General features: G+C 33.3%; 1 protein-coding gene across 1 annotated transcript; it reads left to right on the top strand.

Annotated features, from left to right (window-relative positions):
• The first annotated feature begins 37,687 nt into the window (after positions 1–37,687).
• Positions 37,688–38,122, top strand: LOC139854175 (uncharacterized). Its single transcript, XM_071843496.1, has one exon. It carries the CDS (start codon positions 37,688–37,690, stop codon positions 38,120–38,122), a length of 435 nt encoding a protein of 144 aa, XP_071699597.1.
• Positions 38,123–72,089: the final 33,967 nt, after the last annotated feature.

Below are 72,089 nucleotides of genomic sequence, written 5' to 3'. Positions count from 1 at the left end.
AATATCTTGCTCCGAAGTCATGTTAAAATCTTGCAGAAAATCTTTCTCCATCAACCGTCGAACTTAGAAATTCCAAAATATCATCATCAATATCTTTGATATTTCTGAGGATATTTTCATAAATATTCTCGTCCGAAATTATATACCTCTTCGTGCTTCCTGTGTATCAATATATTGGAAACATTCAATAGAAAATATAGTACCGAAAAGCAGATTATGCGAAACTATGAAGAAAGCCGTGGATAAATCACAAAGAATAAGTTTGACTTCAAAGAATCCAAATAATTCAATGTCTGCTAAAGTCTATAGTGAATAACTTGCTCCTTACTCTAAACCCTTGCAGACAATAGTTTCTATCATCCTCTGATCTTAGATATTCTGAGATATTATCGTACCTTTCATTATAAATATCCTCCATATTTCTGGAGATATTTTTATAACTATTCTTATCTGAAATCATTAATCTTTTCGTGCTATCAGTATTACATCATATAGAAACTGTTAGTTTCTATATTCTGTAAATTTTCAAGCTTAAAATATGAATGTTATTGAAGTAATGATGGGAACTGATGCATGAGTTAGTATAATATAATGACACTTGATCAACGTGATTATATTACAGTAAGTCATGCTGAGTTTCTAAATGAAACGTGATGATTCACAGATCATAACGTCATCATGTGCCATGTTACATAACTCTTTCATCCTACTTAACTCCGTAACAAATCAAGAAAATGTATTCTTGATGGTTCTATCTTCCGTGATGTTGATAAATTTGAAAATCAAATCGTGCTATCACGTTCCTTCATGCTTAGAACATTATAATCATTCGAAACTCTATATCTATAAATTCTGGACCATTATTCGCTTGACTTGAAGTCGGGAAGAGAAAACAAAAGCATAGAGCTTTGAAATATAAGGGAGAATATAAAGTCCGATAACAACACATAAATTACAAACCGTGTATATCAATGTTTATCGCAACATAAATACACGGGAGAATTAAAAATATTATAATCCCGAGGGTGAAGTAGAAGAAAGCAGATTCCTCTGGTGGAAGTTGGAAAAGGAGAATGATTGTTGCGATAGTAAGGATGAGGACAAGGATCAGAACTGGATTAATCATTTTCAGAATCTTTTGGATGTATGAACTAAGAAAGAAAGTATAAGAATGGTGAGAATAATGGAAAGGAAGAGCTTAATTTATACTGGAAATATCAGACGTAGTAATCGAGGCAGATCACCGTATTTAATTAAAGAGATCTTAATTTCCATAAATCCCGAAGAATCAGATTTTATAGATCTTCAAGATTTTCTTTAAATCCCTTAAATTCCGGAATTCAACCAAGGCAATGTCAAAAGTTAAGACGCACCTTATTTTCTAAATTCAAACCTGACTACGTCAAAAGTTAAAAACAAATCTTTGTTTCTCATTTCATCCTTTTGTGAATAGCTTCATTCGCACTCTTCGAATAATCGAATTATTTTTATCCATATTACTCAATGATGATAAAACTCAAGTTATCAACTCATATTCGTCAGGAAAACATATTTATTGTTAGCTATGACGACCTCACTCAAATTTCGGGACGAAATTTCTTTAACGGGTAGGTATTGTGATGACCCGGGAATTTCCGACCAAATTTAAACATAATCTTATATGATTCGACTCGATAAGCAAAGTCTATTAAACCGAGTCTCATTATGTTTGAACTATTTCATGATAACATTTTACCTTTAACTATTTCCGACGATTCACGAACCTTTAATTGTAACTAAGAATGTAAATATAAATAATTATATATAAAACTAATTATATTAGTATTAATGAACTATTAAGTAATTTTGTTATTATAAAAGATAACATTTAATAACTAAAGATTTTCATTTTGAATATATATAGTATATTGTATATAAATGATTCAAACATATTTTATCAACGTTATCAAAATATTAAATGTACAATGTTATACTTTGTAGTTAATTGTTTAATATACATAATTAATCATCTACTCAACATTTAAAACATGATTTTATATATTTGGTAGTATACATATATACATAAATATAACTATATATATATGATTTTATACATAATTATTATATTATGTATATGTAGAAATTTATAATATATCTATGATGAAATAATGTACTATTTTAATAAATATATATAATACTTACATATAGAAAACATTTATATTTTTCATAATTACATACATAAGTATAATATAATTAGTATGTAAATAAATATTATAATATATTTATATTAAAATGCATAAATATATAATATTCAGTATATGTTATAATACATATTACATAATTATTAAATATTACATAATAATAGATGATATTAATAAATTAAATTTAAATACAAATATAGTTGTTGTAGTAATGTTATTTGTATCGTCAAATATCAATATTTGTATTCATAATATCACTTTATATCATATAAAGATGAAATTGGATGTATATATTAGATTATTATTACTAATATTATTATTATTGATAAAATATTAATATTATCATAATTAGTATGGTATTATTATTATTATTATTATCATTTTTACAATTATTATTATCATTAATATTATATTTATCATTATTATTAATTTTATTAATATTATTAGATATTAATAGTATTGTTATTATATATTATTATTATTAATTAAAAAAAACAGTATGGATCTATATTATACGCGTGACCTCTGTATCCTTTATCTCTATTATTTTTTTTTGTTTTGTTTCTTTCCTGCTCCCAACTCGTGAACCTGTGTTGACATTTTCTCCATTTTTATCAACCGGTCTCTATTATTACAACATGATTATGTATAATTGCAAATCAAATAAAAAGGAAATCCAATGGGATTAAAGAGCACAGTGATTTTTTTTTTCTTCTTCTCTGCACGCTCCAATTTTTTTTCTCTTAATTCAATTTCGAATAAAGTTTCAAAATCTAAAAATGCGGAAAGGTTAGAAATCTTTCTTTGAATCTATCTGCAAAATCTCAACTCTCAAATCTTTATATCGATCTTGAATTTTGAAGTCAAAGTTTAGTTTAAAAAAAGTCAACAATTGTTCTTGAGACAAATTCGCGTTCGTGTATATGTTTCTGATCAAATTGACGATTCCAGTAGTTTTTATACATGTTTAGAAAACTATTTCGTCTTATAAACATTATCTATAATGTTATCTATTACGAAATCAATTTTTTTTTGTTCCAAGAACCGACGTTGCAGTAGGCCTTTAGTATATTTTTTTTTTTATTTTAGAACCCAAATTATTTTTTTTTCTGTAATGTTTTGAAGCTTTAAAGGGAACCCCGATTTTTTTTTTTTTTGTTATTGATGTTTTGTTGAATCCATGAGACTTGTGGAGAAGAAGAGGAATAGAAGAAAAACAGTTTATATATAAAATTTAAATTCGATATTAGTACAGAGAATCAGAATTGGTGGGATGGTCGAGAGTGTTTGCGTGTGAGCATGTGGTCACGAGATCGAGTCCAGAGGACGGCAGTTTTTTTTTTTTTTTGAAACTCTTTTCATGTGAGGTAGTTTTCTTTTCTAATTTTATTATTGTTATTATATATTAATTATTATTAGTATTATTATTATTATTATTGTGATTGTTTTGATTGTTATTGTTATTGTTATTATTAGTATCATACTTGTTATCATATTTGAAAGTATTATAGACATTACTATTATTATTATGATAGGTATTAATAATATTATTATTAGTAATAAACTTATCATTTTAGTATTTTATCATCATTAGGATTATGATTATGATTATCATTATTATTATTATGAAGGAAATAAAAATATATTATTATCATCAATATTAGAATTTGTACCGGTTTATAAATAATAGTATCATCAGTACATTTACAATTAATAATATCATATTTATCAGTATCATCATTAATATTTACTAGTATTATTATGATTATCATTTATCATTTTATAAATATTAGAACCCTTATTATTAACATAAGTATGGTATTAGTATTAATATTATTTTAGAGTTATTATTATTAGTATCATTAACAGTTATCATTTTCATTTTTTTTGCTATTAGTATTATCATTATTAATAAAATTATTATTATTATTAGTAAATCATTATTATCTAAATTATTATTTTAACAAATAAATCTTTTGTACACTATATATATACTTATGGTATATACTAGGATTGTATTAATAATTCACATAACAAACTAATAAAATTTCATAAATACAATACTAACCACAAATATATGTATATAAATATATTAATGTCACTATTTATATAAACGTAAATCATTATAGATATATATACATAAAATCGATATATATATATAAAATATAACTTAAAATATAATATAAGTATACGTTTTAAAATAAAGGTTAGAATAAATTCTACAAAACTATAATATATAAATAATACATATTAATAAATGAAATTTTGTAACTTACATTATACTTATTAATATATACACAATTGATATAGGTTCGTGAATCTGAGGCCAACCCTGCATTGTTCAATGACGTCATATGTATTTTTACTACAAAATACAGTATCGTGAGTTTCATTTGCCTTTTTACCCTTTATATTTTTGGGCTGAGAATACATGCGCAACTTTTATAACTGTTTTACGAAATTGACACAAGTACGTGAAACTACATTCTATGGTTGGATTATCGAAGTCGAATATGCCCATTTTTATTAAGTCTGGTAATCTAAGAATTAGTGAACAGACACCCTAATTGACGCGAATCCTAAAGATAGATCTATCGGGCCCAACAAGCCCCATCCAAAGTACCGGATGTTTTAGTACTTCGAAATTTATATCATGTCCGAAGGAGGATCCCGGAATGATGGGGATATTCTTATATATGCATATTGTTAATGTCGGTTACCAGGTGTTCAATCCATATGAATGATATTTTTGTCTCTATGCATGGGACGTATGTTTATGAGAAATGGAAATCTGAAATCTTGTGGTCTATTAAAATGATGGAAACGATTGTTTAAGTTAAACTAATGAACTCACCAACCTTTTGGTTGACACTTTAAAGCATGTTTATTCTCAGGTACGAAAGAAATCTTCCGCTGTGTATTTGCTCATTTTATAGATATTACTTGGAGTCATTCATGGCATATTTCAAAAGACGTTGCATTCGAGTCGTCGAGTTCATCAAGATTATTATCAAGTCAATTATAGTTGGATATATTATGAAATGGTATGCATGCCTGTCAACTTTCGATGTAATGAAAGTTTGTCTTTTCAAAAACGAATGCAATGTTTGTAAAATGTATCATATAGAGGTCAAGTACCTCGCGATGTAATCAACTGTTGTGAATCGTTTATAATCGATATGGACTTCGTCCGGATGGATTAGGACGGGTCTTCACATGAATTACGTGTCTTTATTGCCTTTGCTGAACGACTTGTGTACTAGCTAGAATTATCTTCACAACCATCTTGTATCAAATTTATTGTGTGCTATATTTCATGCTATATGTAAAATAAGCGGTATTGTAAGTTTGTAAAATATTGTGTAAAAGTTTGAACGCGAAATATTATTATAATCAGTTTTTCATATAGAATTGTAGTAGTTGAATTGTATATTAGCTACTAAGTATGAACTTAACGGGTAGGTACTACCCGAATTTAAACTTATAAAACGCTAATATGAAGAAAAAGCTTTTATAAATGAGTTCATATTATGCTACGAAATACTATTAACTACTCTTAATATTCTATATGATTAACTTGTTCCATTTGACTATTTTGAAGGAAATGGCACCGACTACTCGACACACCGTGAATATGAATGAAGAGGAATTCCGTACTTTTCTAGCTTCAAACATAGCCGCAGTACAGGCTGCGCTACATACCAACAATAACCTTGGATCTAGCAGTACAGGAAATCGTGTAGGATGCACCTACAAAGAATTCACTGCCTGCAAACCTTTAGAATTTGATGGAACCGAAGGACCGATCGGATTGAAACGGTGGACCGAGAAGGTCGAATCGGTGTTTGCCATAAGTAAGTGTACTGAAGAGGACAAAGTGAAGTACGCTACGCATACCTTCACAGGTTCTGCGTTAACATGGTGGAATACCTATCTAGAGCAAGTGGGACAAGATGATGCGTACGCACTACCGTGGTCAGCATTCAAGCACTTGATGAACGAGAAGTACCGTCCCAGGACCGAGGTCAATAAGCTCAAGACAGAACTTAGAGGGTTACGAACTCAAGGATTTGATATTACCAAGTACGAAAGACGATTCACAGAATTGTGCCTATTGTGTCCGGGAGCTTTCGAAGATGAGGAAGAGAAGATCGACGCGTTTGTGAAAGGATTACCGGAAAGAATCCAAGAAGATATAAGTTCACACGAGCCCGCCTCCATACAACAGGCATGTAGAATGGCTCACAAACTAGTGAACCAGATTGAAGAAAGAATTAAAGAACAGACTGCTGAAGAGGCCAATGTGAAGCAAGTAAAAAGAAAGTGGGAGGAAAACGGTGATAAGAATCACCAATACAACAACAACAGCAATTACAACAATAATCGCAACAATTATCCCAACAATCGCAACATCAATCGTAACTACAACAAACGGCCCAACAACAACAACAACAACAACAACAACAACAACAACTACAACAATCATCCCAACAACAATAATAACCGCAACAACAACAACAATCAGAAGCAGCTATGCCAAAGGTGTGAAAAGTATCACTCGGGGTTCTGCACCAAATTTTGCAACAAGTGTAAAAGAAATGGTCATAGCGCGGCGAAGTGTGAGGTCTACGGACCAGGGGTTAACAGAACGAAAGGAACAAATGGTGTCGGAACGAGTAATGGCGGAGCAAGTAGTGTCGGAGCAAGTTATGCCAATGTAGTTTGTTATAAATGTGGAAAACCGGGCTACATTATTAGAAATTGCCCGAACCAGGAGAACACGAATGGACAAGGCCGCAGAAGAGTTTTCAATATTAATGCGGCAGAGGCACAGGAAGACCCGGAGCTTGTTACGGGTACGTTTCTTATTGACAATAAATCTGCTTACATTTTATTTGATTCGGGTGCAGATAGAAGCTATATGAGTAGAGATTTTTGTGCTAAATTAAGTTGTCCATTGACGCCTTTGGATAGTAAATTTTTACTCGAATTAGCAAATGGTAAATTAATTTCAGCAGATAATATATGTCGGAATCGAGAAATTAAACTGGTTAGCGAAACATTTAAGATTGATTTGATACCAGTAGAGTTAGGGAGTTTTGATGTGATAATCGGTATGGACTGGTTGAAAGAAGTGAAAGCAGAGATCGTTTGTTACAAAAATGCAATTCGCATTATACGAGAAAAAGGAAAACCCTTAATGGTGTACGGAGAAAAGGGCAACACGAAGCTACATCTTATTAGTAATTTGAAGGCACAAAAACTAATAAGAAAAGGTTGCTATGCTGTTCTAGCACACGTCGAGAAAGTACAAACTGAAGAAAAGAGCATCAATGATGTTCCCATTGCAAAAGAATTTCCTGATGTATTTCTGAAAGAATTACCAGGATTACCCCCACATCGATCCGTTGAATTTCAAATAGATCTTGTACCAGGAGCTGCACCAATAGCTCATGCTCCTTACAGACTCGCACCCAGCGAGATGAAAGAACAGCAAAGCCAATTACAAGAACTTTTAGAGCGTGGTTTCATTCGACCAAGCACATCACCGTGGGGAGCTCCTGTTTTGTTTGTCAAGAAGAAAGATGGTACATTCAGGTTGTGTATCGACTACCGAGAGTTGAACAAACTTACCATCAAGAACCGCTACCCACTACCGAGAATCGACGACTTATTTGATCAACTACAAGGCTCGTCTGTTTATTCAAAGATTGACTTACGTTCCGGGTATCATCAAATGCGGGTGAAAGAAGATGATATTCCAAAGACTGCTTTCAGAACATGTTACGGTCATTACGAGTTTATGGTCATGCCGTTTGGTTTAACTAATGCACCAGCTGTGTTCATGGACCTTATGAACCGAGTGTGTGGACCATACCTTGACAAGTTTGTCATTGTTTTCATTGATGACATACTTATTTACTCAAAGAATGACCAAGAACACGGTGAACATTTGAGAAAGGTGTTAGAAGTATTGAGGAAGGAAGAATTGTACGCTAAGTTTTCAAAGTGTGCATTTTGGTTGGAAGAAGTTCAATTCCTCGGTCACATAGTGAACAAAGAAGGTATTAAGGTGGATCCGGTAAAGATAGAAACTGTTGAAAAGTGGGAAACCCCGAAAACTCCGAAACACATACGCCAGTTTTTAGGACTAGCTGGTTACTACAGAAGGTTCATCCAAGACTTTTCCAGAATAGCAAAACCCTTGACTGCATTAACGCATAAAGGGAATAAATTTGAATGGAATGATGAACAAGAGAAAGCGTTTCAGTTATTGAAGAAAAAGCTAACTACGGCACCTATATTGTCATTGCCTGAAGGGAATGATGATTTTGTGATTTATTGTGACGCATCAAAGCAAGGTCTCGGTTGTGTATTAATGCAACGAACGAAGGTGATTGCTTATGCGTCTAGACAATTGAAGATTCATGAACAAAATTATACGACGCATGATTTGGAATTAGGCGCGGTTGTTTTTGCATTAAAGACTTGGAGGCACTACTTATATGGGGTCAAAAGTATTATATATACCGACCACAAAAGTCTTCAACACATATTTAATCAGAAACAACTGAATATGAGGCAGCGTAGGTGGATTGAATTATTGAATGATTACGACTTTGAGATTCGTTACCACCCGGGGAAGGCAAATGTGGTAGCCGATGCCTTGAGCAGGAAGGACAGAGAACCCATTCGAGTAAAATCTATGAATATAATGATTCATAATAACCTTACTACTCAAATAAAGGAGGCGCAACAAGGAGTTTTAAAAGAGGGAAATTTAAAGGATGAAATACCCAAAGGATCGGAGAAGCATCTTAATATTCGGGAAGACGGAACCCGGTATAGGGCTGAAAGGATTTGGGTACCAAAATTTGGAGATATGAGAGAAATGGTACTTAGAGAAGCTCATAAAATCAGATACTCAATACATCCTGGAACGGGGAAGATGTACAAGGATCTCAAGAAACATTTTTGGTGGCCGGGTATGAAAGCCGATGTTGCTAAATACTTAGGAGAATGTTTGACGTGTTCTAAGGTCAAAGCTGAGCATCAGAAACCATCAGGTCTACTTCAATAACCCGAAATCCCGGAATGGAAATGGGAAAACATTACCATGGATTTCATCACTAAATTGCCAAGGACTGCAAGTGGTTTTGATACTATTTGGGTAATAGTTGATCGTCTCACCAAATCAGCACATTTCCTGCCAATAAGAGAAGATGACAAGATGGAGAAGTTAGCACGACTGTATTTGAAGGAAGTCATCTCCAGACATGGAATACCAATCTCTATTATCTCTGATAGGGATGGCAGATTTATTTCAAGATTCTGGCAGACATTACAGCAAGCATTAGGAACTCGTCTAGACATGAGTACTGCCTATCATCCACAAACTGATGGGCAGAGTGAAAGGACGATACAAACGCTTGAAGACATGCTACGAGCATGTGTTATTGATTTCAGAAACAGTTGGGATCGACATCTACCGTTAGCAGAATTTTCCTACAACAACAGCTACCATTCAAGCATTGAGATTGCGCCGTTTGAAGCACTTTATGGTAGAAAGTGCAGGTCTCCGATTTGTTGGAGTGAAGTGGGGGATAGAAAAATTACGGGTCCTGAGATTATACAAGAAACTACCGAGAAGATCATCCAAATTCAACAACGGTTGAAAACCGCCCAAAGTCGACAAAAGAGCTACGCTGACATTAAAAGAAAAGATATAGAATTTGAAATTGGAGAGATGGTCATGCTTAAATTAGCACCTTGGAAAGGCGTTGTTCGATTTGGTAAACGAGGGAAATTAAATCCAAGGTATATTGGACCATTCAAGATTATTGATCGTGTCGGACCAGTAGCTTACCGACTTGAGTTACCTCAACAACTCGCGGCTGTACATAACACTTTCCACGTCTCGAATTTGAAGAAATGTTTTGCTAAAGAAGATCTCACTATTCCGTTAGATGAAATCCAAATCAACGAAAAACTTCAATTCATCGAAGAACCCGTCGAAATAATGGATCGTGAGGTTAAAAGACTTAAGCAAAACAAGATACCAATTGTTAAGGTTCGATGGAATGCTCGTAGAGGACCCGAGTTCACCTGGGAGCGTGAAGATCAGATGAAGAAGAAATACCCGCATCTATTTCCAGAAGATTCGTCAACACCTTCAACAGCTTAAAATTTCGGGACGAAATTTATTTAACGGGTAGGTACTGTAGTGACCCGAACTTTTCCATGTTTATATATATTAATTGAGATTGATATTTACATGATTAAATGTTTCCAACATGTTAAGCAATCAAACTTGTTAAGACTTGATTAATTGAAATATGTTTCATATAGACAATTGACCACCCAAGTTGACCGGTGATTCACGAACATTAAAACTTGTAAAAACTATATGATGACATATATATGGATATATATATAGTTAACATGATACTATGATAAGTAAACATATCATTAAGTATATTAACAATGAACTACATATGTAAAAACAAGACTACTAACTTAATGATTTTTAAACGAGACATATATGTAACGATTATCGTTGTAAAGACATTTAATGTATATATATCATATTAAGAGATATTCATACATGATAATATCATGATAATATAATAATTTAAAATCTCATTTGATATTATAAACATTGGGTTAACAACATTTAACAAGATCGTTAACCTAAAGGTTTCAAAACAACACTTACATGTAACGACTAACGATGACTTAACGACTCAGTTAAAATGTATATACATGTAGTGTTTTAATATGTATTTATACACTTTTGAAAGACTTCAATACACTTATCAAAATACTTCTACTTAACAAAAATGCTTACAATTACATCCTCGTTCAGATTCATCAACAATTCTACTCGTATGCACCCGTATTCGTACTCGTACAATACACAGCTTTTAGATGTATGTACTATTGGTATATACACTCCAATGATCAGCTCTTAGCAGCCCATGTGAGTCACCTAACACATGTGGGAACCATCATTTGGCAAATAGCATGAAATATCTCATAAAATTACAAAAATATGAGTAATCATTCATGACTTATTTACATGAAAACAAAATTACATATCCTTTATATCTAATCCATACACCAACGACCAAAAACACCTACAAACACTTTCATTCTTCAATTTTCTTCATCTAATTTATCTCTCTCAAGTTCTATCTTCATGTTCTAAGTGTTCTTCATATATTCTACAAGTTCTAGTTACATAAAATCAAGAATACTTTCAAGTTTGCTAGCTCACTTCCAATCTTGTAAGGTGATCATCCAACCTCAAGAAATCTTTGTTTCTTATAGTAGATTATCATTCTAATACAAGGTAATAATCATATTCAAACTTTGGTTCAATTTCTATAACTATAACAATCTTATTTCAAGTGATGATCTTACTTGAACTTGTTTTCGTGTCATGATTCTGCTTCAAAAACTTCGAGCCATCCAAGGATCCGTTGAAGCTAGATCCATTTTTCACTTTTCCAGTAGGTTTATCCAAGGAACTTAAGGTAGTAATGATGTTCATAACATCATTCGATTCATATATATAAAACTATCTTATTCGAAGGTTTAAACTCGTAATCACTAGAACATAGTTTAGTTAATTCTAAACTTGTTCGCAAACAAAAGTTAATCCTTCTAACTTGACTTTTAAAATTAACTAAACACATGTTCTATATCTATATGATATGCTAACATAATGATTTAAAACCTGGAAACACGAAAAACACCGTAAAACCGGATTTACGCCGTCGTAGTAACACCGCGGGCTGTTTTGGGTTAGTTAATTAAAAACTATGATAAACTTTGATTTAAAAGTTGTAATTCTGAGAAAATGATTTTTATTATGAACATGAAACTATATCCAAAAATTATGGTTAAACTCAAAGTGGAAGTATGTTTTCTAAAATGGTCATCTAGACGTCGTTCTTTCGACTGAAATGACTACCTTTACAAAAACGACTTGTAACTTATTTTTCCGACTATAAACCTATACTTTTCTGTTTAGATTCATAAAATAGAGTTCAATATGAAACTATAGCAATTTGATTAACTCAAAACGGATTTAAAATGAAGAAGTTATGGGTAAAACAAGATTGGATAATTTTTCTCATTTTAGCTACGTGAAAATTGGTAACAAATCTATTCCAACCATAACTTAATCAACTTGTATTGTATATTATGTAATCTTGAGATACCATAGATACGTATACAATGTTTCGACCTATCATGTCGACACATCTATATATATTTCGGAACAACCATAGACACTCTATATGTGAATGTTGGAGTTAGCTATACAGGGTTGAGGTTGATTCCAAAATATATATATAGTTTGAGTTGTGATCAATACTGAGATACGTATACACTGGGTCGTGGATTGATTCAAGATAATATTTATCGATTTATTTCTGTATATCTAACTGTGGACAACTAGTTATAGGTTACTAATGAGGACAGCTGACTTAATAAACTTAAAGCATCAAAATATATTAAAAGTGTTGTAAATATATTTTGAACATACTTTAATATATATGTATATATTGCTATAGGTTCGTGAATCAACAGTGGCCAAGTCTTACTTCCCGACGAAGTAAAAATCTGTGAAAGTGAGTTATAGTCCCACTTTTAAAATCTAATATTTTTGGGATGAGAATACATGCAGGTTTTATAAATGATTTACAAAATAGACACAAGTACGTGAAACTACATTCTATGGTTGAATTATCGAAATCGAATATGCCCCTTTTTATTAAGTCTGGTAATCTAAGAATTAGGGAACAGACACCCTAATTGACGCGAATCCTAAAGATAGATCTATCGGGCCCAACAAGCCCCATCCAAAGTACCGGATGCTTTAGTACTTCGAAATTTATATCATATCCGAAGGGTGTCCCGGAATGATGGGGATATTCTTATATATGCATCTTGTTAATGTCGGTTACCAGGTGTTCATCATATGAATGATTTTTATCTCTATGTATGGGATGTGTATTGAAATATGAAATCTTGTGGTCTATTATTATGATTTGATATATATAGGTTAAACCTATAACTCACCAACATTTTTGTTGACGTTTTAAGCATGTTTATTCTCAGGTGATTATTAAGAGCTTCCACTGTCGCATACTTAAATAAGGACGAGATTTGGAGTCCATGCTTGTATGATATTGTGTAAAAACTGTATTCAAGAAACTTATTTTGTTGTAACATATTTGTATTGTAAACCATTATGTAATGGTCATGTGTAAACAGGATATTTTAGATTATCATTATTTGATAATCTACGTAAAGCTTTTTAAACCTTTATTGATGAAATAAAGGTTATGGTTTGTTTTAAAATGAATGCAGTCTTTGAAAAACGTCTCATATAGAGGTCAAAACCTCGCAACGAAATCAATTAATATGGAACGTTTTTAATCAATAAGAACGGGACATTTCATTAACGGACAGAAACTAACTTGTGTATATGTTTTCTCAGGAGAAAAGGAGAAAGAGAAGGTTCAGTGATTAGATAGCTGAATACCTTCTCGTTTGCTGGTATTTGGTGAGTGGGACTAACTGGAGAATATAGTATATTGTAGCATGTTATATTATGATTGCCATGCTTGTTAGATATACTTATTGTTGTGATTAGTTAGTACCTTGTGATGACTGCATGTTAGTTGATGCTTGTCTGCTGGAGCCCAGTGCGTCCTTATCTTGTGGTAGCCTAATTCGATAGGAGAGATCAACTTGCGGGTTGGGTTCCTCATGTGGTAGCCTATTTGCATCCGTGTAGTATATGTTTGAATGACACGTACGTCGCGTGTGGATGATTTATGCAGCACGGTATGTAGGAGGAACTTCCGGTAAACCCCAGCCAGATCAACTGGAGGTTAATGGTTTGGCCGAACCGCCGGAGTCTCTGTAGACTGCACTACTGGGTGATGTTTGTGTGTTAGACTATGTGACATGATTAGTATAACACTTATGTATGCTATGGCCTGTAGTTAGTCGTACTCACTTAGCTTCGTGCTAATTCCCCTCCCTCTCCTCCCTGCAGGTTATTAGCTTTTGTAGTTTATGCTTTTGGGGAGAAGACGGGCATGAAGATGTTATGTTTAACAGGAGTCAACTCTGATGTTGTCTTGCTTTATGAAAACAATAATCTTTTTGTAAATATGTCTTCTCTGTATAAACAAGTATTTTGTAATGACACGTGACACAGGTTGTATTAACAATAGTTAATGTGGATATCGTATTAAATTAATATTATGCTTCCGCCACGTATTAAAAAAAAAAAATCAGCGGTGTCACAAGTTGGTATCAGAGCTTAGTTTGGCAGCATGTGCATTGTGATCTACATGTCATGTTCCCAAACTTAGAAGAGTCATGTCAAACATAACATGCTGGGGATGGGTTAAGTGAGTATTAGGACAGGTTATGTGTTAGTTGTTAGTACTAACCGAGTTTATACTAAGCTTTGGTGTAAGATGATGTGCAGTACAGGTATGATTGATAGTGACGGTAACGATGTGACCCCAACGCCCCTAGAACAGTTAGAGCAGCAGAGTACAGATTTATATCAGGTGAAGAACCTCGGAGATAGATGTCAAGGTTGTAAGGACAGTTATTGAAGATTCAGGGCAGGTAATATACGTTAGAGCAGTAAGTACAAGTGGATTTAGATATTATACTTCAGATCAGACGGTCTAGTCAGTGTCAGGTGGATGTTCAGTTTCTGCTTAGATGTAACCGCGATGGATAATATTTTAGTCACTGATGATACAACCTCGACAACAGTTCAACAACCATACTATTATCTGATACAGAAGCATTCGTCTTCAGTAGTAAAAGTAATAAAATAATGATAATAATAAAGAAAAAGATTCTGTTGGACGGAGTTGGTGTACTCGACCTATTAGGTATTCCAGGTTAAATTGATCAGTGAATTAGGAAGTTTATTGGATTTAATCAAGTAGAAGGATAAAGATGAAACGATATGGGTTCTTTGTAAAAGATGAGGAGTGACAGGTACAGGTTGTTCTACTTCGGGGTATGATTCCTTCTTGCGATGTTAAATGTGGGATGTGGTATGATAAATCAAGAGGCGAAGTTGGATTCTTGCAGAGATAATATATATATATATATAGAGGATTTATCAACTTATGGGATACAAAGCGTTACAGTGTTCGGCAAATCAGAGATTGAGTTCTGGGGTGGGGTCCGGGGCACAGACTTTATCAGCCGGGTGATCTTCTGCTCTTGTTGCTGGACAGGAGAGGAGAAACCCCACAGATGATATAGTTGGAGCATGTTAGATGTTGACGGAGGCTTGTGATACATAAGATGACTTAAATGCCGGTACGTGTTTTATTACATTTTGTAATTTGTTAGTGCATATTGTAAGTCGTCATTTGTGGATATGTATGCTTCATAAATGTTGTTTGATGTGGTAGTGGAAACGGTTAAATGGCCTTAGAAAATTTTCCTTTTTAGCTAGTACATAGTGGCTTAGTTACTGTAGCGTGTTTACATGCTAGTTTGGATTTGCTACTTTTATTGTATGCAACATGTTAGATTTGTTAAGTACCATGCTTTAGGTATTAGTTAGTATGACTGATTTTGATTGGCCTGTTAGTCCGGAGTTGATCTGATATTGTTATGCGTACTTTGGTTGTATTAAATTAAGACTTGTAAGAAGTCTTTCTCTTTACCATAGACCGTTGACTGGTTGGACACACGTAGTGACCAGTGGGGACTGTTTAGGTAGTAGTTCCCTTATTTCTTGACCCGAGACTTGTACCTTAGTTTGTGGCCGTATGATATGTAGTCTGTAGGTTTACAGACTGTGACTGAAACAGTAGGTGACTGGCCTAGTAGTGATATTATATGCTTGGACTTGTTGTGTGGAACCTGTAGGGTTGTCAAGTAGAACTATCTTCCTACTTTAGTATAACATCACCTTGTGTATGGTCCTTAGAAATTTATTGGGGGAGGCTTTCCTTATTTGGTCTCTTGAGGAGATAGAGACAGACTTTGACTTGACCTTAGATTAGATAATAATTGTACTACTGACTTCAAGATCAGTGGAAGTGTCGGACGATGTTTTGGGAATATCGTGGCTAGTATTTTCTTAGAGTAAATTGGTATGGTTTGACCATGATTATTTCCAACGGTAGTGAGATCTCGTTAGTTGACAGTTGTGACTATATACTGCGGGAATGTGGGCGGTGAACCGTGTGAACTCTTTAGAGAATATGTGACTTTTGACTTAGAATTGTGATTGGAACATCGTTGGAATTGCATGGTATGATTTTATATTCCTATACTTTGAGAGTTGTGTGACATTTGTACTTGACGATTGTAATCTCCAGGGATATGAATGGTAATGATGGGGTTAGTTATTGGTTGATGATATCATGTTCTGAGGGAACTATAACTTCTTCATTTAACAGTTGTAACTGTAGAGGATTTGGGTAGAAATGTCAGGATTTACCAGTGTGTTTGCAAAAGTGGATCAGTTGGGTAAATTCGAACAGTGTGATTGTGACAGGTGCGTTAATATACCGAGATAGTTGCAATCAGGTGATCCAGTTAGAAACTTTACGTTAGAATAAATTTGTATTAGTGGATTGTAACTATCAGTGACCAGAGGAATATACTGTGATAGATTGACAGACTTGATTAGGGACTTGCTCCGAAATACTCGAAATGAAAATATGATTTAGGATGATGTATTACGTCTGGCCAACAAAAATACATCATGGTAAATCATGCAGTAGTTTCGGGAGTCGGAGGAGATGTAGCAAGTGACGAATAAGATGATAATTGATGTTTGGTATATATATTGTTTCGATGGATTGCAAACTATAGTTTGATTATGTATATATGAAATCTTCTTAAAGAAAGAAACTTGATGGATAATGATTGATATTTATTAGTGGAATTTCCTTTAATGTCGGTTTATTGCGATTTTTCAGAGGATTTTGATCAGAAGTTGACTTTCAGATTTGGTATTGATCGTTGGACTGGAATTAGATATTGGTTTATTATTGGTTAAACATTGTTAAATTGCGAATCTTAATGGAGTTTTAACCAAGTGATGACCTTACTGAGGTAGTGTGTGGTGTCCGATTTGTATGCTGAGATTATTTGATGGATATAACTCGTTAATAACCGTGTCATAACAGTATACGTGGATATCCGTTAGTATAAATCATTGATGGTACGATTGAAAGTGGTTTGAGAATCGTGTTTGTAATAATTCTTATTGTTGAAGAGATGATCAGAGATATATTCTAGTCGAAGGATTATTGAGTATATATAATAATATTCTTGCGAGAATTATGGTTAAATTCTTAAATACCGGGTTAGTAATGGGTATGTAACTACAAATTTGGGTAAGTTTAGTGAACCAGTGTTGACATTGTGGTTCAGAAATTGCGGGAATTGATTGAACAAGTGTTTTCAAGTAATGTGATGATGACGAATTTATGGTTTAGATGAATTGAATTGGAAAATTCGATGGAGTTATCTAATGGGTAATCTCGTAACCTGATGATATGGTTTACATATGATGAATTAAAAGTGGATTTCCATTCGTCTTTATGATGTGTGATGTGCAATTGTCATTCTAATGTAGAACTTTTTATGGAGAATTGACGGAAACCAAAATGTTAGTGATAATTGATGGGTTAAATGGTGAACAATTACCTATGACTGGGGAAAAAGTGTGAAAATTTATTAGAATCAATGACGGATCGATGTATTGTCTATGTATTGTTTCCTGTTTAAAAGGAGTTTAACGGTAGATGGTATTGAACTGATGAGTTGTTATCCTTTTATCTTAGAACTCGGATAGAAAATGACTTGCGCAGTTTTTGAAATATGATTGACCGATGGTACTTACTTATGTGTGCAAGAGAAGAGTGTGATACTATGGTCAGTTGTGTAGTAAATTGTCTGACTATTGTGCTGTATGATTGGAATTTAGTGAATTAGAGGAATATCTGTTGCATGTACTTAGAAATTTTTAAGAAAGATAACTGCATAAAAGAGATAGATGCTATGACAAAATTAGTAATTTGTTGATAACAGATGACATAGTGATTTGATATGGACCTTGATCTATGAAAGGACCGTGGAAATTGAGAATGCTGATTGTTAGAACTACGAACTTTGTGGTAACCATAATTATTATTGACGGTGTTTGTCATGAAAGTTAGTTATCCTTTACATCTTGTTAGAAACGGTGGTTAGTTTTAAATGATAAGAGTTTTGATTTGGTTATTGATTTTGGTAAGTAAATTTGTTGATTTTGTTGATGAGAAAGACCCTGGTGGTGATTTAACCAACTATGTGTGTTGGAGTACTTGTGTATCGTACGTTTGACTAGCACTTAGATTAGAGAACAGTGGATGTGATTAGAACATGTGACTTTATTTGTTTTGGTAGACCAGATTCCGAGGACGGAATCTCTTTAAGGGGGTAGATTTGTAACATCCTTGAATCGGGCCTAGTTGAAATGGTCTATTTTGCCGTTGTGTGGTTTTATATGTTTTTATTTTAATTAACATTTATTGTTATTTGATGACGTGGTTAGGACCAGTTTGTGACAAGGGTCACAGAACAGGTTTGTTTATTTAATTTGGACTTCGTTTGGGTTGCCAAATTATGTACGAAAGATATCAGATAACTGATAAATATCCGTGTGTTGTGATGTATGAGTTTTAAGACTCATAAGTGTTTGGTGGGAGGGTTATTCTTCCATTTTCTAGAAAATTCCCCAAACCCACCCGTTCACTCACCTCTCCATCCTATCAAACCCTAATCTTCAAATCAAGGTCTTGAGCTCAATTAATCATAGCTTCTTGTTCTCTGTGATTTCGTGATCATTTTAAGGTAAGCTTCTCATAGATTCATGTAGTGATTCTTGCTCAAATTGGGTTTTTGTGTTAGTTTTTACAAAATGAGTAATTTCGGTTAAAATGGCTTGATTAAATGTTGTTTGTGTTAAAATCTTGTGGGTTTATGATCCTAAGTGTTTAGTGTACAAGATGTGGTTGGTTTTGATGTCGAAAACGAGCTCTAGATCGAGTTTTGGCGATTTTAGCTTGAAGTCCGTAACTTGTGTTCAGCTTCTGAAGAAGATGAACACAGTCGGCCGACTGTCGGTCGACAGTCGACCGACCGAGGGTGAACCGACCGATTGACGATGACAACCGACCGACTGAGATTTACATTCGGCCGATTGATGTAATACCAAGTGAGTCGACCGACTGAGAAGGTCAGTCGACTGATTGTGTAGACAGTCGACCGACTGTCAGTGTCAGTCGGCCGACTGAGTGTCCAGGGCAAAATATTTTACCAAAGTGTTGAGTTTTAGCCGTTATGCTGCCCGTTTGTATTTTGATGATTTTGATGATTTTGATGTAAATTTTGAAAGTGCACAAGTGTTAAGGAGAAAAATTTTAGCGGACAGTTTTTCTGACAAAAATTTTTATATTGTGTTATTTGGTGTTAACGGACAGAAACTAACTTGTGTATATGTTTTCTCAGGAGAAAAGGAGAAAGAGAAGGTTCAATGATTAGATAGCTGAATACCTTCTCGTTTGCTGGTATTTGGTGAGTGGGACTAACTGGAGAATATAGTATATTGTAGCATGTTATATTATGATTGCCATGCTTGTTAGATATACTTATTGTTGTGATTAGTTAGTACCTTGTGATGACTGCATGTTAGTTGATGCTTGTCTGCTGGAGCCCAGTGCGTCCCTATCTTGTGGTAGCCTAATTCGATAGGAGAGATCAACCTGCGGGTTGGGTTCCTCATGTGGTAGCCTATTTGCATCCGTGTAGTATATGTTTGAATGACGCGTATGTCGCGTGTGGATGATTTATGCAGCACGGTATGTAGGAGGAACTTCCGGTAAACCCCAGCCCGATCAACTGGAGGTTAATGGTTTGGCCGAACCGCCGGAGTCTCTGTAGACTGCACTACTGGGTGATGTTTGTGTGTTAGACTATGTGACATGATTAGTATAACACTTATGTATGCTATGGCCTGTAGTTAGTCGTACTCACTTAGCTTCGTGCTAATTCCCCTCCCTCTCCTCCCTGCAGGTTATTAGCTTTTGTAGTTTATGCTTTTGGGGAGAAGACGGGCATGAAGATGTTATGTATGACAGGAGTCAACTCTGATGTTGTCTTGCTTTATGAAAACAATAATCTTTTTGTAAATATGTCTTCTCTGTATAAACAAGTATTTTGTAATGACACGTGACACAGGTTGTATTAACAATAGTTAATGTGGATATCGTATTAAATTAATATTATGCTTCCGCCACGTATTAAAAAAAAAAAAAATCAGCGGTGTCACAATAATAATAATAATAATAATAATTCTACCTCAAGGAAGTAGCCCTTAAAAAAAATGCCCAAGTCCGGGTTTAAACCCGCGACGTCCCGCTAACCCGATAACATCCTTTTAAATCATGTATCATCTTTATTGTAAAACCATTATCATTACCAATTATCATTGATCATAATCATCACTAAATCATTATCACAACATAATAATCTTTGCATCTCGATCACCATTATCATCTAATCTTTACTAACACAAAATTTGATGTCATCGAGACCTTATCATCTTAACATCACCTCCATAATATTATGTTACTCTTGTCATCATCATTCATAGTTCAACAAAAGAAAAATGGGTCTCGATGGCAAGGAAGCAGCAACCCAAACGCAAAATTTCTCTAGCCCACTTAGTATCTCATGGGATGTTGATAAAAATAGAACCCGAATAGCAGCAGTCTAGGTGTGTATGTATATTCGATTTAAACAATGGCAACAAAGAAAAATAGGTTGCTTGGCTATCGGTTAAGGCTTGACAGAAACGTAATTATTATCTCATACTATTTATCATCATCTTCATTAAATCAATACATCACGTAGTCATCATATCGTCTTCTTTTAACACCACTATGATCATCAAAATATTATCACTTAGGTAAAGAAAACAAATGGGTTTGTGTTTGATTCGCCCATAAAAGGAAACAACAGCGACGGTTTCATCATCATTCTTTTCATTAATCCTCCATCAATTATCATTATCTAATCATCATTCTCACCACCTCATCTTTAATACATTGATCATTGTGGGTCATGGTTTTAACAGAATTATAAATAGAAGTTTACAGCAGTAGTGGGAGCCTTACTTGTTTTTCGTTTGCAACAGAAATAGGAACACGCGTAATTATAGCTTCAATTATAACTTGTTCGAAGCCCAGTTGGTCAGTTCAACAGGAGCCCAACTAGTGAATTTAATAAGCCCAAAAGATGTGTTGGGTTGTGGTTGGGAATTTCGGCCATGACAAGGAAAAGGTAACGGGTAGGTTAACTGGTTTCCAGCTGGATAATGCCCAATTGTTTTTCAGTAATCATCCAGGAATACATCAACACATCTCCTCTTAACTTATTACCTACTCCCCAATCACCTTTCTTTATTAAAGTAAAAGGTTAGTTTGTCTGCCACAAACTAATGGAAACACGTACTAATATTTAAAACAATGACCTTAACTTTTCATCCTTCACTCTCATTATGTTTGTTTTGTAAAAAAAAAATATATATATATCGTGGAGTTCTTTGGCTCGTCATCCTGCTTGCAAGTTACTGGATTTTATTGAATGGGTTTCGAATAGTTTAAAGAGGTGGCTCAATGATGTCATGGTTGTTTATGGGTCTAGTTAACGAGTTGGGTTTGAAGCGAAATATAAAAAGCAGTAGTAGTAACAATTAGTAGTTAGATGATTTGGGGTGGGGTGGTTCCTTGAACGAAACCGGAAGGGAGAAACACAAAGTGATGGTCTTGTGTGATTAATTGAGTCGTAACAGGAAACAACAAGAGAGGGAGATAGTTAAGAAGAGAGGGAAGAGAGAAATGGCGAGAATGGTTGAACATGGTGGCGGTTTGTGGTATTGTGAGTGATAGAGGTTAAACAGAAAATAAACTCGATCATGTGGTGTGGGTGGCCGAAGTTCATGGGTGGCGGGTGGTGGTTAGTTAAGTCTCACGATCTCAACAGAATAAATAATTAAAAACGTGGTGGTTGCTTTGGTGTTTGATGGGTGGATGGTAATTGGTGTTTCATGATGGTGATAGAAATCAAGGGTGTTCAAACGATTAGGTGGAGAATAGGAAAGCAAAATGGATTCATCAGCCGGTTTCAAATGAATGAGATCAAAAGAAATGGTTTGGTGATGATGAAAGAAGTGGTATGAAGAAGACTATAGATTTGTGAATTGCAGTATCCATAAATATCATCAATATTTATATATATATATATATATATATATATATATATATATATATATATATATATATATATATATATATATATATATATAATATGTATGTAGGTTGATAAAAAGTAATAGACGTATTCGGTTACTGAATTAAAACTCAAAAAGCGAATAGTATAATGAATAACATAGCGGCCATGACTTTGGCATTTTATTATCGACATGTGTTTAAATATTAATATTAATTATAATTATAATATTAATATTAATTAATAGTAATAATAATCAATAATAAATTAATAAACTTAAAATTTAAAGTGATAAAATTCCTCACTCAATCAGTGCAAGAAATATAATAATGTGAATTCAGATTTAGATCAGATAGTGGAATAAAATCACGAGACTAAAAGTGATAAGTGTCTAGGCAATTATAACCATACCTATATATAAATAAATAAATGATTAATAATAATAATAATTCAATGATATATAATAATAACCAATTATTCAACTGAAATTAAGTACCGACAGTTTTAAATGGGAAGTGTTTCATGCTTAGTTGTTAGTCGGTGGCAGATAAAAGTATTTTGAAAAGAAAACTCAAATTAAGTTCATGTAATTATTTTAGTCATAAAATGTGCGAAACATGATCGAGTAGGCTCGTCTATTATTTATTTTATTACACTCACAAGCTCGCAACTTATTTAATATCAATCAAAATAATGGACATGTGTTATTATAAATTCGAAACAATATATGTATATTTGATATGCTTTACACACACACACACACACACACACACACACATATATATATATATATATATATATATATATATATATATATATATATATATATATATATATATATATATATATATATATATATACATAGATACTTATATTTTTGAATATATGTATCTATTTACAAATAATTGTTCGTAAATCTTCGAGAGTAGTCGAGGTCAATTGAATAAATAAAAATAGTTCAAAATTTTTGAGACTCAACATTACAGACATTGCTTATCATGTCAAAACCATATAAAGATTAAGTTTAAATTTGATCGGAAATTTTCGGGTCGTCACAGTAGTGGTGTAATGAACTAACATGTGAACCTCTACGACGACTTATGCCATCATAAAATGGGTCATCCATATTCGTATTCTCGATATTATTTTTTTCGCAAAACAAACTAAGCTTCTCTAAAAGTAGTTCACATCCATTGTCTCATACATTGAAGTCTTGTCTTAGAACCCCTCACTTGATGCATTGCGTTTACAATGTCTTGATCTTTTCTTTGCAATGTTGTGTTCAAATCATTTGTGATCTCCAAGACATCAACCATTAAGTGTAGACAAAAAACAAAATCAAACTTTAGTAATGTCCTCAAAAGACGACATGCTTCTGCTCTTTGATCTTGACAACTACCATCCTCACTTATATCCTCGAGTACTTCGCAAATTGAAGGATATATAGTCAATATGTTTAGAAGTGAACGATAATGAGAACCCCAACGAGTGTCACACGGACGTTTAATTCTAACTTCTTGATTTTGACCGGTACCACTTTCAAGTTCACCTGTTATAAGAATAACTTTTATATTAAAATAAAGCTTAGTGGCACATACCCAAAATACCACTAGTTATATGACTATATGCATAACATGTATTATTTAACTATATACATAAAACTAAAAGCTACACTTAAATAACAGTACCTATATCTATTCATACATTTTATTAGTTGATTTCAACATACAATAGAAGAGTAACAGTACAACAATATCAATTAGAAATATTATTTCAACTATAATATCTATGTCTAATATCTATTCATACATATACATATTTGTGTAAAAGAGTACTCGTATTAGAAATATTATTTCAACTATAATATCCATGCTTATGGAAATATACAGCAACAGTCAAACCAATTTATAACAGCCCAATTGTTTCTGATTAATACTAAGAGCAACCAAATGTTTAATTTTTTTGTGTAAATATTAAAGCCCGTACTATAAAATCATAAGTGAGCTAATTTCAAATATTTTATTAGTCCAGATTATTAAATTATAAATTTTAAAAATATATGGGGTCCCATTACTAAATTTAGTAGGGTCCTGTACAAAAAAAAAATTGTGATAAATTTCGAAAAACTAGTGGGGTTACGGGACCCCGTAGTCCTACACTTAAACTCGCCACTGGGTTCAAGTTGTTACTTCACAGTGTTCTTTTGTTTATGACTCTCGTCGCTAGAATTTTTTGCGGAATCTAACTGAGGTTGGGTTGAAATTATCAGGGGTGAATTTTGAATTTGCAGTTTATTGGAGTGGCATCTATTGCTTTATAGTGTAAGTTATGTTAGTTTTTTGGTGTCATTGTATTTGTTAGTTTCTAACAAAACTTTTTTCAATTAATAAAATTATTACCGTTGATCAGGGTAATATATGGTCAACAGGGAGGATTTGATGGCCATTTTACTAGTGGATCAAGCACATGGTTAGTTATTGTTAAGCATTTTTTGAAGGCCAAACAAGACACGTTGATTCCGAGTAGCACACTTCGGGTTAAGGTGGGCAATGGGTCTTCGGTTCATTTTTGGAAAGACAGTTGGAGAGGTGATGGGCCACTTTATTTGACGTATAGTAGGCTATTTCACTTAGATACAAACGCAAATTGTGTTCTAGCTGACAGATTCGTAGATGGCGAATGGAGGTGGAATTGGTGTCGACCTAAGATTGGACCACGCAATGAATCCTTACTCCAGGTTCTGATTTCGGATCTGGATAATCTCATTTGTATAAATGTCGAGGATCGATGGGAATGGATGTTGGCACCGGATGGTCTATTCACTGTTAGTTCTACTAGATGGTATATTGATAATGGTATATTACCTATGTCGGACAAAAAGACAAGATGGTTCAAGCAACTAACTCGAAAAGTAAATGTCTTTATTTGGAGAGTAGCTTGGGATAGATTACCGACTCGACTAAATATTTCTTCGCGTGGTTTGGAAATTAACGATATTGGGTGTGTGAGTTGTGACTACAGGGTGGAATCCTTATCGCACGTATTGTTTGGTTGTTCACTTGCTTGTGATTTATGGAGGAAGATCAAGTGTTGGATCGACGTAGATGCTTTAGTTGTTTTTGATTCGTGGGAGTCATGGATCGAATGGTATGATGCTTGGCCGAGTTCATCAGACGCAAAGATCAAGCTATATGTCATCATGGCGTGCTATCTGTAGCATGTTTGGAGGTACCGAAATGATGTTTTGTTTGGATCCTGCTCGTTGAAGAAAGATTTGTTATTCGACTCTATTCGTAGTTATTCATATAATTGGCTATGTATTAGAGGTAAATATAGTATGCGTTGGGACTCGTGGCTAATGAGGCCGTTGTAATTGTTTGTGATTACTTTCTAGCATCTTGCTAGGAAGATTTAATAATAAATTCTACTTTTGCTGGTCAAAAAAAAAAATATATTATCGTTGAAAAGATGTTTTTAACTATGTAATTGTGTAAACAAAAATCACAAAAGATACATAACTACAGAAACTTTAAAGTCATAATTTTTTTTACATATAAGTAAATTCCATAGTATAAATATTGATGTAGATTAATTATACATACATGTATATTTTATCCATAAACTTTCGAACATTTCCTATAAAGTATATGCTAAAGTGCTAAATGCTACTCGGATATGCTAATGATAATATACATTATATGATTTTTAAAGTTAGATTTGTTAATAATATTAACATTAAATATCATTTATACGTAATTTGTTAGGTTTACATATATAAAAACCTTGTAATTTAACAGTGGATAAGCTAAGTTGCATTCTTTAACTAATATATTCACATTTCAAATGGTTAATCATTATTTTATTTATAAGATTTCCAATTAAACAACTTTAAGTGAAGCAATAAAATAAACAATCACAATTTCACATAGGTTGTTAACAAAAAATAAATTGGGTTTTACCAAATTAAAGTAAAACTCTACCCGTTACAAGTTGTTGTGAAGGTTAACGGAATTCTCAAATTTAAGCTTGTGCCTTAAGTTGGGTTTAGGAAACAAACGAATGTGGGCTAGTACAAACTGAATCCATTTAAAGGACTTGTGGGCTTTTCTCAAGAAATTTAAGAGGGCTTTTGTACATATTTTTATACCGTTGGATGTCATACAACAATCCTTTAATCTTTAATTTCCATAAATAAATAAAACAAGAACAACACCATCTTTCATAATCATCTCTCTACTTCAATTTCTCTCTCACTTTTAAGTTTAACACTTCTTTAAAAAAACCATCTCTCATCCGTTCTCATTCCATTAATTTTTTTTATTGAAAAGCCGATAATATTAATACCACAAAAATAATACACAAGTTCTCATTCCATTAATTAATTAACAGTCTGTTAATCAATATTAATCAATGGCGAAGAGTAAGAGAATAAATGAAAGAAGATGTAAGAAGAAGAAGAAGAAGAACATATTCGCTCAGATGTTGTCAATTATGGGTTTCAAAGATGACATTGCTACTGAAGTTAGAGTTATGGGTATGCTTGCAAAACTTCGTAGTCAAAATCAAGTAAAAAAGACTGGTAATTTCGCTAATACCATTCCTATTTCTGCTGCTGTTCATAATAAGAATCTTCCAACTAAAAAGCGAATTGTTATCAAATTCGGGGGGAAAAGGTGTGTTCGTGATCAAGAATCACCTTCTTCAGTAATTGTTCCTATCGAATCACCACCACATTCTGAAACCCTAGTAGTAGAATCTTGTAACAAAAAAAGAAAGTTACAAGATTCAAGAAATATAAATAACCCTAGTTGTAATTCCAGTATGATGTATGTTGGTGATCAGCGTGATGATGACGTCATCACGGAGTTAAAAAATATCGAATTTTTGGGTTCAAGATTTTCTAAAAAACCCAATTCTGGAAATTATTCAAGAAACCTTGGGACTGATTTTAAGAAGATGAATGTTGGTGATCAAGAAGATGGCGTCATCATGGAGTTAACGGATAATATTGAGATCTTGGGTTCAAGAAATTATACTGGGTGTTCAAAAAAATCTAATCTTGAAAACTATTCAAGAAACCTTAATACTGATGGTGCTAATAAGATGAATGTTGGTGATCAAAAAGATGATGTTTCGATGGATTTCGAGAAAAACGATATTATCAAAGTATCTGATGTTGTGTTTTCTGCAAACCCTAGTTTGGGAATGATCAACCGTGATGAATTAATTATTAGGGTGGATAATGTGAAAGACTTTATAACGAGCAGTGGTGGTACCCAGGCAAAGTTGTTCATCAAGAAGAAACTAACGAAATCAGATGTGGATCCAAATCTAGGACGGTTGTTAATGCCTGGGAAACAATTAGAGGATTCAGATTTCGAGTTGTTGAATTCAAATGATAGGATGATCATGGAAAGGAATAGCAGAAATTTAAGCGTGACGGTTTTCAATTCAAGAAGGCGTAAATTGAATTTGAATCTTACATTATGGCAGATGGGTCGGGCGACTAATTATGTGTTGAAAACGATGTGGAATGCGTTTGTGGAACAAAATAAATTGTTGAAAGATATGAACATTCAGGTTTGGTCGTTTCGGGGCGTTGACGACCAAGTTTGCTTTGCAATTATTCATGCTTAATTAAGATGGGTTCGTAAAAATACAGAATATCGATTAAGCTAAACGTTCAAGCTCGGTGAATTCATCGTTTAGTTTTGTTTATAGTTGAATTGTACCTTGCTGGTAAGAAATTAGCCAACTTTATCAGGATATGAGCTTATCACAACTTTGCCGATTATTTCATATCATTTTTTTTTTCCTTAAGGGACACGAGTTCTTGCTCGTCTTCATCAAAATAGGCAAACTCCGATGCTTCGAAATTGACGATTCTCCTTAAAAAATCTCATAAATATTCAGACAATTTAAAGTCGTTAATGTTAATATCGATCAACGTGTGTTTCGACCACCGTAGTACTCTTTTATGTCTTCGGTTAAAAAATCTACCGGTATAAATGTCGAACGTGACTGACTACGGAACCATGAAAATTTAAAGTATGATATTTAATTAAGTGAGAATGAGAGAATTTTGTAGTTTAAAATAGGATGAAAGTAAAATATTTATAGTGATAAAATATATTTAAATTAATTAAAATAAAAGAATAGTGATAAATATTTTTATATTTGAAATAACTTTATATTTGAAATATTATAAAGTTAACTTTATATTATTTATTTAATAAGAAGAAATACATTTTCTTTTATTAAATATGATTTACGCATAAAATAATTTTTGCCCTCATTCTTTCAAGTTTCGCCACTGAACGAACCTAGAAACGATTAAAATACGGTCAACACTTAAATAACGGTTAACATGGCCAAAAAGACGATCAAAAACGGTCGAGACGGTAAAAAAACGGCCGAGACGGGTCGAGAGACCGACGTTGAGTTTTTAAATAAATTCAAAAATTAACATTTCAAACATAAATGTTTATGTTTGATAAAGCCAACGCTGGTCAACGTCCGCCTCGATCTCGTTTTCTCCGTTGCGACGTTTTAAGGTTCCTACCATCTCGACCCCGTCTCGCTTTTTTTTCAACGTTGACTTTCATAAAGCGATCATACGATAATTAATCTAACTTATTTTTACCATACATACTAATAGCCATGGGGTTTTTGGTAGTTTTCACCCCTCATGGCTTCTCAAACGACAAAAAAAATAAAAACACAACATTTATGCTTCATCCCCCAAAACTTCAACATATTATACAAACTTGCCCTCCATTTAAGGGTGTAAAATGAAAACTAATTTTCTAATTTCAATTTAATCTAACAACCCACCTTAATTTTTAACGGGTCTTATCTTTCAACCCGCCGCGAGTTATTTTCCGCCGACACCATCGTTAAACTCGAAATAATTTTACGAACGCAACGCAACTCACTACGATCAAAACCGACGCTTTTTTTTAAAAAGTTAACCATTTTCCCTTAACTTTTATACATATACATTTCCTATTCGCTGAGAGCTATTTTCCACCGCCATCACCATTAAACTCGAAATAATTTTACCCAAAAAACGCAACTGGCTATACTCAAAATAGACACTTTTTAAAAACGCTAACCATGTTGATGTGTAGAGCACCTGCTAAGTTAGAAATTACCGCCTCATTTGTTTTTTTTCCCAATTCCTCCCCTTAGTTCTAGCTCCACATTAGCTTCATAAAATACATTAAAAACGTGTAACCCATTAAATCTATTAGGAATCAAACAACGTATATCCAAATACAACCGCAGCAACGCGCGGTCCAATTTTTGCTAGTTTTGTCCTAAATATAATATCTAATATTATATTATAATATAGAATATAATAATATATACATAACTAGCTTATAAATCGCTATATCGTGTAACTTGAACATAAGTGAATAAAAATGAGATATAAATTTAAAAGAAATGTATATGACCGCGACTTTGCGGGACTTAAACATAAACAAATAAAAAATGGGGTACTGATTTAAAGAAAATGTATATGAATGAATGTACAATGGAATGAATGTAACAACAATGTCATCAACATACACTAAGAAAGCCACAAACACACCATTCTTTGATTTGATAATCAAGAATAATCACTCTTTTTATGCTCAAAATCATTATCAATCAAAGCACTAATAAACTTCTCATTCCACTTTCCACAGGCTTGTTTAAGATCACAAAGAGATTTTTAGTCTACACACCCTGTTATCGGCAGTATCAGAATAATCGTGAGGTACCCACCTTGTTATCAGTAGTATCAAATTAATCGAGAGGACGATGAAACAATCAACAAGATCTAAATGTTTAAATTGGGGAAGAGGGATAAATAATACATGTTAAGGGCACTAAATCTAAATGTTTAAATTGGGGAAGAGGGATAAATAATATATGTTAAGGGCACTAAACAAGAAAAACAACATCTAGAAAATAAAATTTTCCAAAGAAAACTAATAAACGAAAATCAAACCTGAGATACCTTCTTAGTTTGAATCCTTAAGTTGCCAAATGAGCATAGAGTACATTCGTCTAATAACTGTGCATCAAATCAAACTCTCTCTCTCTCTCTCTCTCTCTCTCTCTCTCTCTCTCTCTCTCTCTATATATATATATATATATATATATATATATATATATATATATATATATATATATATCAAACTCTCTCTCTCTCTCTCTCTATATATATATATATATATATATATATATATATATATATATATATAGTGAAAGGATTCATAGAGAACTAGAGTATGTAGAGAACCCATAGAACTCATAGATTGAACTTCAATTTATGTGGAGATTGAGCTTCAAAAAAAAAAAAAAAAACTGAAAAAAAGTCAATCTGAAAAAAAAAACTGCAAAAAAAAGTCAATCTGCACACACAAAAAAAGTCAATCTGCGCACAAAAAAAAGTCAATCTGCAAAAAAAAAAAAAATCAGCAAAAAAATCAATCTGCACGCATATTGACTCAATCTGCACAGAAAAATGTCAATTTGCAAAAAAAAAAAAAAAGATGCAAAAAAAGTCAATCTGCACGAGTTCCATGGGTTCTCTACTACCTTTGGTTCTCCATGGATCCTCACTATATATATATATATATATATATATATATATATATATATATATATATATATATATATATATATATATATATATATATATATATATATATATATATATGGGCATGATCAATGAGGAAGTAACCAATCGGGGGGAAGCAAAATTTTTTTTTTCTCGTTTTTTTGGAATTTTTTTCTTCAGGCATCAAGATCACACGAAAATATGAATATTTAAAAAAGACACTTCGTGATGAATGTTATTATTTTGGACGGAAAACGATCGATAAAAATAACATTCAAGATAATATTGTTCGTGAAAAATGTGAACGTTTTTTTTCTTCATGTTTTGTGAAGTAAAATTTAGCCCGATTTAGAGTTTAGGGTTTAGGGTTTGGTGTTTTGGGTTTATTCCATAAACTCAAAACACCAAACCCTAAACCCTAAACTCTAAACCGTTCGTGTTAAAAACTCAATCTAAATCCTAAATCTAAACCCTAAACCCTAAATTTCTTGACCATAATATCTAAACTCTATAAACCCTAATATCTAAAACCTCAACATACGCTTGAAAAAAACGATAATTGTTATATATTAATTTTTCGAGCGTTTTTCCGCCAAAATAAAAACATTTATCACAAAGTGTCTTATTAAATGTTCATATTTTCATCCAATCTATAATGTTCGTGAACAAAGTTTTTTCAAAAAACGAAAAAAAAAATTTTTTTGCTTCCCTCAGTTTTCCCCCGATTGATTACTTCCTCTTGATCATATATATATATATATATATATATATATATATATATATATATATATATATATATATATATATATATATATATATATATATATATATATATATATATATGGATAATAGTTTTGACGAGATAAGACATATATACCCTTATGAAGAGTAGCAAACGACAATTTAATAACACATAAAACGACTTACACCATTTTAATGCAAAGTAGTAGAACTTTTTCTTTTCTTTTTTTTGTCTATCGCACCACCATCATGCTCTTAGTGGGGTGAGATGGCATTACATCACGCAGAATTTGTGATTTCATCACACTCAACATCACGTCACTTTTAACCTTTTTATTTTAATTTAATATTATTTTCAACTTTATTACCATCTTTTACTTCCTACTTTTGATCTTAATTTGACACGTCACTCATCACACTCCCATCACTCATTTCCACTATTCCCTTGTTATTAGCACATTTGTCACGTCACCGCTATCAAAAGGCAAAAGGATGATTACAATGTATAACTTATATTTGTCATCAAGTTTCTTAATCGTTTGATTTTTACATAGACTTAGATTTTTTTTTTTTTTTTTTTTTGTTTGAAATGAAGAGACGAACTTCGAAAGAGGTCCTTGTACTTTTAAATTGAAGCTGGGCAGAAAGCGTATCGAAATTGAAAGGAAAAAGGAGGATTATACATTTATACCCTCAAGTAAATCTCATGTGATGAAAGTTAACGAAATATTTTAACGTCCGTCAAATAGAGGGATTGTTTTTGTAACATTTGCAAATCACACAGACTGTTATTGTCAATAAATACTTTAGTGACTAAAGATATAATTTTAAGCAAACTAGAGGAATGTTTTTGTAATTATGTCAATATTGGAGTGTAATTTTAGTACCCGATAAAAATGTGTCGGGTCAAAGTCCGTTTGTGGTTTGGTAAGATAGAACGGAAAGAAAAACGTTATTTCTGCTCCTTTGTTGGTCGTCTTTTTGCAGAAATTGGGAGAAGCCGAAACCCTATCTTACATTTTGTCCGATCCACTTCAAGTTTTCGTGCGATATGCTTCTTAAATTCAAACCGTAGCCATCGTATTTACGATTTCAAGTTTGTAATAAGTCGATTCTAAGAATTACTCGCAGGTGTAGATTTGTTTTATTATAATGTCAATTTGCTAAATTCGAAATTTCAATTTATGCTGCTTTACACGAAAACTGTATTGTAATCGCTAAATTTATTTGATTATATGTTGTTTCCAGTTGTGGATTTAGTTAAGTTTTTTTTTGAAAGGCAAAATAATTTTATTAATATATAAATATATGTACATTATACATCCCTGAAAAGTAACAAACATCCAACGATTATAACTACTAGACAAATGGAATTAAAAACCGACTATAAGTAAAACCCTCAGGAGAGGGGACTCAACGAATCGAGTAGGGACACGAAGTAGTACACAGTGCTGATCGAGCAGCGACAAAGCATAAATTCCAAGGCCCGTTTAACCCCTGAAGATCTTGCCTTATAGAAGGTTAGCCACGAGAAGCATAGGGGATGCTGTGGGGTATTAGCCAATGCCCACTCTTGATGTAACAACGCAATACGAGCTCGGGTTAATGAGCCATTGTGACCATTGAATTTGAGCTTTCTTTATTCGACCCGAAATCCATTTAAAGGATGAAAGTTGGATATCCGCTAGAATTGAAGGTATGTCCCAGATTTGGTTTTGAAAGATTTTTAGGTTGCGATATCTCCAAATAGAATAACCGCAGACCCACTTGGTGGCTTCCCATATTTTTGAACCTATCGATGAGAGACTGGAGCTGCAGCTACTTGAAAATAAATCCGCGACGTTTAGTTCTGCCGGGGGAGAAAAATTCCACCATTTGTAAAAATCCAACCATATAGCTTTAACCTGGGGGCATGTGGCAAGAATATGTTCGGTTGTCTCGGACGAGTCTTGGCAGATATTGCAAAGAACCGAACCGAGGTCTAAACCACGTTTGTCAAGTTCGAGTTTAACTGGAAGTCGATGAAGTTTTGCTCGCCAAACGAAAAGTTCAACTTTTAATGGGACAGATCTGTTGCGTTTTGTAGGTGGTTTTACAGTTGAAGGTTGGAGACGAAGCATGTCTAAGTTTGCCGAAACTTGTTTGGTGAAAGAGTTATCCGAATCTGTTAGGGTGCAAAACCACGAGTCTTCGGTAACGTTATTAGTATTCTGAGGTGGAGTAAAGTTCTCGATCAAACTTGATAGCTCCTCCATATCGCTAGCGCTTCTGCCCCTTGGAGAATGGAGCCAACTGCCATTGAATGAAAAGGATGACCCAGCTAAGTCCACCCGATCGAAGACGGTGCAACTTTTATCAGTATCAAGTGCAAATAATCGGGGGTATTTTTCTTTCAGAATGAAGCTCCCAAGCCAACGGTCGTGCCAAAAAGCTGTGCGTTTTCCATCTTTTAGAAACCTGCAAAAAATATGCGAAAAATCCCATCCAGCTTTCTCGAAATCCTTAGTGATATTGATGATGTTAAACCAAGTGGCACCGAGTTTCTTAAACCTGCAAAAGTCGTTAGTGACAAGCCCACCGTCCCTACCGTAAATACTAGAAATCACTTTAGTCCAAAGTGAGCAAGGTTCCGATTTGAACCGCCACCACCATTTTCCTAGCAAGGCTAGGTTTTTGGCGGAAAGCGATCCAATGTCTAAACCTCCCGAGTCGTAAGGTAGTAAAGTGTCATCCCATTTAACCCAACATATTTTCTTACTCGACCCGGACCCGCCCCAGAAAAAATTACAACGAAGCGATTCAAGTTGTTTTAAGATAGAGGACGGGGCTTTGAAGAGTGAAAAGTAATAAAGTGGAAGACTAGAGAGAACGGATTTTACCAATGTGAGCCGACCTCCGAAAGATAAAGTTTTTGATTTCCACTCCGCGAGTCGCTTTTTGAATTTGTCCACCACCGGAAGCCAATGAGTGGGTTTGTTCATCTTAACTCCTATGGGTAAACCTAAGTAGGTAAAAGGAAAATCATCCGCTTTACATCCGATTCTTAGAGCTATACTTTCCAAGTCCCCATTCGAAACACCAACACCGAATAGATTGCTTTTATGGAAGTTAACTTTTAGACCCGAGAGATCTTCAAAGCACTTGAGAATTTTCATGGTGTTCAATATGTTGTGACGGGACCACTCACCAAAAAAGATGGTATCGTCGGCGTATTGTAAGTGCGAAATTATGACTTTTTCTTTACCGACTTCTATCCCTTTGAAATGCCCCGACAACATGGCACGCTTTACAAGGAGGTTTAAACCTTCCGTCGCAATTATGAATAAAAAGGGGGAGAGTGGGTCACCTTGCCTAACACCTCGTTCCGGGGTGAATTCACGGGTTGGGGATCCGTTAACGAGAATGGATATTGAGGCGGAGCTAAGGCATGCGAAGATCCATTTTTTCCATCTATTACCGAACCCGATATTCTCCATGGTTTCCATCAAGAAGTCCCATTTTAGGCAATCAAAAGCCTTTTCGAAATCTACCTTGAAAATGAAACCTTTTCTTTTTTGTCGTTTGAGTTCATCGATAGTTTCGTTTGCGATGAGAACCCCATCGAGAATAAATCTTCCTTTCAAGAATCCACTTTGTTCGGAACCTACGAGTTTATGGATAACCTTTTCGAGTCTCTTTGAAAGAACTTTTGCCACAATTTTATAGTAAGACCCGATAAGGCTAATGGGGCGAAAGTCACTGGGGGTTAGCGGGTTATGTTTTTTGGGGATGAGTGTGGTAAAGGAAGCATTACACCCCTTGGAGAATTCCATATTTGACCAAAACCAGTTGAAAGCGTTAACTACATCATTCTTCACTAACCACCAATATTTTTTGTAGAATTTCAAATTGAAACCGTCCGGACCGGGTGCTTTAGAGCTACTACAACAACGAATTGCCTCCCAAATCTCGGATTCACTAAAGGGGTTTTCGAGCATCTCATTATCATTGTCGTTTAAGATCTTTGATTGAAGGTTGAAAGAGCATGAAGAATCATTATTAGCTTTGAAGATGTTCGAGTAATGGTTGAAGATTTCATCTTTAATTGCGTTTGGTTCCTCCGACCAACAACCATTAATTGAAATGCCGAAAATATTATTTTTCGTGTTTCTCCTTTTGACGTAATTGTGGAAGAACTTTGAGTTTTCGTCTCCCTCAAGGGACCATTTGATGCGGGCTTTTTGTTTAAGTTGTTCATGATATGCGTGTTCAGTTAGTTTTCTTTGTCTCAAATCAAATTTTGTTTTTGTTTTTGTTTTATACATCAAACAGATTTATTTATATTGATAGATTACATATTGTTCCAATTTGATGGTAATGATACAAGTGCATCAACTAGATTTAGTTAAGTTGTTCATGACTAAGGATGAGTTAGGACTTTTGGAACCATTTCTTGTCCTCCCAGTGGAAATGAGTCCACATAAGCCTTTAATTTGATTCCTTGTAAGATCTGTGCCACATTCTTTTCTTGCAATATATACGAATTTCTTCTCACTACTGCCAGTCACCCCATTGTCAGAAAAGTAGTCAACCCTTGAAAATTTGTTCACATATACGACTATAAATCTTCTCGCAAAACTTTGGAAATTCGACTTTAGTAAAATAATCTGATCTTTATTAGTGTTGTATTGATTTGGAGGTCGACTTGTGCGTGATTGTATACAGGCAAACCACCTTCAGTAGTGCTACTATTATTCTTATCTTCGTTTAATGAATTATCATTTTCATTAGGAACTAAGTTGATGATCTGCGTACATACCAAACAAACTAACCGTTTGTTCAAAAAATAGCACAAGAATCTCTAAATTGGACTTGCAATTCATTTATAAATCTCCCGTAGTAAATGATCTAATTTTGGCTATATTCTTCTGAAATCTGATTCTAACAGCCACCAAGTTATAGTACTTTCATACTACGTCCTTCCCATTTTATAAGTTTCTGAAGATTGGAACACATGTATTATATATGATCCCAAGGTATGTGTTCGGACCCGTAAGATAAAGTGAGGTTGAAGTTAAACTTCTTAATAGTTTTTCATGAAAAATTGCATTGCGGGAGTAAGATTAAAGAAAACTACCTATATGAACATGAGGTTTTGCCGCTTCAAGAAAGCTTGGGACTTAGCTTTTGATATGTTCATGAATGGATTGGAACACATCGCTTGTAAAGTGTTAAGTTTGGATTGTAGAGAATAAGAAACTGATGTGTATATTATCTTATCTTATTCATATGAATTGATGGGTTCAAACGTTTAGAGCACCCTGATTTTCGAATTCTTGAAATGCGTAATATACTAAGATGGAAATTTAATTTCTAAAACATTTCTATTTATGCATCGGTTTGTCGGTTTGTTGGCATTTAGTGAGTCGAGGATTACACCAAAATGGGGGGATATGGAATATTATACTTCTGCTCTAAATGTACATAGTAACATAGTGTAGGGGTGTTACTTGTAATTATTTAGAATAGTTTGTTAGCTGGTACTTTTGTTAATACAAGTGGTTAGGTCGTTAGATTAGATAGAGATATATATGTGTATCAGTGTACTCTGATCATTTTAATTCAGTGAAAACAGTTATCACTTTTGCAATTTACTTCCGTTTCATTATGGTATCAGAGCGCCACGGCGTTGATTACTGTCATCATTGATTCATTCTTAGTTGCGGTGCCCTAATTTGATCGATTTGCACGATTGGTGCCCTAATTGGTTCAATCGCTCGTTTTCAAGTTAAAGTGGTGCCCTAATTTGAATCGTTGGTGAAAAATGGAGAACAATTCAACAAATGATCCATTGTATCTTGCCAATTCCGATCATCCTGGTATGACGTTGACTACCACTCTGTTCAATGGAAGCAATTATACTGGATGGAGTAGGACGATCAAAATGGCGTTAGGTGCAAAGCTGAAGCTAGGGTTCATTGATGGAACTTTGGCTAAACCTGCTGTTACAGATGCTAATTTCCAAAGGTGGACTCGCTGTGACTATATGGTAATTTGCTGGATCTTAAACTCTATGATTGCTGAATTGTCTGAATCGTTCTTATATGCACAATCTGCTCAAGAATTGTGGAAAGAACTCAATGAAAGATATGGTCAGAGTAATGGTCCTCTGATTTATCAAATTGAAAGAGAGCTTAGTAAAGTTAATCAAGGAGGATTGACTGTTGCTGCTTACTATAACAAATTGAAAAGATTTTAGGATGAACTTCATAGTTTAAATGGTATACCTGTGTGTAATTGTGGTAAGATGAGGGAATGCACATGTGGAATCATTGAAAAGTTCATGGAAATTGATAGCAGATCCAAACTAATGCAATTTCTGATGAGGCTCAATGATGAATTTGAGTCAGTTAGAAATCAGATATTGTCAATGGATCCACTTCCTAACATCAATAAAGCTTACTACATTGTGCAGCAGGTGGAAAAACAGAAGCAAGTGACTCATAATGAAGTTGATCCAACTGCTTTTTTTGCTAATCATAACAAGAAACAAATTGGAGGCAATGTTAACTACAAAAGATACAATAGAGAAGACAAAGAAGACAAGAAATGCATATTTTGTAACCAAGAAGGTCATCTCTATGAAGGTTGCTTTGAAAGAATTGGGTATCCAGATTGGTTTAAAGGAAGAAAGGGAAGAAAAGGAAACAAGATGGCTGCACAGGTCACTACTCATTTTGATGGCTATATGCAGAAAGATACACCATTCTGTTTTGAAGGAGAAAATGAATTGTGCACTGAGAAGGTTGAACTTGATCAAAGGCTTGTTAATGCAGTTTGCCAGGAGATGATGAAAATGTTCAAGGGCAAAACTGTTGAGGCAGATATTACTAATGTGGCTGGTACTTCAAGGCCACATGCAGGTATATCTTTTCAAGCTTCACTTAAAATGCTAACTAAAGCACATAGTGATTATAACATCAAAGAAGATTGGATTGTTGACACAGGAGCTTCAGATCATATGTCACCCAATATTAATCTTTTCCAGTCTGTTAAAACCCTGAGTAAACCAATTAAGATTCAGCTACCAGATGGAACTAGTAAATGGGTGACCAAAATAGGAAAAGTGCATATTACTGATTCTCTATGTCTTTCTGATGTCTTTTATGTTCCGGAGTTCCAAGTTAATCTTTTATCTGTTGGGAAACTACTAAGAGCACAACTTTTCTTAGCCATTTTCTTTCCTACATGGTTTGTTTTCCAGGACCCTTCGGCTAAAAAGGTGGTAGCTGTTGGAGAAGGGTTCAATAATCTTTACATCTGCAAACCATCTTCTACTTCAATTTCAAAGGTTTCCTATTCTGTTTTGTCATCCTTTGTAAATACTGCCATTTGTAATAAAACAAATGAAGTTACTACTGAGTTGTTTCATTCCAGACTTGGTCATACATCTGTGTCCAAGCTTATTCATGTAACTGATTGTAACAAAGCAAATATATCTCACTTTTATTGTGATACTTGTTTGATTGCAAAAGCACACAAATTGCCTTTTCCATTGAGTCAGACTAGGTCAACTAAACCTTTTGAGCTAATTCATGTTGACTTATGGGGTCCATACAAAACTCCTGCTTTAAATGGTGAGCATTATTTCCTCACCATTGTTGATGATTGTACTAGGTGCACATGGACATATCTTTTGCATACTAAAGATACTGTCATCTCTATTATGTCTCAGTTTTTCTCCAATATTAGGACTCATTTTGACACTAGTCCCAAATATTTGAGATCTGATAATGGGACTGAGATAGTTAATAAAGCATGCATAGCATTTCTAAAATCTAAAGGTGTCATACATCAAAGGTCAATGCCTTATACCCCTCAACAAAATAGGATTGTTGAGAGAAAACATAGACATCTATTAGATACTGCACGGGCTATTAAAATTCAAAGTGGGTTGCCCAATAAGTTTTGGGGTGAATGCATACTCTCTGCCACCTACTTGATAAATAAAATACCTATGAAGATTTTGTCTTGGAAATCTCCTTTTGAAAGATTACATGGTGTAGCTCCAGATTATAGTCACTTAAGGGTAATTGGGTGTTTAGCTTATGCAGCAGTCACAAAACCAGGAATGGATAAATTCACACCAAGAGGAATGAGATGTATTTTGATAGGTTATCCACCTGGACAGAAAGGGTACAAGTTGTACAATTTGGACACAAAAGAAATCTTTTGTAGCAGAGATGTTATTTTTAAGGAAGATGTGTTTCCTTTCAAAGAAAAGATCACAGAATTACCTTTTATTCAAAAGGATATGGTTCTTTTTGGTGATGATGAGTCATCAGAGATCAATAATTCACAAGATTCCACTACACAAGAAATTCTTGAACCTACAGTTGTTAATGCTGAAGCAACAAGAAATGCAGATGTACCAGTAAGAAGATCATCCAGAACCACCAAAAAATCTGTCTGGTTAAAGGATTTTGTTCAAACAAAGAGAGCAAGTCATGTTTCTGCAGGCACTGTATATCCTTTATTCAACCAGTCTGACTTTAAAGATTATCCACATGATTATGTTGCTTCCATTTATCATGTGCTCAGTTCAGAAGAACCTTCTAATTATAAACAAGCTGCTGCAAGACCAGAATGGGTAGCAGCCATGAATAAAGAAATACAAGCTCTAGAGCAAAATGACACGTGGCAAATCACTGACTTACCTGCAGACCACAAGCTAATTACTTCTAAATGGGTTTATAAAACCAAGTACAATGCAGATGGCACAGTGGAAAGATTAAAAGCACGATTAGTGGTGAGAGGTTTTGATCAAAAGGAAGGTGTGGATTACAAACACACTTTTTCTCCTGTGGCTAAAATTGCTACTGTAAGAGTTATCATAGCAATAGCTACAGCAAAAGAATGGCCACTACATCAATTAGATGTAAACAATGCTTTTTTACATGGTTTTGTTGATGAGGATATCTACATGCTTCCACCAGAAGGATATGATAAGGTCAAACCTGGTCAAGTATGTAAATTGACTAAATCATTATATGGTTTGAAGCAGGCTTCAAGGCAGTGGAACCAAGAGTTGACTAAATATCTCATCTCAATTGGTTACAACCAATCTAAGCATGATTATTCTCTTTTCATCAAAATAGAGAATGATACTTTTACTGCCCTTTTAGTCTATGTAGATGATATACTTGTTACAGGCAATTCTGAAGAAGAAATTCAAAAGGTCAAAGCTGATTTGGACAACAAATTTACCATTAAAGATCTGGGGTTAGCAAGGTATTTCCTTGGAATAGAATTGTGCAGGACCACAAAAGGGACTTACTTGCATCAAAGAAAGTATATTTTGGATTTACTAAAGGATGCATGGTTGACTGCATGTAAACCTGTGTCAACCCCTTTACCATCACAGTTAAAGTTGACTTTATCAAAGGGTCAACAGTTGTCCACTCCAGAAGGGTATAGGAGATTAGTTGGGAGATTATTATACCTTTCTATGACCAGGCCTGACATTTCTTATAGTGTTCAACATTTGAGTCAGTTTATTTCATCTCCTACAGACCTGCATATGCATGCTGCTATTCACTTACTCAGATATCTCAAAGGGACAATTTCAAAAGGTTTGTTTTACCCTATTCAACCTAATTTGAAAGTTGCAGCCTTTTCAGATGCAGATTGGGCTTCATGTTTAATGACTAGAAAGTCATTAACACGCTATTGTGTTTTTCTGGGACATTCTCTTGTTTCTTGGAAAACAAAGAAGCAGGCTACTGTGTCAAGATCATCCACAGAAGCTGAATATAGAAGCATGGCATCAACCACTTGTGAATTGATATGGTTGACTTATTTGTTACAAGATTTGCATATTCCAGTCAAGGTGCCAATTACCTTGTTTTGTGATAATAAGGCAGCACAACAAATTGCTGCTAATCCTTGCTTCCATGAACGAACAAAGCATCTTGATATTGATTGTCATTTTACAAGGGATAAAATTCAAGATGGGTTCTTGCAGACAGCTTATATTCCAACAAACTTGCAATTAGCTGATCTGATGACTAAAGCTCTTGGTCGAAATAAGCATCTAGTGTTATCTTCCAAGTTGGGTTTTCAAGAACTTCCAACTTGAGGGGAGGATATGGAATATTATACTTCTACTCTAAATGTACATAGTAACATAGTGTAGGGGTGTTACTTGTAATTATTTAGAATAGTTTGTTAGCTGGTACTTTTGTTAATACAAGTGGTTAGGTCGTTAGATTAGATAGAGATATATATGTGTATCAGTGTACTCTGATCATTTTAATTCAGTGAAAACAGTTATCACTTTTGCAATTTACTTCCGTTTCATTAGGGGATTTGTTGGTGATTTAATCATCTAATCAAGGATTTTGGTGTAATTGGATTTACTAAGTAGAGAAAGGAGTGATCTATTGATACTCTTAAACGGATTCGGTGAAGTGCGGAGTGCATGTTCGTAAAGAGCGAAATAGATTGTGGAAATGAAACGAGAATGTGGTGATCAAATCATGGCTTGTACATATGTTGAATGACCAGACTGAGGGTGGCACTGTAGTGACCCGAACTTTTCCATGTTTATATATATTAATTGAGATTGATATTTACATGATTAAATGTTTCCAACATGTTAAGCAATCAAACTTGTTAAGACTTGATTAATTGAAATATGTTTCATATAGACAATTGACCACCCAAGTTGACCGGCGATTCACGAACGTTAAAACTTGTAAAAACGACATGATGATATATATATGGATATACATATGGTTAACATGAGATTATGATAAGTAAGTATCTCCATAAGTATATTAACAATGAGTTATATACATATAAACAAGACTACTAACTTAAGGATTTCGAAACGAGACATATATGTAACGATTATCGTTGTAACGACATTTAAATGTATATATATCATATTAAGATATATTAATATATCATAATATCATGATAATATAATAATTTAACATCTCATTAGATATAATAAACAATGGGTTAACAATATTAATTGAGATCGTTAACTTAAAGGTTTCAAAACAACACTTACATGTAACGACTAACGATGACTTAACGACTCCGTTAAAATGTATATACATGTAGTGTATTTAGATGTATTAAAATACTTTTGGAAGACTTCAAGACATATATCAAAACACTCATACTTAACGAAAATGGTTACAGTTACTTTCCCATTCTTTTCTTTCATCAAGAATTCTAGTCGTATTCTTACCCGTATTATACACAGCTTCAAAACGTACTTACTATGGGTATATACCAATAGGAACTAGCATGAGATTCCACTCTTGATTATGTCATGTATGACTAATCAATTTTAACTTCTACCATGAGCTAGTCAACTAACTAGAACTCCTTTTAACCCCACTCACCACTCACCAATTAACACTCATCATTCACTCCATTTCACTTCCAAATCTCTTTCTAATTCTCTCTCAACACACCCACACTATTATGAACGTATTTTTCCAGTAGTTAATCATCATCTTCATCAAAAATCACTTCAAGAATCAAGCTATAATCATCATAGGAAGAACACTTCAAGAATACTTCAAAAATCCCTTCAAGTTTACTAATTTACTTCCAAGCTTTCTAATCCATTCCAAGTAATCATCTAAGATCAAGAAACCTTTGTTATATACAGTAGGTTATCTTTCTTATTCAAGGTAATATTCATATTCAAACTTTGATTCAATTTCTATAACTATAAACTATCTTAATTCGAGCAAAAATCTTACTTGAACTTGTTTTTGTGTCATGATCCTACTTCAAGAACTTTCAAGCCATCCAAGATCCTTTGAAGCTAGATCATTTCTTGTCACTTCCAGTAGGTTTACCTACTAAACTTGAGGTAGTAATGATGTTCATAACATCATTCGATTCATATATATAAAACTATCTTATTCGAAGGTTTAAACTCGTAATCACTAGAACATAGTTTAGTTAATTCTAAACTTGTTCGCAAACAAAAGTTAATCCTTCTAACTTGACTTTTAAAATTAACTAAACACATGTTCTATATCTATATGATATGCTAACTTAATGATTTAAAACCTGGAAACACGAAAAACACCGTAAAACCGGATTTACGCCGTCGTAGTAACACCGCGGGCTGTTTTGGGTTAGTTAATTAAAAACTATGATAAACTTTGATTTAAAAGTTGTTATTCTGAGAAAATGATTTTTATTATGAACATGAAACTATATCCAAAAATTATGGTTAAACTCAAAGTGGAAGTATGTTTTCTAAAATGGTCATCTAGACGTCGTTCTTTAAACTGAAATGACTACCTTTACAAAAACGACTTGTAACTTATTTTTCCGACTATAAACCTATACTTTTTCTGTTTAGATTCATAAAATACAGTTCAATATGAAACCATAGCAATTTTATTCATTCAAAACGGATTTAAAATGAAGAAGTTATGGGTAAAACAAGATTGGATAATTTTTCTCATTTTAGCTACGTGAAAATTGGTAACAAATCTATTCCAACCATAACTTAATCAACTTGTATTATATATTATGTAATCTTGAGATACCATAGACACGTATACAATATTTCGACCTATCATGTCGACACATCTATATATATTTCGGAACAACCATAGACACTCTATATGTGAATGTTGGAGTTAGCTATACAGGGTTGAGGTTGATTCCAAAATATATATAGTTTGAGTTGTGATCAATACTGAGATACGTATACACTGGGTCGTGGATTGATTCAAGATAATATTTATTGATTTATTTCTGTACATCTAACTGTGGACAACTAGTTGTAGGTTACTAACGAGGACAGCTGACTTAATAAACTTAAAACATCAAAATATATTAAAAGTGTTGTAAATATATTTTGAACATACTTTAATATATATGTATATATTGTTATAGGTTCGTGAATCAACAGTGGCCAAGTCTTACTTCTCGACGAAGTAAAAATCTGTGAAAGTAAGTTATAGTCCCACTTTTAAAATCTAATATTTTGGGATGAGAATACATGCAGGTTTTATAAATAATTTACAAAATAGACACAAGTACGTGAAACTACATTCTATGGTTGAATTATCGAAATCGAATATGCCCCTTTTTATTAAGTCTGGTAATCTAAGAATTAGGGAACAGACACCCTAATTGACGCGAATCCTAAAGATAGATCTATTGGGTCTAACAAACCCCATCCAAAGTACCGGATGCTTTAGTACTTCGAAATTTATATCATATCCGAAGGGTGTCCCGGAATGATGGGGATATTCTTATATATGCATCTTGTTAATGTCGGTTACCAGGTGTTCACCATATGAATGATTTTTATCTCTATGTATGGGATGTGTATTGAAATATGAAATCTTGTGGTCTATTATTATGATTTAATATATATAGGTTAAACCTATAACTCACCAACATTTTTGTTGACGTTCTAAGCATGTTTATTCTCAGGTGATTATTAAGAGCTTCCGTGTCGCATACTTAAATAAGGACGAGATTTGGAGTCCATGCTTGTATGATATTGTGTAAAAACTGCATTCAAGAAACTTATTTTGTTGTAACATATTTGTATTGTAAACCATTATGTAATGGTCGTGTGTAAACAGGATATTTTAGATTATCATTATTTGATAATCTACGTAAAGCTTTTTAAACCTTTATTGATGAAATAAAGGTTATGGTTTGTTTTAAAAAAAGAATGCAGTCTTTGAAAAACGTCTCATATAGAGGTCAAAACCTCGCAACGAAATCAATTAATATGGAACGTTTTTAATCAATAAGAACGGGACATTTCAGGCACGCCGTGCCAAAGCGAACCTGATCAGAAGGAGCACTCAAGTGGCACGCCGTGCCAAGCCAGGTTTTGCTGAAGTCAGGGATGAAGTGGCATGCCGTGCCACTTTGTGGCACACCGTGCGAGTACCTGATTATGACAGTTTTTGGGCAGTTTATTGTTATAACTTGTGACAACCACCACATTTGTTCATAAAGTTTTTCACACATTTTCTCTGCAAAAACACTCAGAAATATTCATTACAATCATCTTTCTTAATTCTCTTTTAGTCAAGAGATTAAGTTGTATTTGTTTTATCCCAATCGAGATTTCGTGCAACCCATGACTAATTGGGTCGAAAAACTTGATACGGAAAGTGAATCACTATTCAAATATCAATCCGGTTATCTAGATTCTGGAACTCAAACCCCATTTCTATAAAAGAAATCACGATAAAGTAAGATTTTTCGGTACCGAAAAATTGGTGTCTGGTTTCTTGAAGACCAGTACTGAAAAATAGTTATCTACTTTAATTCATCGAGCACTTTTTTAATTAGTGGAATGTGAATCTTGTATTGTCGTTGGCCATGTAGTCCACATGCAATCACCACCATCATCCGTCTTTTTTCTCTTTTATCAAAAACAACAGGGGAATTTATACGGAAATCGCGTGTGGTAAAACCCTTCGGGTGAGGCTCAAGTGCAATACGTCCGGGACTTTAGAAGCCCATGAAATGAGTGGGTAACCTCAAGGGAAATATTTTGCAGCTCATGGTGGTCGAACTCCTGACCTCCCTTATAGAAAGTCATGAGGGAAAGTCATCTTTCTGAAGTCTGAACCAATGAATATTTGTTGGCTAGAATAATAATAGTTTTACTATCCTCTCCTTGAGCATTCAGTGATCAAAATGGATACTAGTTAGGTATTTGGATAAAAGAAATTCAAATCCTGGTAGAATGTTGGTGCCTTTTTTTAGGACTTTTGGAACCCTTCAAGTGTCACATCATCTTTATTTCTTGATGAGTACACTGCATTACCAGTTTTCTCAAGTCCCACACAGTGGGACCCAAATAATCTAATCAGTATATTTCAAGATCCATTTCTTGTCCTCCCAGTGGAAATGAGTTGATAAACCTTAAATTCGATTCCTTGTGAAATCGCTGCCGCATTATTTTCTTGAAATATATACTAGTTTCGTCTCACCACAACCAGTCACCTCATTGTCACAAAAATAGTCAACCCTTGAAAATATGTTCAACTTTAGTCATTTTTGTAGAATAATTTTGATCTTTATTAGAGTTGAGTTGATCTGAAGGTCGACTTGTGCGTGATTGTATACAGGCACTAATACCACCTTTATTAGTGCTACTAAGTTGCTGCTTAGCATACATAACCCAACAAGCTTGCCGTTTGTTTTAGAAAATAGCACCAGAATCTGCTTCTTACAGCCACCAAGTCATACAAGTACTTTCATAATACTTCCTCCTGTTGCCCAAAGTTGAATGAATTTGACAATCGCATCTGGATCAGTGTTAATTAGTCTTTGGCCTTGATATATTGGTTGTATCATCCGATTGAATAATAAAACTTTATTTGTGAGGATTTAGTGTTTCTATATGCTCTAACTGTCTGGATTTCTATGTTCTCCCAATTATATATGTTACTTTATATTTAATCATTAAGATGTTAAATGTTAATAATTTTTGTGGTGGTTCGCATTACAGGACATGTTGAAGAGAGGTTAATGCGAGTAGCAATCGTAACGACAATTTGGTTCTTGAAGTGGATACAGCGACTGATCAAGATTCAAGCGGGATCCTTTTTGGAAGTTTGCATCGTTGTTAAAAAGATTGGTAATGCCACGGACCCTGTTTCGGTTTCTGCCCAGTCGCCTTCGAAGGCTATTTTGGAGGCTGAAGAGGATTTTGCGATTAGGGATAACGGGGAGAAGATTGATGCGAAGAAGATTGGGGTGTATTACCTCTCTCGACGGCTACGTTGATCGGCAACGGTTCGTCTAATGTATTATCGTTAGATTTGATAATCGTTCGGAAAAAGAGGTTCAGCGCGACAAGATTGATGGTAAAGTGGTAAACTCGGGTGCCAAGAATCATTAGACCCTTGGCTTGTTTCTTTTGTTATGTTGATGATGTTGTTGTTGTGATTGCCTTGGTATAGTTGTTCATGGTATACGTTTAGTCGGTTAGCTTTTAGCTTTTGTTCATGATCGTGTAACGGTTTAGTCTTTTAGTAGTAGTCGTGGTTGTTGTTGCTTGTCTTATGGCCTGGTTTGGCTCGCTTGTAAATCGCGGTTAGGTTGTCTTCTTTTTTCTAATTCCGAGCCCAACCATTATTTTGTTCGGCTATTTCATCTTTCGATAATTTTGCATTTGTTCATATGTGGAGTAGTATTCATGTTTTTTTTTTTTTTTTTCCAAAAAAAAAAACATCGAGCGTTCATTTTAATATGAATCATTAACATTAATAATTAATTATTATCATTTTTGCCATCATTTTTAATCATTGTATTATTTATGTATTAACAGTCGAAAAATATTATTCTTTAACTATTCACGTCACGTTTTCAAATGGATAATCTTTATTTATAAGATTTACAAATAAAAATAAAAATTTGTGTGACTCAATAAAAATAAACATTCACTATCTCAAATAGGTTGTTAATCAAAAATTATGGCTTTGGGACTTAAAACAAAATATGGGCTAGTACAAAGTGAGTCCATTTAAAAGACTTGTGGGCTTTTCTCAAAAAATTTCTTAGAAAGAGGCCTTTTGTACAAATTTTTATACCGTTGGGTGTTAATCTGTATAACCCATTCTTTAACCTTTAATTTCCATAAATAAATAGAACAAGAAAAACTCCAATCTTTCATAATCATCTCATTAGTTCAATTTTTCTCTCATACTTGAATTTCCAATTTGTAATACTCCTTTAAAAAAACCATCTCTCAGTTCTCATTCCATCAATCAATAATCTGTTCAATCGATCATAATCAATGGCGAAGAGTAAGAGATTAAATGAAAAAAGATGTAAGAAGAACTTCGCACAGATTTTGTCATTAATGGGTTTCAAAGATGACATTGCTACTGAAGTTAGAGTTATGGGTATGCTTGCAAAACTGCGTAGTCAAAATCAAGTAAAAAAGACTGGTAATTTCGCTAATACCATTCCTATTTCTGCTGCTGTTCATAATAAGAATCTTCCAACTAAAAAGCGAATTGTTATCAAATTCGGGGGGAAAAGGTGTGTTCGTGATCAAGAATCGCCCTCATCAGTAATTGTTCCTCTCAAATCACCACCACTTTCTAAAACCCTAGTAGTAGAATCTTGTAACAAAAAAAGAAAGTTACAAGATTCAAGAAATATAAATAACCCTAGTTGTAGTTCCAGGATGATGTATGTTGGTGAGCGTGGTGATGACGTCATCACGGAGTTAAAAAATATCGAATTTTTGGGTTCAAGAAATAATTATGTTGGTTGTTCAGAAAACCCCAATTCTGGAATGTATTCAAGATATAACCCAGGTAATGGTTTTAATAAGATGAACCTTGGCGATCAAGAAGATGACGTCATCACAGATTTAAAGAATTTTGAAACCTTTGGTTCAAGAAACTATGCTGGGTGTTTAAAAAACCCTAATCTTGAAAACTATTCAAGAACTGGTTCTTGTTATAAGATGAATGTTGGTCACCAAGAAGATGATGTCATGATGGATCTCGAGAGAAACAATATGATCGAAGTATCTGATGTTGTGTTTTCTGAAAACCCTAGTTTGGGAATGATCATCCGTGATGAATTAATTATTAGGGTGGATAATGTTAAAGAATTTATAGCAAGCAGTGGTGGTACGCAGGCAAGGTTGTTCATCAAGAAGAAACTAACGAAATCAGATGTGGATCCAAATCTAGGACGATTGTTGATGCCTGGGAAACAACTAGAATATTCAGATTTCAAGCTGTTAAATTCAAATGATAAGATGATCATGGAAAGGAATAGCAGAAATTTAAGCGTGACGGTTTTCGATTCAAGAAGGCATAAATTGAATTTGAATCTTACATTATGGCAGATGGGTCGGGCGACTAATTATGTGTTGAAAACCATGTGGAATGCGTTTGTGGAACAAAATAAATTGTCGAAAGATATGAACATTCAGGTTTGTGTTGGAAACTAAACTTGATTGTGGGCTATTTGTTTTGGATTTGGGCTTGCAAGTATACAAATATTTTGGATCAAGATTATAGCCCATTATGTAGAAACTCCTTGTAATATGTAGTAGTGAAAGTGTGTAGAATGTGTGTAGAATAATCTTGTAAAATATCTAAGTCTAGAATTATCATGAGAATACTTAGGAAATATCTAGATATTAGATGATGAAGTATTCTAGACTAGTCCATGGTGTAGTATAAATAGATGGATTCACCTCTCATTTGTAATCAAGCAACAAAGCAATTCAATAAGCAAATCAAGTAATAAACAAAGCCTTCAAGATCAATCAAACTTCTAAATCATCAATCCTTTCTTCCACAAATAATATACATAACCTCCTATTTCTAACAAATTGGTATCAAGAGCTTGGTTCGACAAGATGATGGCCAACAATGTCATCACATTTCCTCGCCTCACAAAGGATAATTATGATCGATGGAGCATCCAAATGAAGACCTTCCTAGGTGGACAAGACTTATGGGAGATTGTGGAGGAAGGCTATGAGGAACCTGCAGAAAAAGGTCCTCTCGGCAAGGAGAAAAAATTAATGAAGACGAACGATCAAAAGGCTCTTTCCATCATCCAACAAAGTGTAGATGATGGAGCTTTTGAGAAAATTGCAAGTGCAACCACCGCCAAGAAAGCATGGGAGATCTTGGAGAATTCTCACAAGGGAGTTGAAAAGGTGAAAAAGGTTCGACTACAAACACTACGAGGTGAGTTCGAATCCTTAAATAAGAAAGACTCAGAATCAATTTCCGATTATTTTACAAGAGTCTTGGCGATTGTCAATCAATTAAAGAGGAATGGTGAAACTCTAAGTGATGTAAGAGTCATTGAGAAGAATCTTAGATCATTAGATTCAAAATTCGACTATATAGTCGTAGCCATCGAAGAATCTAAAGATCTAGAATCAATGACTATCGATGAACTCATGGGTTCACTACAAGCCCATGAAGAGAGGTTCAATAAGAATAATAAGGAGCCATTGGAGCAAGCTTTACAAGCAAAACTGTCTTTCAAGGAAGAGAGCAGTGAAAAGACTCATCAAACGAGTCAACGAGGTCGTGGTCAAGTACGTGGCCGAGGACGAGGACAAGGATATATCAAACGTGGAGGTTATAGTTCTTACAGAAATGAAGAAAGAAGTCAAAATTTTCACCCGACAAGAGGTCGCGGGAGAGGCTACACAAGTAGAAGGCCAAGGTATGACAATTCTCAAACCAAATGCTATAATTGTCATAAATTTGGCCATTATGCTTCGGAATGCGAGAAGTCAAACAATTACGTGCAAGAAAGAGCAAATTTAGTGCAAGAAGATACCGAAGCCGTGAAAAAAACTTTGTTACTAGCATGCAAAGGTGAAGATAACGGAGAATCAAATTTGTGGTATCTCGACACGGGTGCAAGCAACCATATGTGCGGTGACAAAAACATGTTTGTGGAGTTAGACGAGGTAATTAGTGAAAATATCACCTTCGGAGATTCCTCTAAAGTCCCTGTTAAAGGCAAAGGTAAGATTCTCATCCGCTTGAAAAATGGAAGGCATCAATTTATCTCTAACGTGTATTATGTGCCTAATATGAAGACGAATATACTGAGTATTGGACAACTCTTAGAGAAAGGCTATGATATTCACATGATAAATCGTACTCTTTCTTTAAGAGACCAAAAAGGAGGTTTGATTGCTAAGGTGCCAATGTCAACGAATAGGATGTTCATGCTAAATATTCAACATGACATTCCAAGATGTTTAAAAGCATGTTTCAAAGATAATTCTTGGCTTTGGCACATGAGATACGGGCACTTAAATTTTGGAGGGTTAAAATTATTATCAAGTAAAGGAATGGTGAAGGGTTTGCCTCCAATTAATCATCCGGATCAAATATGTGAGGGATGCCTTCTAGGAAAGCACTTCCGAAACAGTTTTCCAACAGAAGCTTCTAGTAGAGCGAAGAAACCTCTAGAACTTATTCACACGGATGTGTGTGGACCCATCAGCCCACCATCTTTTGGTAAAAATAGATATTTTATTCTATTCATTGATGATTTTAGTCGAAAGATATGGGTCTATTTTCTAAAAGAGAAGTTGGAAGCTTTTGGAATGTTCAAGAAGTTTAAAGCATTTATGGAGAATCAAAGTGGTCTCACCATAAAGGCGTTGAGATCCGATCGTGGAGGAGAGTTCACATCCAAGGAATTCAAGAAATTTTGCGACAACAACGGGTTACGACGTCCTCTAACTCTTCCGTATTCACCTCAACAAAATGGTGTTGCGGAAAGAAAAAATAGGACCATTCTTGATATGGCCCGGAGTATGTTAAAGAGCAAAAGGATGCCTAAGGAGTTTTGGGCTGAGGCAGTGGACTGTGCGATCTATCTATCAAATCGCTCGCCCACTAGAAGTGTCAAGAACAAAACGCCCATTGAAGCTTGGAGTGGAAGGAAGCCCGGCATCTCACACCTTCGAGTGTTCGGAAGTGTGGCATATGCTCATGTGCCAGATCAGAAGAGGACGAAGCTCGATGATAAAAGCGAGAAACTCATATTCGTGGGTTATGACTCAAGTTCGAAGGGTTACAAGCTATACAATCCCAAGAATGGTAAAGTAATCTCAAGTCGAGACGTGGTGTTCGATGAAGAAGCAACATGGGATTGGAATGTTCCCGAAGAGGAGAACTATGACTTTCTCCCTTATCCATTCGAGAGTACTGCAAAGAACGAAGAATATCTAGAAGTTCAAGAACCTTCTGGTACACCATCTCCGCACTCTCCACATACTCCAAACACTACACCTAATGAAGTGACACCAACATCAGGAGTAGAATCAAGTAGGCTACAACATCACACAAGGAGCATTGAGGAGTTGTACGAGGTAACACAGCCTATGGAGGATCTATCATTGTTCTGCCTTCTTGCCGATTGTGAGCCAATAAGCTATGAAGACGCAACAAAAAGCCAAAAGTGGAAATGTGCTATGGACGAAGAGATTCAAGCAATCGAGAAGAATAATACGTGGGATCTTGCCACACTACCAAAGGGACATAAGGCTATTGGTGTAAAATGGGTGTACAAGGCCAAGAAGAATTCCAAAGGTGAAGTTGAAAGATATAAGGCAAGGTTGGTGGTGAAGGGATATAGTCAACGAGCCGGCATAGACTATGACGAGGTATTTGCTCCCGTTGCTCGTCTAGAAACTATAAGATTGATAATCTCACTTGCGGCTCAACATAATTGGAAGATTTATCAAATGGATGTCAAATCCGCGTTCCTTAATGACCACTTAGAAGAAGAAGTCTATATAGAACAACCTTTGGGATACATCGTGAAAGGCCAAGAGAATAAGGTGCTAAAATTGAAAAAGGCCTTATACGGGTTGAAGCAAGTGCCTCGGGCATGGAATAGCAGGATAGACAAGTATTTCCAACAGAATGACTTTACGAAATGTCCCCATGAGCATGCCCTCTACACCAAAGTTAGCAATGATGGAGATGTTATGATTGTGTGCCTATACGTGGATGACTTGATATTCACCGGTAGTAATCCCAACATTTTTGAGGAGTTCAAGAAAGCAATGGTTCGGGAGTTCGAGATGACCGACATTAGACTTATGGCTTACTATCTTGGGATCGAGGTAAAACAAAAGAAAGAAGGAATATTCATATCCCAAGAAGGTTATGCGAATGAGGTGCTCAAGAAGTTTAAGATGAATGACTGCAAGTCAATGAATACACCGGTGGATTGCAATCTCAAATTGTCAAAAGATGATGAAGGATACTTGGTGGACCCAACACAATACAAGAGTTTGGTTGGAAGTCTGAGGTACCTAACCTGCACGAGGCCAGATATTCTCTACGGAGTTGGACTAGTAAGTCAATACATGAAAGCACCTACAATAAATCACTTGAAGGCGGCCAAGAGGATACTTCGCTACATCAAAGGTACGATTGACTATGGCCTGTTTTATTCGCCTTCTGAGCACTTCAAGCTAGTTGGATACAGTGATAGTGATTGGGCTGGAGACATAGATGATCGTAAGAGTACGAGTGGTTTCGTGTTCTATATGGGAGATACGACGTTCACATGGAGCTCGAAGAAGCAACCCATTGTGACTCTGTCAACGTGTGAAGCCGAGTTTGTAGCAGCAACATCGTGCACCTTTCATGCAATATGGCTCAGGAAGTTACTAAATGAGCTTAAGTTTTTTCAAAAGGAAGCTACGGAGATATATGTGGATAACAAGTCTGCGATTGCTCTAGCAAATAATCCAGTCTTCCATGATCGAAGCAAGCACATCGATACGAAATACCATTTCATCAGGGAGTGTGTTACAAATAAAGAGGTGCAGATAAAGTACACGAAGTCATTCGACCAAGTTGCTGATATTTTCACAAAGCCTCTAAAACACGAGACTTTTCAGAGATTACTGAATATGCTCGGAGTGACGAAATCAAGTTTAAGGGGGGCTGTTGGAAACTAAACTTGATTTTGGGCTATTTGTTTTGGATTTGGGCTTGCAAGTATACAAATATTTTGGATCAAGATTATAGCCCATTATGTAGAAACTTCTTGTAATATGTAGTAGTGAAAGTGTGTAGAATGTGTGTAGAATAATCTTGTAAAATATCTAAGTCTAGAATTATCATGAGAATACTTAGGAAATATCTAGATATTAGATGATGAAGTATTCTAGACTAGTCCATGGTGTAGTATAAATAGATGGATTCACCTCTCATTTGTAATCAAGCAACAAAGCAATTCAATAAGCAAATCAAGTAATAAACAAAGCCTTCAAGATCAATCAAACTTCTAAATCATCAATCCTTTCTTCCACAAATAATATACATAACCTCCTATTTCTAACAGTTTGGTCGTTTCGGGGCGTTGAAGACGAACTATGCTTTGCAATTATTCGCGTTTAATTATAAGGCAGCGAATTGAAGTACTTAATTAAGATGGGTTCGAAGTACAGAATATCGATTGAGCTTAACGTTCAAGCTCAGTGAATTTACCGTTTAGTTTTGTTTATAATTGAATTGTACCTTGCTGGTAAAATTTGTTTGGATATATATATGAGCTCAGATAAAATGATACTGCTGTTTATTGTTTTGATTTGTTAGGATAAAAGTGTTGTTTATGATCGTATCTAGTAGGTTTTGGTATAGTTAATGAATACTGTTATTCCTTTGATATTTTGGGTCAAATTATTAATTTGTTGTTTCAAGTGTTCTTGATTTTGAGTTCAACTATATCTGATACTCCATTAATAATCGATCTCTGGAAAATTTTGTATAATATAACTTGTTTCATTACCAATATATGCTATTGAGCTTTTTGTTAGTATATACTCTTAATGTTTTAGTAGTTTTTACAAATAATGAAAAAACCAAACTGTAAGTATTGGATATACAGTGATTAAAATGGCGATCTTGAATGTTTGATACTTTGGTTTATAAGAGACCAACAATAGGTGAAGGACCCGAAAAGGATACAAGATAAAAAAGCAAACAACACGAACGAAATGCTTGAAAAGAGTAAACCAACTGTACCAACTTAAATATGTGTTAACTCTAATAACTGAGCCACAAAACGAACCAACCTACACAATATAATCAAAATCTAACGACCAACTACAAGAGCAAAAACACAAGCTAACTAAAGAACATGATCAATAAGCAACAAAAACTACCACATAAAATCAGTAGGCCGTTTTTTGCTTCTTTCGTTTGGTCTAGAAATCATCTCGTCAACCTTGTCAATTACACCATACTTCGAAATTTATTTTACCCGGGCTATTATGTAACCGTTACATGCTCAACATAAAATATTGGTTAATGTAAATTAATTTAGTAAACAAACATAAATATACTCTGTTTTCATCTTAAATAAACATCTACGGAGTAGTTCACAAAGGTGATGGGAAATTAAATTACTTTGAAATGATTTGAAATACTTACATTATTAATTTTTTTTAGCAAAAATAACGATAACTTATATAAAAACGAAAACATTTTCAAAAAGAAAACGTCTTCAACTGAAGGATACAAGAAGAAAGACCGATGACTCATCACACTCTTAGTGGGGTGTGATGTCATCACATCACGCAGAATTTGTGATTTCAGTACTCAACTTCACGTCACTTTTAACCTTTTTATATTAATTTAGTTTTATTTTCAACTTTTTTTATCATCTTTTACTTTCTACTTCCGATCTTAATTTATTTGGCACGTCACTCATCACACTCCTATCACCCCTTTCCACTATTCCCTTGTTATCATCACATTTGTCATGTTATCGCTATCAAAATGCAAAAGTACAATTGCAATGTATAACTTGTATTGGCATTGTAGTTTCTTAATGGGATAATTGATTCAAAATGCATCGAACTTTCATCAAAATCCTATTGTATGCATTCAACTTTCAAAAGTTCTATTGTATGCAGTAAACTTTGGTTTTTATCCTATTGTGTGCATTCATTTACCCATTACTCCGGTAACCGGTTGTGTTTTGGGTTTTTTAGCATTTTCCAATTAAATAAAATGTAAATGAAATGACGTGGATACAAATAAACAGCTTCTTCCATACTTCTCAATTTGGCTCCAAAAAAAACTTTTCATCTTCGCTCCAAAAAAACCCTAGCTATATACCAACTGCTCAATTTCTGTATTACAACAAGCTCGTTTGCTGCTCAATTTCACTATCATCGCTGTAAGTGATAGTCAGAAGGTATGTTTTCTGCTCAATTTCACTATCATCGCTGTTTTTAGGGTTTTTTTACACACATATTAACTGCTGAAACATCAATTTCAGGATGGTTGGAACGCCAATTCTAGCACGAGGTTTTGACATTGATGTGCATTATAATGGTGCCTTTCTGTTCAAGCCGCTTAGGTACGATGCTGGTGAAGTTTTGCCCATCTTTATTGATAAAATTGAGTTTGATGAATTTTACGAGTTTTTGGAAAAGGAAACTGGTTTCCCATTTACTTGTTTGTATTTTACTATCCATGGTACTACACTGTCAAATGGAGTAATGTGTTTAGAGAATGAGGAGGACTTACTTGTGTTGTATGACCTTGCTTACATGTATGGCAAAATAGATGTATATGTTGATTACTTTAGTGATGACTTAACTGAATATGTAATCAATAACTGTGATGACATAGATGAAGTTATAGATGAAAGTAAGGGGGATGAGAGTGTAAGTAAAGTTGTAGGCATAGATGATAATAAGGTGGATGAAGTTGAAGTTGTAGGCTTGGATGAACCTAAGGTGGATGTAGTTGAAGCTGCAGGGATAGATGAAAGTAAGGGGGTGAGAGTGTAAGTGAAGCTGTAGGGATAGATGAAAGTAAAAGGGGTGAGAGTGTAAGTGATAGTGAGTATGACAGTGATTACATTGGTGATGAAACTGACAATGAAAGTGATAATGCTTCTATAGATCACTTATCAGATGGAGAAGAAGAGGTAAAAGAACTTAGACTTTTGAAGGCAAATGCAAAAAAAGTACCCAACAGAGTCCCAAAACCAAAGCTCACATCAAATAATGCTCAAGATGACAATCCACTCATGGATGCAATTGGTGAACATGAGGAGTTTATGGAAGATTTGTTGAAGAAGTTAAGTAATGATGAATCAGAAGCAGGTAGTGATCCTTTTAAAGCTCTTGTCACATTTGAAAGGTTTCCAATACATGATGAGAAAACCTATTGGAGAATGAAGAAGCCTATAGTGGGTGAGAAATACTTAAATGCAAAACAGTTTAAGGATTGTTTAACATATTATGCCCTTGAAAAATGGTTTTTCACTATGGTATCATAGAAGTTGTGAAAAGGAAGTGATTGCAAAGTGTGGGCAAAGAGCACCTAGGCTGAAACAACCAACTGAATCTAAGAAAAGGAAATATAACAGATATCCATCTACTGCAAAGGGTGAAGAACCAAAATGCTCTTGGAGGTGTTTTGGAAGAATGATGAAAGATGAGGCTTCCTTTCAGGTAATATCTATGGTTGATCAACACACATGTGTTAGAAGTTTTAGGTTTGGTAGTTTGATAAATTACAAATGGATAGGTAGAGAGTTTGGTGACAAAATCAGAGCAAACCCAAATATAAGTCTAGTAGACATTGCAGACTTAGTGATGAAGAAGTATAAGTGTACTGTAACTCCTAATCAATGTAGAAAGGCTAAGACTTGGGCAATAACTGAGTATGAAAAATCTATTGAAGAACATTATGGTCTGTTAAGGTCTTATGCTGATGAACTATTAAATAGCAACCCAGGTTCAACAATTAAAATTGGAGTGACTCAAAACCCAGATGAAAGAGTGTATTTTGACAGATTCTTTGTGTGTTTGAATGGTCTGAAAGAGGGATGGAAGAATGGATGTAGAAAGGTAATAGCTTTAGATGGATGTTTTTTAAAGAGCCCAAATCAAGGTGAGCTGTTAACTGCAATAGGAAGGGATGGGAATAATCACATATTCCCTGTTGCTTGGGCAGTGGTTAGTGTGGAGAACAAGCAAAACTGGAGCTGGTTTATGAAAAGACCCGTTCATATACATTATAAACGATTCACAATAGTTGATTACATTGCGAGGTATTTGACCTCTATATGATACATTTTACAAACATTGCATTCGTTTTTAAAAGACAAACTTTCTTTACATCGAAAATTGACAGGCATGCATACCATTTCATAATATCCACTATCCAACTATAAATTGATTTAATAATAATCTTTGATGAACTCAATGACTCGAATGCAACGTTCTTCGAAATATGCTATGAAAGACTCCAAGTAATATCTTTAAAATGAGCAAATGCACAGCGGAAGATTTCTTTAACACCTGAGAATAAACATGCTTTAAAGTGTCAACCAAAAGGTTGGTGAGTTCATTAGTTTATCATAATCATTTATTTCCATCATTTTAATAGACCACAAGAATTTCATTTTCAGTTCTCATAAATATACGTCCCATGCATAGAGACAAAAATAATCATTCGTATGGTGAACACCTGGTAACCGACATTAACTAGATACATATAAGAATATCCCCTATCATTCCGGGATCCTCCTTCGGACATGATATAAATTTCGAAGTACTAAAGCATCCGGTACTTTGGATGGGGTTTGTTAGGCTCAATAGATCTATCTTTAGGATTCGCGTCAATTAGGGTGTCTGTTCCCTAATTCTTAGATTACCAGACTTAATAAAAAGGGGCATATTCGATTTCGATAATTCAACCATAGAATGTAGTTTCACGTACTTGTGTCTATTTCGTAAAACATTTATAAAAGTTGCGCATGTATTCTCAGCCCAAAAATATAAAGGGTAAAAAGGCAAATGAAACTCACCATACTGTATTTCGTAGTAAAAATACATATAACGTCATTGAACAAGTGCAAGGTTGGCCTCGGATTCACGAACCTAAATTAATTATATATATTTATATGTTGGTCAATATTTGTCTAACAAATTAGGTCAAGTCATAGTGTACCACAATCCTAATGCTCGAGACTAATATGCAAAAGTCAACAAAAGTAAATTTGACTCAAAATAATTTCCAAAAATCTATACATGATTAATATATAGTTTAAATATTTTTAAAAGATTTATTAGAGTAAATAATATAATTTATTTATTAATAAATAAAATTTTATATTAAATTTATATAATAAAATATACTTTTATATATATTAAGTAATAAAATTTATAGGGTTCATTTAATATCATAAAGATAATATGATAGGTATTATTAAAGTAAGTTATTACACGTAGTAAAATATGTTTGTATCACATATTTATTTGATAAAATAATATCTATAATGATAGTAAGTAAAAGTTGTATTATTTTGTAATAATAATTATTATTATAAAAATATCAATATTTATAATTACTAAGATGACATTATGATAAAACGATAATTCTAATTATGATAACTTTAATATTTACGATAATTTTTAATATTATCTTTAAAATAATAATTCTATTTAAAATAATAATAATAATAATAATGATATTTTATAGTAACAATGACATTTCTATTAAAATGATAATTTTTGTTAAAATGATAGTTTTAATACTAACGATACTTTTAATAATAATAGTAATGATAAAAATAATAAGAACGATAATTTTATCTAAATTAATATCTTATAATATTTTAATTTCATCATGATACTCTTACTCATTATTTCCTAATCGTTTCGTTTAATAGCTTTTAATCGTCTTTTATATCGTGTTCATAATAATGATAATAATAGTAATCAAAATATTTAGGTGTTACAATTATTTGTTTTAATTACACTAATATTAATAATGATAGTTACTATAATATTATTAACGATAATACTAATAATTATCTTAATGATAATATAGTAATAATAATAATAACAATAACAATAACCATTTTTAAATAATGATATATATATATTAATAATGATAATAATAATAATAATACTAATAATAATAATAATAATAATAATAATAATGATAATTGGATAATAATAATAATAATATACTAATTATAACTTTAACGATAATAACGATAGTAATAAAAAAAACAATTTTTAATGATAAATCCCTTTTATTGATAAAGATAATAATAATGATAATAATAAGATAAAACTAGAACGACGATAAAAACGACGATAATAATAATCATTTTTAATAAAAATATCGAAAATTCAATTGATTATAACTTCTAATCCGTTCATCGAAACCATTCGATATCTAAAGAAAAAGTTCTTAATTTTTCGCTAGCTTTCCAAGGACATGCATATCTTATACCTTATCTCAACCGCAAGTGTAACTAATTCAAGATTCAACCTAACCTGTCTAAGGGCAATATCAAAAGTACAAGCATGCATAATCCTAAATACTCGAGCACTAGTCAGGGATACACTATTAGTATGTAAAAGTTAAATTATGAGTACTCACGTATCAATATTGAGATTCAATATTGCAGGAAAGGTACGTAGACGCAACGGAAATGATAAACACTATATTGACCTCACGAGCATACCCATGAACCATACTCAATCACCTCCATAGCTATAACCCATAATTTCCTTAATCCTATCCTACTCGAAAAACAATTTCGAAATCACTCGGACAACACTCCGTCGTAATATTTTATGTATACTAATAATATCTTGAAATAATACGGAGTAAATATATATATGTAAATCGATTGAGAGAGTTTAGAGAAAAATATTTTCAAGTTTCTATGAAATAATGAAACCTATTGAATTCTATTTATAATAGATTTTTGAATTATTAAAGTGAATTATTAAAGTGAATTATTAAAGTATGAATTATTAAAGTATGAATTATTAAAGTGAATTATTAAACTATAAATTATTAAAGTATGAATTATTAAAGTGAATTATTAAAGTTAAAGTAAAGTAAAAATAAAGTAAAGGTAAAGTTTAAGTATAGTAAAAGTATAAAACTATGTACGTATTATACGCGTATAAATATATATAATATTAATTTAAATCGTTATATATATTTAATAAAATAAAATATAAATATCGTTATCTTTATCATACTAGTTAAGTAATGAGTTGTCAAAAGTGGTTCTAGATATTTATAAAAGTTATATACGTTTTAATAATAAAGTTCTTTTTAAACTGAAAACGTTTTTGTACGTTTGAAACTAAATAGATCAATCGAGTCTTTATGAGATTCAATCTTCCACTATCCTTTGTCTAGTTCTCAATGATTGACAATTTGTTCTTATTTATAAATTACTTTACCATTTTCCGAATATTGTTAAAATGGAAAGATTTCTCAAATCAACGTGGGCCTTTCAACAGAGACTTGTAATCATAATTTAATATATCTGATAATTCAATCATTTGATCTTATCTTCTAATTCCATTGATAAACATTTTGAAACAGATACAATCATATAAAGTATTTAATCTAATATTTTGTTTACGTTTCAAGTTATAATATATATACACATATACATATATAATCATATTCGTTTAATGGTTCGTGAATCGTTGGAACTTGGTCGAGGTTGAATGAATGTATGAACATAGTTTAAAATTCTTGAAATTTAACTTAACAAATATTGCTTATTGTGTCGGAAACATATAAAGATTAAAGTTTAAATTTGGTTGGAAATTTCCGGGTTGTCACAGTACCTACCCGTTAAAGAAATTTCGTCCCGAAATTTAAGTGGAAAGGTCGTGAATGATAATAAGTATGTTTTCATGATACATACGGGCTGAAAATTAGAGTTTTATCATCAGCGAATAATTTGGATAAACAATCCATTTATATGAAGAGCACGAATGAAGCTAACATAGAAGAGTGAAATGAGAAAGTGTAGATTCATCTTATCATTTGACGTAGATATGATTGATTCCCAGATTTCAAGGGATTTGAAGAAAATCTTCTTAATAAGATTTGACTCTCCGGTAATCAAGGAAATTAGGATCCGCTTTAAATGCGATCGTCCATTTTAATTATTCTGTCGGAGATTTTCTTATAAATTCACCTCCTTCGTTTCCTTACAACTCACACCTTCTGTTGATGCATTTTATGCAAGTCCCTAGACATCTACCCACGTCCATTACAGGTACAACAGTTTACAGGCCACCATGATTGCTCATTATTATCCTGTGTTTGTATGTGGTTACAGGAACTGCAGGAACGAGATTTAGATATTTGACTATGTTAGACTTAGTCAGACGTACGAGTGAAGCCTCACTAGTACGGCTGACAGGCTCATACGCACGGTTGATGCTTGTCACAATTACAACCTAAATGAGAAGACACGAGTGAGTGATCACCCGTACGGCTGATGAAGCCAACTCGTACGTGTGATGAATGAATCGTATGGGTGAGTCAACAGCAGGGGTATATAAAGTCTTATGTTATTCATTTTAGGTTAAGCCTCTTATTTGTTACACACACTCAGATCTAGTGAGCTCCTCCGATTCTCTCTCAGTCCAAATCACCCATGTGGTGAATAATAGCTCTAGGTGTTGATCTAATCACACTTGATTTAGTTGTGGTTTGACTAAATTAATCAAAAAAAAAACTTAACCTATTCACTAGAGGGTTTGATTCACTTATTCTGCCATTGTGTGAGTTAAATCTGTTGATTTCTAAGTTCCTAGTCATGTTTCATCACCTTCTATTCTTTCCCCCTCAACTCATATTTTAAAGTATTCATCAATATGCTCCATCCAGCTCTGATTCTCGATATACTTCTAACTTTCATATCGGTCATTCTTCTTTTTCATCTACCGCTGGAAGAATCTATTTACTTCTACTATACTCTTGGGTTTATAGTGTTTCTAGTTCTCCCGTGTCTTTATATTGCTATATGCATCGATATATGGTTTATAATTTCTGGTTTGTCGTTGGGCTTTATATGTTCCCTTATATTTCAAAGTCTCTGCTTCTGTCTTCTATAATCATTATCATTCACAGTTAATGCTCTCTTTTATTTGCTGCAATTTATACCCCAATTTCTATTTCGGAGTTTTGTCCTTTCGTTTCTTCTTCTTGCGATTAAGCACCGATTGTAATGGTCCAGAATTCACAGATATGAATTTCGGAATGAACATTGTTAATGTTCTAGGAAGGAAATTGTGATGGCACGATCTTGACTTGTCAAATTACTAGAATACCTTGGAAAAGGCCGAATCATCAAGAAATATTTTCTTGATATTTTAGAGGTTAAATAGAATACAAGAGTCGTATAACATGGCACATGATGATGTTATGATCTGTGAATCATCACGTTCCATTTAGAAACTCAGCATGACTTACTGTAATATAATCACATTGATCAAGTGTCATTATATTATACTAATTCATGCTTCAGTTCTCAACACTACTTCAAAATATTCCTATTTTAAACTTGAATCTTTCAGAATTTAGAAACTAAAATAGTTTCTTTTATGATGTAATACAGATAGCGTGAAGAGGTAAATGATTTCAAATAAGAAAAATTAAGAAAATATCTTCAGAAATATGGAGGATATTTATAATGAAAGATATGATGATATTTTAGAATTTCTAATATCAGAGGATGATGAAGAATATTGTCCGCAGGGGTTTAGAGTCAGGAGCAAGGTATTTGTTAATGACTTCAGCAGGTACTGAATCATTTGGATCCTTTAAAGTCAGGTTCAGTCTTTGTAATTTGTCCACAGCCTCCTTCCTACTTTGCTCAATCCGTTTTCCAGTTCCAAAACTTCTCTTTTTCTGCGCTTTGCCAGCACACTTCATCATTATCATCCAGCTTTTACCATTTAAAGTTGTTTATAGTTTTTGCTGCTTCATCAGCATTTTTTCCATTTTCGGAGAACCAATTCGTAGTTCGGAGTGTTTTTCAGAAACTTCACATTCAAATTAAGTCCAGAAGATAGACGTTATATATACACATATAACTGTTGGCGCAGACATGCTGCAAGATTTCAAAATACTGATTGCTAATTCCCAATGATTCGTATGGCAATTCTCATTACAAGATGCGAATGAGTAAATGATGGGGTTTCAATGAATAATTATGATGACTTTTTGGAGAGGCTAAAGTCAAAGGGTAATGAAGTTGTTGGTACATCTGCTAATAATATGGTGGAATGTAAAAGGTTCCCTGGTAACGATGGTGTATATCTCAAGGTTATAATAAGGTTAGTCTGACTGAAAAGTCGAAGTTGACTTGCTGGAGCTGTGACAAAACTGGCTACTTTGAATAGGAGTCGCAAAGTTATTTTTGCTAATAAATGCCAAAGAATCTGACGCGGATACGTTGTTTAAACTTTTACTTTGGTTTCAAGAGTTTTTCGGGTACATAATTGTGGGTAACATGTGGTTGGATCATCATCTCGATTGCTCATCATTCGAAGTGTCTTCAGAAATTTTCGAAGGGTTTGAACACAGATTGTAATCGTTAACATACATTTGATGTTCTAACACAGTTTTGAAGTCAAAATATAGCTTGTGAAAGATGTAAGGATCTAAGAGTGATGATTTTGGTCATATCTCAAGTTAAATTTTGAGATTTCAAAATCAGAATATGTAATTAAATTTTGAATGGGTATGGTTGTTTTGATTTCTATAAAAGAATGTATATTGTTGTGAAAGTAGGGAGTATAATGGATGATTTGCTGAATCAGATTCGAAGAATGTAACATATTAATTGTGAATTTATATATCTCTCGGGTATTACCTACCCGTTAAAAAAAAATTTCACAATTAATATTTTGTACAAAAGAATTTTATTACAGTCTTTATGAAATTATATATATGTATATTTTCTTCAGATGTAACATAGATTTAATGAGTTAATGTTAAATTAAACTCATTTGATTTACGGTTGAAACTAGAATTGAATAATCCCTAAAGGCTTTAAAAAGTACATAACTTTTACGCAGTATTTCTTTAATGACATTGAAATTATGAATCAATACTTCGTTATTTGTTGATGTATGGTGTTCGGTTCGTGGAATTCTTGTGAATTTCGCAAAGTACGAATGATGTTATCTGAAAAGTTTCGGGTACATTGATGATGAAAGTGTAAAATCAAATATATACTTGATTTATTATGAATTGGAATTTGTTGAATTGCGACAGAGATTGTAGTTAACGCTGGTTAAGTTGCGGCCGAAGGACGTACATTATTGCATATTTGTAATATGAATTAACCGAGTAGTTAAGATTCACACACAATAGCTTAGCACTGAAAGATTTATTTCAATATATATATATATATATATATATATATATATATATATATATATATATATATATATATATATAATTTCTTTAGAGAAAATTAGTTAATTCTTCATAACTCGTTGATACAATATAAACGTTATTGATTCGTAATGATGTCCACAGTGATTCTTGAACTGACGGAGTTTGTGATGTTATCGGTGTTGTTGATTCGGATGTTGACTGTACTGACGATGCTGGTAACGGTGATGGTACTATTGATGTTGTTGGTAAAGCAAGTTTAGCTTGTTAATCACACACCATTTTTGTCAGGGTTTCTACTCTTCCTTCCATCATTTTGGTTCGCTTAACTGATTTATGGTTACGGCTAGATTAGATAATCTCTAAGACTTTAGAGATTACATAATCGCCGCGGAATGTTTCTCCAATGAAGTTATGAATTAATACTTCGTCAGTTATTGTTGTTGGTACTCCTTGGTATCTATGGTGCGTATGACGTTGATGCTCGTGGCACAGATTGTGAAGTTGAGGTTTACGACGCGGTTGTGGTTGGAGGTGGTAATGGTACTGTTGGCGTTGATGATGGTGGTACTGGTTATGCTGCTGATGCTGCTGCTGGTGTTTGTGATCTCTGCACCATATTCTTCAAAGCCACTACCCGAGCGCGAAGCTCGTTGACTTCTTCTATTACACCGGGGTGATTGTCGGTTCGGACGAGCGGATAAATAAAATCTAAAATTTGATGTAATATATAATCGTGACGAGATACTTTGGAAATGAGCGAGAAAATGGTGTTTCGGACAGGTTCGCCGATAAGTGCTTCAGGTTTTTCATCAAGAGGGCAATGTGGTGGATGGAAGGGATCACCTTCTTCTTGTCTCCAATGATTGAGGAGGCTACGAACCCATCCCTAATTCATCCAGAATAGGTGATGACTGATTGGTTGATCTATTCCGGTCACACTGCTTTCGGAGCTTGAATGGGATTCCATTTCGGAATCTGAGTGACTTGAACTGATGACGAATTCCATTTCGTACGATTGGATAAAGGATTTTTTTTTCGATATGAAATGATTTTGGCTAACGGATGGTATTCTAATTACATAGAATATATATATATATATATATATATATATATATATATATATATATATATATATATATATATATATATATATATATATATATATATAGATCAAAAGATTTCGTAGATTACGGAGGACTTTGCGGGATATGTCAGGCAAAGTTTAAAGTAACAGATACGATAAGATATGATTTAGCAGATATGCTAAGATATGAATTTTTGTCTATACACTATTCATGCAATCAATACAGCAAGACGTGTCTTAGACTAAAAATGATAAGCATGTAATTTCCTGAGGATGATAAGTAGTTAATTTTTGACACAAAATGATAAGCAAAACTTTTGACATGCAGATACGGTCGAAGTCCAGACTCACTAATGCATCCTATCGACTTATCAGTTAGACACACTAATGCAGACCTAGTTCGCTAAGACCACCGCTCTGATACCAACTGAAAGGACCCGTTCATATACATTATAAACGATTCACAATAGTTGATTACATTGCGAGGTATTTGACCTCTATATGATACATTTTACAAACATTGCATTCGTTTTTAAAAGACAAACTTTCTTTACATCGAAAATTGACAGGCATGCATACCATTTCATAATATCCACTATCCAACTATAAATTGATTTAATAATAATCTTTGATGAACTCAATGACTCGAATGCAACGTTCTTCGAAATATGCTATGAAAGACTCCAAGTAATATCTTTAAAATGAGCAAATGCACAGCGGAAGATTTCTTTAACACCTGAGAATAAACATGCTTTAAAGTGTCAACCAAAAGGTTGGTGAGTTCATTAGTTTATCATAATCATTTATTTCCATCATTTTAATAGACCACAAGAATTTCATTTCCAGTTCTCATAAATATACGTCCCATGCATAGAGACAAAAATAATCATTCGTATGGTGAACACCTGGTAACCGACATTAACTAGATACATATAAGAATATCCCCTATCATTCCGGGATCCTCCTTCGGACATGATATAAATTTCGAAGTACTAAAGCATCCGGTACTTTGGATGGGGTTTGTTAGGCCCAATAGATCTATCTTTAGGATTCGCGTCAATTAGGGTGTCTGTTCCCTAATTCTTAGATTACCAGACTTAATAAAAAGGGGCATATTCGATTTCGATAATTCAACCATAGAATGTAGTTTCACGTACTTGTGTCTATTTCGTAAAACATTTATAAAAGTTGCGCATGTATTCTCAGCCCAAAAATATAAAGGGTAAAAAGGCAAATGAAACTCACCATACTGTATTTCGTAGTAAAAATACATATAACGTCATTGAACAAGTGCAAGGTTGGCCTCGGATTCACGAACCTAAATTAATTATATATATTTATATGTTGGTCAATATTTGTCTAACAAATTAGGTCAAGTCATAGTGTACCACAATCCTAATGCTCGAGACTAATATGCAAAAGTCAACAAAAGTAAATTTGACTCAAAATAATTTCCAAAAATCTATACATGATTAATATATAGTTTAAATATTTTTAAAAGATTTATTAGAGTAAATAATATAATTTATTTATTAATAAATAAAATTTTATATTAAATTTATATAATAAAATATACTTTTATATATATTAAGTAATAAAATTTATAGGGTTCATTTAATATCATAAAGATAATATGATAGGTATTATTAAAGTAAGTTATTACACGTAGTAAAATATGTTTGTATCACATATTTATTTGATAAAATAATATCTATAATGATAGTAAGTAAAAGTTGTATTATTTTGTAATAATAATTATTATTATAAAAATATCAATATTTATAATTACTAAGATGACATTATGATAAAACGATAATTCTAATTATGATAACTTTAATATTTACGATAATTTTTAATATTATCTTTAAAATAATAATTCTATTTAAAATAATAATAATAATAATAATGATATTTTATAGTAACAATGACATTTCTATTAAAATGATAATTTTTGTTAAAATGATAGTTTTAATACTAACGATACTTTTAATAATAATAGTAATGATAAAAATAATAAGAACGATAATTTTATCTAAATTAATATCTTATAATATTTTAATTTCATCATGATACTCTTACTCATTATTTCCTAATCGTTTCGTTTAATAGCTTTTAATCGTCTTTTATATCGTGTTCATAATAATGATAATAATAGTAATCAAAATATTTAGGTGTTACAATTATTTGTTTTAATTACACTAATATTAATAATGATAGTTACTATAATATTATTAACGATAATACTAATAATTATCTTAATGATAATATAGTAATAATAATAATAACAATAACAATAACCATTTTTAAATAATGATATATATATATATATTAATAATGATAATAATAATAATAATAATAATAATAATACTAATAATAATAATAATAATAATAATGATAATTGGATAATAATAATAATAATATACTAATTATAACTTTAACGATAATAACGATAGTAATAAAAAAAACAATTTTTAATGATAAATCCCTTTTATTGTTAAAGATAATAATAATGATAATAATAAGATAAAACTAGAACGACGATAAAAACGACGATAATAATAATCATTTTTAATAAAAATGTCGAAAATTCAATTGATTATAACTTCTAATCCGTTCATCGAAACCATTCGATATCTAAAGGAAAAGTTCTTAATTTTTCGCTAGCTTTCCAAGGACATGCATATCTTATACCTTATCTCAACCGCAAGTGTAACTAATTCAAGATTCAACCTAACCTGTCTAAGGGCAATATCAAAAGTACAAGCATGCATAATCCTAAATACTCGAGCACTAGTCAGGGATACACTATTAGTATGTAAAAGTTAAATTATGAGTACTCACGTATCAATATTGAGATTCAATATTGCAGGAAAGGTACGTAGACGCAACGGAAATGATAAACACTATATTTACCTCACGAGCATACCCATGAACCATACTCAATCACCTCCATAGCTATAACCCATAATTTCCTTAATCCTATCCTACTCGAAAAACAATTTCGAAATCACTCGAACAACACTCCGTCGTAATATTTTATGTATACTAATAATATCTTGAAATAATACGGAGTAAATATATATATGTAAATCGATTGAGAGAGTTTAGAGAAAAATATTTTCAAGTTTCTATGAAATAATGAAACCTATTGAATTCTATTTATAATAGATTTTTGAATTATTAAAGTGAATTATTAAAGTATGAATTATTAAAGTGAATTATTAAAGTATGAATTATTAAAGTGAATTATTAAAGTATGAATTATTAAAGTGAATTATTAAACTATAAATTATTAAAGTATGAATTATTAAAGTTAAAGTAAAGTAAAAATAAAGTAAAGGTAAAGTTTAAGTATAGTAAAAGTATAAAACTATGTACGTATTATACGCGTATAAATATATATAATATTAATTTAAATCGTTATATATATTTAATAAAATAAAATATAAATATCGTTATCTTTATCATACTAGTTAAGTAATGAGTTGTCAAAAGTGGTTCTAGATATTTATAAAAGTTATATACGTTTTAATAATAAAGTTCTTTTTAAACTGAAAACGTTTTTGTACGTTTGAAACTAAATAGATCAATCGAGTCTTTATGAGATTCAATCTTCCACTATCCTTTGTCTAGTTCTCAATGATTGACAATTTGTTCTTATTTATAAATTACTTTACCATTTTTCGAATATTGTTAAAATGGAAAGATTTCTCAAATCAACGTGGGCCTTTCAACAGAGACTTGTAATCATAATTTAATATATCTGATAATTTAATCATTTGATCTTATCTTCTAATTCCATTGATAAACATTTTGAAACAGATACAATCATATAATGTATTTAATCTAATATTTTGTTTACGTTTCAAGTTATAATATATATACACATATACATATATAATCATATTCGTTTAATGGTTCGTGAATCGTTGGAACTTGGTCGAGGTTGAATGAATGTATGAACATAGTTTAAAATTCTTGAAATTTAACTTAACAAATATTGCTTATTGTGTCGGAAACATATAAAGATTAAAGCTTAAATTTGGTTGGAAATTTCCGGGTTGTCACAGTTTATTGAGCTGTTAGCAACTGATTTGGAAGTAGAAGGTGGTGTTGGTCTCACACTTATGTCTGATCAACATAAAGGTTTAATAGAAACTGTGAAGGATGTAATGCCATATGCTGAGCATAGGCAGTGTGCTAGACATATATATGAGAATTTTAGGAAGCAATACAGTGGAGTAGAGTTTAGGAATATGTTTTGGGAAGCATCTAAAGCATCATATCATGTTTTGTTTGATGCAACAATGGAAAAAATCAAGGCTGTTAACCCTAGTGCATTCAAATACTTGATTGATAGACATCCAAAAACTTGGTTAAGGGCCTTTTTTGAAGTGGATAGAGGGTGTGAGGCAGTGGAAAATGGGTTTAGTGAGTGTTTTAATTCTGTGATTGTAATGTGTAGACATAAGCCCATAATAACAATGTTAGAAACTATTAGGGTGATTGTTATGGAAAGAATGACTGTGATGAGGAGGCTTGTTGAGGAATGGGTAGGTGATATTGTTCCTAATATCATGAAAAGACTTGAAAAAATCAAAGATCAACACAGGTACGATTCTTTACTTTACTTTGTTTATTTATGTTTTGTTTGATATAAACTAATTTTTCACTTCTTATGTAGATACTGGCAAGCCCATTTTGCAGGTGGGTTTGAGTATGAGGTCAGGCATAAGAGTGAAGCTTTTAAAGTTAATGAAGAAAGAAGAACTTGCAGTTGTAGGATGTGGCAATTAACTGGTATTCCCTGTCCTCATGCCTGTTCAGTTATATTTGCACTTAATAAGACACCAGAAGATTACATACCTGCATGGTTTAGAAAAGATATGTTCATGAGGGCATATACAACATTTCTTAAACCAGTTGGTGGTATTTCAACCTGGGTGCCAAACCAGTTGAATAAACCTTTACCACCAAAACCAAGAGTTATGCCTGGAAGGCCTAAAAGGAAAAGAACAAGGGCAGCACATGAAGTTGGTAGTGGGTCTAAGAAATCAAAGGCAGATGCAGGTCCAAATGCAAGTGGTGTATCAAATGCAAGTGATAGTGGGGTAAAGGCAAGTGGTAGTGGGGTAAAGGCAAGTGGTAATGGTGTAAGGATCTCAAGGGCAGGTGGTTCTATGACCTGTTCAAAATGTTTAGAAGTGGGGCACAATAAAAGGGGATGTAAAAATGAGGAAAAAGAAAAAGTTAAAAAGGTACCAAAAAATGTTGGAAGGCCAAGGAAGAAAGCTGCAAGTGGGGGTCAATCTACTGTTTGAAAGTTGTGTAAGGTTTTGTAATGTTTTAATCTTTTAAAAACTGTTTTAGTTATA

Source organism: Rutidosis leptorrhynchoides, chromosome 6 (assembly GCF_046630445.1).
Source record: "Rutidosis leptorrhynchoides isolate AG116_Rl617_1_P2 chromosome 6, CSIRO_AGI_Rlap_v1, whole genome shotgun sequence".
Classification (NCBI taxonomy): domain Eukaryota; kingdom Viridiplantae; phylum Streptophyta; class Magnoliopsida; order Asterales; family Asteraceae; genus Rutidosis; species Rutidosis leptorrhynchoides.
This window is presented reverse-complemented; position numbering and strand designations above follow the sequence as displayed.

Coding starts and splice junctions, on each gene's coding strand:
- LOC139854175 (XM_071843496.1), top strand. CDS start 37,688: ATGGAGAACAATTCAACAAATGATCCATTGTATCTTGCCAATTCCGAT.